This window comes from Adiantum capillus-veneris, chromosome 6 (assembly GCF_014529385.1).
Source record: "Adiantum capillus-veneris isolate H3 chromosome 6, ASM1452938v2, whole genome shotgun sequence".
Taxonomy (NCBI): domain Eukaryota; kingdom Viridiplantae; phylum Streptophyta; class Polypodiopsida; order Polypodiales; family Pteridaceae; genus Adiantum; species Adiantum capillus-veneris.
Window position 1 is genome coordinate 94,967,487 of NC_140936.1, and position 72,089 is coordinate 95,039,575.

At 44.2% G+C, this 72,089-nt stretch overlaps 2 protein-coding genes across 3 annotated transcripts; both read right to left on the reverse strand.

The window, feature by feature from the left end:
- Positions 1-3,165: 3,165 nt before the first annotated feature.
- Positions 3,166-30,140, reverse strand: LOC147455915 (tetratricopeptide repeat domain-containing protein PYG7, chloroplastic-like). Of its 2 annotated transcripts, XM_086514542.1 has the most exons (6): positions 29,944-30,140; positions 29,814-29,870; positions 5,546-5,597; positions 4,295-4,596; positions 3,831-3,977; positions 3,166-3,630 (listed from the first exon to the last, which is right to left on the reverse strand). In XM_086514542.1, exons 1-6 carry the CDS (start codon positions 30,064-30,066, stop codon positions 3,355-3,357), a joined length of 957 nt encoding a protein of 318 aa, XP_086370668.1. In that variant the 5' UTR covers positions 30,067-30,140; the 3' UTR covers positions 3,166-3,354. The 2 variants fall into 2 exon arrangements, with proteins under 2 accessions (XP_086370668.1, XP_086370669.1); XM_086514543.1 differs by lacking the exon at positions 5,546-5,597 and having other exon boundaries at positions 4,295-4,618.
- Positions 30,141-30,232: 92 nt separating this feature from the next.
- On the reverse strand, positions 30,233-44,645 carry LOC147455916 (uncharacterized). Its single transcript, XM_086513779.1, has 3 exons — positions 43,811-44,645; positions 42,461-42,667; positions 30,233-34,803 (listed from the first exon to the last, which is right to left on the reverse strand). Exons 1-3 carry the CDS (start codon positions 44,643-44,645, stop codon positions 30,233-30,235), a joined length of 5,613 nt encoding a protein of 1,870 aa, XP_086369905.1.
- Positions 44,646-72,089: the final 27,444 nt, after the last annotated feature.

Below are 72,089 nucleotides of genomic sequence, written 5' to 3' on the forward strand. Positions count from 1 at the left end.
TCATTTAGATTAATTAAATAATTATCTAAGCAATTATCGAGCCTCTCTCCCTCAAAGGGGAAAGAAGGATACTTGTCCAAAACCTACCCTTGTTGCTTGATATGCCTTTTGCATGTTATTGGCTAGGCCTAGAGGGGTCCAATGAGCTTCAAGCATGAGCTACAAGGAGGGGTCAACCAAAGCAAGCAAGGGTGTGCTTGGGGGGTATACTTCCTCACACTCTCTCTCTCTCTCTCATGTGCTCTCATTCTTCTCTTGGTGAAGTGCAAGAACTTCATCTCCCTCTCCAAGCTTGTTGAGAAGTTGAGAACCTACACTAACACTCTTGGCTATGGAATGCAAATCCAGCCAAGAGCCATGCTTCAATGCTTAAGCTTTCCAACTTCTCCATCTTCATTACTATGTTATTATGTATGCTAGCAAGAAGAGTGATGATAAGTGAGGAACTATTTTTGTCTCCTATGAATGTTTCTTCTTCCTCTTACATACCCTCATTCCCCATTAGATCTCTCCACCTTTCAAGGTGTTTGAGGCCTTGGGACTGAGGCTTGGGATAGTTAATGCTTTTTACGAATTCTATGTTATGCTCGTGATGCATGAAGCTTTCCATCTTCATTGCATCACCTAGGTCACAAGGAACACAAAGATTGTATTGTACCAAGTCTCTCTTGATGGGAGAACCTATAATACAAAAGCCTTAATGGAAGGGGGGACCGGCTCCACATAAATTCGGTCCTCAACTGTTGTCAAATTCTCTAAACTCTCTCTCTTGCAAAAGTATTGTTCATGCCAAGTTAGTTAAGTACTATGTTTATGTTACTACCATCAATTAAGTTCACCCTCTATGTTCTCAAAGTAGTCTCACAAAAATGCTCTCTTTAATTCTCTTAATTCCGCTATTCTCAAAGTTCATAGGCCATTTGCATTACATGCTCTCCGTGAACCTTGAAATCACTTGTCCGTTTTGAAATCTCGAATGAGATGCCCCCTCTTGCAAATATTGAAACCACTTACAGTAACCCTTTCCTTGTGAGGCCCAATGTGAGCTTCGGGCCTTGAAGCCGATGAGCCCTCATACTCGCAGTTGAACGTGCAACATTCGAAACCTGTATTGTGACCTTGCAAACTCATCGCGGGGCCCCCTAAGGGAACTTTTGGGCACCCAATTTTAGCTCACATATGAATTCCAAACTTTCATAGCGATGGCGGGCATCTACAAAGCAAGCTTGGCGAGCGTGGTATCGAGACATGCTCGTAGGGACCTCGCCCGCTATTAGAGTTGTGATGAATAATCCTCCACAGGCTCATGCGCACTCAACAAGCTCCTTCCCACCCCCTTTCGTGTCAAGTCAACTTCCACATTGCTTGTGTAGTAGAGGTGCTTCCCACGCCAAAAGCTTTCCCCTTCGGGTCTATAAGGGTTGCGTCCCCCAATTGTTTTGAGCCCACCATAGCAACTCGAAGAGAGAAAGAATCCATGCAAGGCCATGACCTCACCTTTCCTTCCCTCTTGTATGGTTGCCTTGAGCCCTAATACCAACGAAAGGACAGGGGAACTATCGCATGCTTGTTTCCACCCAACCTTACACCTATATAGACCCCTAGTCCCTATTCTAGGAGTCCCCTTGACCATACTTGCCATGATTAGAGCCTTGCCCCCTCATTCCTACCTTTAAGCCTAACATCTACCTTCAAGAATCTAGTACCCTCAAGGTCCATGAAATAATCTCTCTATTGTCAAGTCAATAGATGATTTTGAAACTCGGTTTCATGGTCATCAATTCTACCGCATAAGTGTTCACACGACCTATGTAAATTTGAGCCCCATGTTTGTTTTGCTTGTAAAACTTGAGAACACTGAAATATCCAACTGAAGTGTTGGGGCCGGAATTGTTGAATTGTGAATCCATCTCGGAATTGGTATGAGAGTACAATTCAAAGCTGCCTTCAAGGATTGTTTCCAACCTGTCTTCTTGATTACACTCTCCTCAGTTGATGCCCTACTTCAAGAACTGGTATGCAAATACCATTCAAAGTTACCTTCAAGTGTTGTTCCCAACCTATCCTCTTGATTTACACTCCTCAGTTGATGCCCACCTTCAAGAATCTGTATCTAACCCCTTTGCATCCGAACATAAATTGGCAATTGAACATAGAAAGCTCAGGCTTCTAAATTCCAACCAAAGAGCAAGGCAGAAAGCTTCTCAAAACCATGTTGTCATGAATCCATGGGAGTCGGTGTTCATGCTAATTCAGCAAATATATTTGATGTGGAAATAAGGAAGAGAGTAAGTTCGTCCCTAGGTGATGCTCATTACTTGCATGTCCCTCAATCTTGGTCTCCGCATTGAGAAGGACAATATATTTCTCTCTCTCTCTCTCTCTCTCTCTCTCTCTCTCTCTCTCTCTCTCTCTCTCTTTCTTTCTTTCTTTCTTTCTCTCATGCTAGTCTATGCAAGCGTAAGGGCCCTGCCTCAAGAAACTTAGATAGGGGAATAAGAATGAGATGTTAACCTACACTTTGACATCAAAGGAAACCAACTAGCAAAAGCATTGTAGCAAGAATTTGGCTTCTAATCATCAACTTCATATTAGCCAAATTAAGTTTAGCAACGCTTTTGAAGATTAAGTGAATCTAAGCTTAAAAGACAGCCAAACTTCGCCAAATTAAAAGTCTTCCTCAGATGGGGAAGTATTAGAAGACCTTCCACAACCATACTCTGCAATCAGCTACTCACCATGCCTTGCACTACCAAGTTGAAGATTGTTATTAGTCTTCCTCTACAACTATCCTATCCAGGTTGTGTGAGAATTTCGCAATGACATCTCTCATACCTTCTCTTACCATTTCTTCAGCAACTCTTTACATTTCTTTTAAACGTAAGAGGCATCGTTTCAAACAACCTAGAAACAGATTTGAAAATCAATCAAACAGAATATCCTACAATCCACGCAAAAAGTGTGAATGGCTCAAAGTTACCAGGACAACCAGAAGGAGAATGTAAAAGTTGAGCACCCAACCACGTTATCGGTGATGAGATACAAGTATAGGAACACATTTTAGGACTTGCTAATGGAATATTATGGTGTACCTTTCGACAAATAAAGCGGAGTAAACTAAAACTCCACCTTGGATAAAAACCAACTAGAACCTATTGAGAAAGATTGAAAAATAGAAAACTTTAAAATTGATTACACCTATTGATCACAACAGGACAAACTAGAACACAAGCTTGCCGATATTTTTCAGCTAAGCCCCACACGTGAAGAAAAGACTGTTTCAGGAATTTGGTGGTCAAAAATGCCCTCAGCTGAGAGGATCATGATACACAGGAAATGGCAAAAAGGTAAAGCTTAATCATATTTCATAGGGACGCCTTTAAGGCGTTCCACTCGCAACTTGAGCGCATCTCGATATTCCTTGGCCACAGCATTATTAGGATCAAAAAGGAGTGCTTGTTCATAGGCTTCCAAAGCCTTGGGAAGATTTTTTTTCTTCTCATAAGCACTCCCCAAATTGTTCCAAGCGACAACATAGCCTGGCTGAAGCTTAAGGGCTTTCCGATACTCTGCTATACCTCTGTCAATATTGTCGTCATTCACATAACTATACCCAAGGGCATTGTGTACCTGAATTTCAAAGGACAGATAATACTAAGTGCATATAAAAGACTGCCCACATGTTACACATCAAGTGACCAAAATCACTTCAACAAAGCATCTCATTTAGGGTTTCGGTTTAGGTTCAGGGTTATGGTTAGGGTTTAGGGTTTTTGGTTTTTAGAAAGATAGTCAGCAAGATACTAAACGGAAAATTAAAGACCTCTAACCTGAGCAAGATCCTGAGGATCTCCATCCCATTTGGCTATGGCTTGCTCTAGATATCTTGTTGCAAGAACATAAAACTTCTTGCGCAGCATAACAGCGCCAAGCTCGAAGTATTCCACAGGCAACGCTTCACCGCTCCTTACACGGTCCTGAAAAATACAATATCACTTACCTTGAATCAACAAATTAAAATCTGGCTTGCCTTGTTGATAGGCAAGAAAGAAGCAACCATGTTAATGAATCTAAGCATGCATAAATGTTTAGTCAAAAGATTTGGCAGATTGTTGAAAAATGCTTAATAATGATACATAAGACTGGAGCAAACAAAACGCTAAGAAAACCAGTCACATTACAATCAGTTGTGATCAAAAGCAATCCCACCAAGTGTTAATTACAAATATAGATGAGAAACTGTAATTAAAAGCAATCTCATCAGTGTCAATTACAAATACAGAGAGACAAATACCTGTAGATCTCTCGCTGCCGACTCCAGATCCCTCCTAATCAAAACCTGCTTGACAACAAAATAACTGGCTACTCCAACTAAGCCCAGGAGGGCTGCAAGATACAATATTTGGACACCAATGTCCAACCCAGCACCTATATCACCATAGATGTGATTTATTTGTTGATCAAAGACCTCTGCATGTGCAGAACCCGAGAAACACAGTACCACAGGGAAGTTTAATGATGCAGACAACAGAGCATCTGAGAACCAGCTCTGTGGTAGCTCCACCTTAACACTCCGACTCATCGACTTGACTTTTCCTGCATCAATATCCGTGCAGCCCTGTGAGAATGGGCAATCAAATAAGAATCCAAAGAAATATCTCTATAAAGCGTGCATAACATTATCAATTTATTTCCATCAAGGGCATCTACGCAGCACTGAACATGACCAATTTGATTACCAAAATGCAAGGTTGTCATACAGGGCATACACTGCACGCCAGACGATACGCACGTGGGAAAGCCCAAAGGCAGTGGTAAGAGTCTCATCTAGTTATAAGGTGCAGCACGAGCAAGTCCGATCGTAGCCAGCATTGCCAGCCCATGTCCCCACTGGCAAACCAGCACATCCAAAGTGACGCCTGTCTGTACCCATGTGATAGGCATGGGTAAAGTCAATGTCTTCTAGAAGATGCCCTATGATGTCAACAAATATGTCCCAAGATACCTCTCTCTAGCCTTACATTGTAAAAACATTTGAATCCAATGCAATCGTCCCCTCTCTTTCATTATAAATGGCCGTTGTGTCTATCCTCTTAATCTAACAGCTAGATCATTCAATTATGATTTGTTTCATACATTAGCTGACAATGGCACCATGAAAAATTAACCAACCCATAAAACAAAAATAAGAGAACTACTATGGAAGTCAATAGAGAAAGGGGAAACCCAACATAAAGGCTTAGCACAACATACAATTTAGCATCTTGAGGAATGCAAATAAAAAGTGCTGATCAAAGGTGATGGTAAGCTAGTTCAGGCACTCAGGGGTCAACAAACATAAAATGAAGGGCTGGTTTTTTCAAGGTTAAAAAATACATTATTGGAGCCTCTGAAAAGGGGAGAAATAGATCATTGGAGGAAGTATACCAATATCTGATCCTACCCTACTTTTTCTTTTTGTGTACACTGGCACAAATCGCATCAATACAATGCCTGTCTATAAACATTAAAATTAACACAGTAAAAAGCTGGTGTACTGACTTGCCTTCAAGATTTCTTACATTCCAGAAACCCATGCCATTTCTACTTGAATGCATCTGCCAAAAGATCCACAGAAGGCACTTACAAATGAAAACTCTAATATCATCATGTGAGAGGAAAAAGGAAATGGCAACACAATATGCGAGACTGAAAACAACATTTAGCCGAAACATCATGTACAAAATCGGTCTTCTTCCTACACAATTATAAGAATAATTATTACACAAGTCGCCCTTGAGTGCCACTGGATCCTGCTAGTAAGGTGAGTAAAAGGTTCGTTCTGAAAGAGGATTTCACAAATCAATGACGGGTTTGGTTTGCCTTCAGAATCGAAGAAAAACACGTGGCGCAGCAAACAATCTTCCATAAAGGAGATTCACACCTTTTCCAGCCGTCTCAATCAAAAATCATACAATCAGCACCTTCTGCTAGCATCTCGTCGAGTCAAATTACTGCAATAAAGATTCGCCCCTTTTTCAACTATCTCAATTGAATCATATAACCAGCCCCTTCTGCTATCATATATTCACATCGACTTACTGTCAGAGAGCGGAACCGAGGGAGGTTTGTGGGCGGGGGGGGGAGGGGTTGAGAGAGAGAGGCCTTGAGGAGTTTCCAGGGGATGATTTTTTCCGCAAGAGAGAGGCGGAGACACCAGAAACTCTCCTCCATCCCCAGCAGGAGAAATCTGACTCTACCTATCATGCTTTGGTTCCAACTTGGATCACCAAGGCAGATAGGATGGATAAGGATTTCTTCTTGCATTGTCAACAGCGACCCATTTGGAGAACTATACAGGCACTGAGGTATGATTCCAGTAATTTGCACACTTGACTCTGATGAGGCAGTTGCTATTGCCTCTCATTACTATGTACTGTTTATTGCTGATCCAGTCTCTAATTCTGTCGCTTCTGCCAGAGAGGAGGTTTGGTCCCAAGCTTACTATAGAGATATGTCATGTGTTATTGATGCCGTTCACTCTTTACCGAGGGGGTTGATAAAGCCGCTGATTACTATGATGCACTCTTTATTGCTGATCCAGTCTCTGATGCTGTCTCTTCTGCTAGAGAGGAGGTTTGTTCCCATGTACATCCTGTGGTTACTTCAGAGAAATGTGTTGTTGATGCCGTTCGCTCTTACTGAGATGTAGGATACAGTTTGTGGTATCGACAATGCTTCTTGGCTGGGAGAGGATGGCTTGACTAGGCAATTCTTCTTATAGCCTTGGGACTTGCAATGTATCCCGCTGTTGCATGGTTTGCAGCACGTCTTTGAAACTGGTGAGATGCCTGCGCCCATGTCAGCCGGTCCTATACCCCAAGGTGGTGATACCTCCTATCTTCGTCAGTGGAGGACTATCACACTCATATCCTCTATGTAAAAGATATTAACTTGCATGATTGTTTTACAGTTGCGACCTTTCTTGCTAGATCTCATACATGCATCACAGTCTACAGAAAGGATTTGTTTGGGACTGTTGTATCTTAGACAACATATTCACCTTTTATGAGGCGATCCCAGTGGGCGAGACAATCAGGCCAGCCACTTGCTATTGTCCTTGATATCCAAGTTGACGTGACAATTTTCTTGAATTTTACCCACGTCGCACGTGCTCCTCTGCATAACAACACAGTAGACCACCATGTCTATGCGGTTCCTTTCAAGTAAGATGCCGCCCTTTCGCACCTTGGAGTGTTCCATGAACCAACCTCCAAAGAAGGTGACGTCAAGCTGTTGTACAAACCCAAGGGCTCGATGGGTGTCCTGGTAGCCTGAAAACGTCTCAAACCTGACGGCCTGACCCCCTTCCTTGAACTCCTTCGTCTTCTTGCTCATCTGTTCACTGTCAGAAGCAGACAAGCTCTCCTGCTAGATGGCCTCCCATGCCTCCTAGACTTTTTCACAAATCTACTTTTCTTGCTTTTTTTGCTTTTTCTCCGCTTCTTCCGCCTCACTAGAACTTGAGGACGACGAACTATCGGAACTCTCTGAAGATGAAGAAAAATCTGAGTCATCCTCGAAACGAGCACGCTTTTTGGATTTGCTTGTCACCTCAAAAGTCGACTTCCGGCCCAAATAACTGGGGAGATCCGCAGATTTCCTCTTCTTCCGAGAGTGCTTCAAGCCTTTCATTATCTGGTTCATCTTCTTGTCCAGAGCTCTCTCCAGCTCTTTCTGCAAGTATAGTTTCCACTTTTCTGCGCTCCGCTTGTCTCTCAGCTTTCTTCTCGACCTGAGAGGAGAATCAATGGCCATGCCATCTCAAGTGAATCTAATTCATTGCGTATTTCACGTGTTTCACACATTTCGGGTTCTGGGAGTACTTCATTAATCTTTTCACACACGTATAAACGATGTTTGTACTTTGCTCTGGAAAACTATCCTGCCAAAAATTTGTCGAATTCTTCATTCTTTTCTTCAGTTCTGTAACAGACTTGGACACTCTAAGTCGAGGTTCTACCGCAACACCCCAAGAATTCACTTCAAAACAGTTCACATGAAAGGGCATGGGGACTGAACATGCTAATCTCCACCCAGCCATGCCCTATATAGGCCCTTGGCCTTCTAAATATAGGGACCCCCTTGACTGCATGTTCGTCTTGGCCCTTGGCCCGGACTAGTCCTACCCTTGTCCTGACATTACTCCCCCCTTGGAGAAGCGTTTTCGTCCGCGAAAACACAAGTGATGGTATCTTCATAAGAACACTAATGTTTTCTACCGTAACATCCCACATGGATCCAACGGTTCATTTGAGCGGAACCCAGTTCAGTAGGAGGTTCAATGAAACCAAGAATAACATCTTGATTTTCTACATTGTTGTCCATTTTGTAACCATCTGATGGTACCGGTTCCTATCCAAACATAGTGTGTAGACTCCATTTAGAACTCTCATGAGCATGGTAAACGAGTTTATCACAACATAGGTGTACCAAAAAGTGTACCTCTTGTCACTTTCCATGAAAGTAACTTGCTGACATAACTCATCAGCCAATTTTAAGTCCTTGACTTAGCCCTCTTCTTCATCATCAGTAAACAACCCCACCCTAACGAGTGTTTAAGGTTGAGAACCTGAGTTATACATGAAGAGACTACCTAGTCGCAACATGCGTTAACTGATAGTAAGTAAACTCCAAAAAGAGCAATAAATGCTTATGAAGCTAATGTACGCACTTTGCATATTCTTTAGCCCAAGATTACACTTTGTAATCTGTCGATCCCCTTGGATACTGACAGTACTGAGGTGTGTTTCCCCCACGGTTTACAAACAGTCTTCCCAGATGGCATGTAAACGGGAAATCACAATAGCGTATAACATTGTTGAGGAATCAACAATGTGTGGAATAACCATCGTGGTTAACTTAAAAAATCCACAAACACCCAAACCGAGCCATGACCTCTATTGGTGATTAGTAGATTTAAAGGTAATCTCATAGAGATAGTGCACATAAAGTGCAAAATGCTTCATAAGCAACAACTTGAGGAATATGCATGCCGTTCCAAATCAGCCTTTGCTAAACACTAGGGCCCATAACACCTAGTGTGCATGCATTTAGCAAAAAACATATCCGAACCTGTATTTCCATGGTAATTCTTGCCAATACTTATGGCAAATGTGATGCGCCTAGCACACATTAACAAGAATGTAAATAGTTCTGAAAAGAAACTAAATACTTTCATTTGCAATCTTTTGCAAGCTTTGCCTAAACGTCTGAACCATAATAGAAGGTGAAACAGTGATCACTTCTAGATACAAACAATGAAACTTTTTCGATTGCTATATATATAAACAACCATCTGTAATGTTGTTTAGCAATACTTGTACCGTAACAAGTCATTCTAAGTATTCGACAATTTCTGGCTACAAAATTGCTCCTGATACGTCGTGCTAAAAATGGTCTAGAAAACAGATGTGACCAGCACTTAGGGACTTTGTCGTGACACATATTTGAAATAGGGGGCGTCAGTGTCAGTCCCAGAGACTCATATTCGCCACATGTGGAATATGTCTCAACTAAGGATGTCTGAAAAAGAACATCCTACAAGTACAAGATGTACTTGTGTGTGGAGGTAGCTCTAAACACTTTACGACAAGAGTGGGAGGGACCCTCATTCATTGCTCCACACTGGCTAAACCGAACTCCTTGAGTTCCTAGACCATGTTGTATCCCATGTGACAACATGTGCCAAATTGAACCCTACAAGTAGGTTTGTAACAGCATAAGGCAGAAAGATAGATTGGATACTTGGCCAAAAATACTCGGTGCCGACATGTCCTTGGCATGACTCTGTAACATTCAAGCGTACTTGTACATCTTGAAAAACCAAGCAAAGCATACTAAAAATGGAATAACACCAAATCAATAGATGCATACCTGAAGATTTGAACGTAATGTTCACTTACCCATATTCAAATGGAGAGGAGCACATCTCCTACCTGAAAAAAAACAAACAGCATTGCACTGGGAACCATGGGTGTTGCCCTTGCAATCCAACCCCTTTGGTTAAAATCTACATAGTCAAACCCTTAGGTAAGACCCTTTGTAGAAACTGCTCAACTAACAGGTAACAGTGACCAACATAGTTAACCGTGCACGTAATGATGGAAATCAACTTAAAAAGTTGAATTTGTCCGCTACCGTGTGGTAGATTGCAGAATTCTTTCCTTGAAAGTCTAACTGGGAGAAATCAAACTGTGATCCGCAATGCAAATCAAACTGTGATCCTTAATGCCTAGGGGGTGATGTAACAATCACCCGCCGGGTCTTACCCCAAAAAGTATATCCATAGACACGCCGTAGTGCTATAGAGAGAGCAAGAGATCCACACAAGTGAGATGTCTAGCTCTTATGGACAGCCATGATGTCTCAATTGATTGCTGCATCTGTACTTCCGTGTAGAGATCAACTGTTGTGAGTTGAAGATTTATCAAAAACTCAACGTGAGTGTCGCACTGAAAACATGTAGTGCAAAAATGACACTATAAACATCCGTAATGACATGACTCTTGCTTGTCCATTAACGTCGATGTGTACTTCCCTAGATAGATTTGTTCAATCTTGAAAACAATCACCCAAGGAATGCCAATAGTTGGGTCTTACCCTTGTCATGAAATCGGATCTTAGCCTGTTTGGCTCATAGGCCTGATGCAAAATAGTGTTCAATCGACGAACCGATGAAGACTAATTTGAGTAGCATCGTAGCCACGTGCTAGCTCTGAGTGAGAGCACCTTGGCCCAAGCTGGCTCACGAGCAGAATATGTATCAAAAGATTCTTAGAAGAGTTTCATTATTCGTGAAAGAAATAAGAAGAAGAGAGAAAAGAAGAGCATGTTGGGCTGAGGAACTTTCCTTAAATTTGTAGAGTGTGTGCCCAGAATGTGTGCTCTTAGACATCTTATGCCTCAATTGCAGCTTATCCTAAAAGCATTCCACAATCTGTCTGTAGAACACTCTCATCAAGAGAGGCAACAGAAAAACATAAAACTCATTCCGACCCATCTATCTTGTAGGGGGTGTCATTGTATGAGGATGACTTGAAAGGGGCACCTTGCCGGTGAATTTAGACGAAATTTTAGGTTCTTTTTAGTGTTGTTGAGTGTTGATAGCAACCAACAATCCATCCGTACTCTGTCCTTGACAGAGTTGCGAGTGTGTTAACGGAAGCGTAATGCAGGAAGCGGCAGAATTGAATTCCCGTCACGAGTATGCCTTGCATAAAGAATGGTAAGCCCTTGAGCAGAGTGATGGCCTCAATCGTGAGAACCAAAACTGTAAGTACCTTGCACAAGTTAGACTGCTAGGGATCCTATGAGCTGATATCCCCTATTTTGCCAATTCCCTGAAGCCGGGCTTCCAATAAAATTGCCAAAGCACTTTGCTTGGCACAATGACAGTAGTTGCCAAGTAAAGTGTAAACAGGAAGAAACAGGAAAAACTTAAACTTGGCTAACCTGGTCGTTGTTGCTGCAACCAGTTATCATGAAAGTTGGGAGAAAAACGCATTTCAAAACGGCCCATAACCATATCTGCACAGACGCCCTCGTATGTCCTCCGTCTGGTACATAAGGCCATAACCTGCAAAATTGAATCCACCTGCAAACACCGTGCCTATTCCTTCCCCATTGTGTATGCTGATAGCATATGCCAAACGTGGCCAGCTTCAATGAAAGATGTAGAAATTGAAGCCTTGCTTCATAGAACTCTGTCTGGCCGCGTTGCCGACAATTGCTATTGACGACAGCTATCATAGCAAAGAGAGACGACCTTGTTGTTTATGCACAAAAAATCGACCGTGTCGAATTGTAACTGTAAGTTAAAATTAGTATAACACGCACAAGTTATGCATCTCCAACCTGCCTGGTGCTATGAATGATATCCGTGATCATCCATTCCATTGCATACGAGAGTTGATCAAGCACATGCTCAATAACTACTCTACTTCATGTTGGTAAGGGCCTTGCCGAAGGAGAGCCGCTCCTATGTCGCGGAAGACCCAAGTCGAGCAACACATCTAGTTGTTTGCATCGAAAGATGCTTGCGGAGGATCATAAACCTGGTTGATTATATTGATGGCAGACATCCTGCGTGAACTTCTATCCGAGTCGTGCTGACCAACATCGTGAAATAATAATTAAAGCTTTGTCCTTGCCGTAATCTCCTTGTCAGGATTGCTCCATGCTGGAAGACATGGCCTTTATCTGCCGCGATCTCGACATCGTTCGTTGAAATCGGAGAGTCTTGTTATGTTTGGTCGAGTGGTAAGGACGTGTCTAATTTCACAGCAGACCGACAAGGAAGACAGTGCTCGTGGCGGTCCCTGAATCCTTGCCGCCATTGCTTTTGCTCTCGAAAGCTTTCAGCCACGAGGGCAATCCTTGATTGAAGTGAAATCATTGATGATTTTGGGACAAAAACACCATGGGAAATTTCTTTCCAAAGATACGGAAGCACTTTGCCTCGCTTCCTCTCTATGGTGCTAGGCATGCCGTGCAACCATGGCTCCTTTGACAAAGCTCGTGATGAGCATGTTTGGCACAACATGCATACTTTGGAAAAAGCAACCTTTGCCTTTATTCGAGGGTTGCAAGCATCCTGGCAAACCGGACTGCCTGACAGCATGCCGTTGCGGGTGGCACGCAGACATGCCTGCCATGAAAGCTGTGTAGCGATACATGCCGTGCATGTATTTCCTTGACAGACACTGATAAGAGATGCATGCCTTGTGTTGGCCATGCATGCGAGAGAAAAGCCTCTGCTGCCTATGGGAACCACTGCTGCTGCAGCAATGTCAGGCATGGCCGACTGCGCGCAAGGAGATTGGCGAGGGAGGGAGGCTATGCTTGGCTTCCTTGCTGTGACACGATCCCATCCCTGGCCCAGCGCGATCCCAGCCCTACCGTTTTCGTCAGCTTCGATGCAGGTCGACCCCGACCGGTTCCCGAGTATAAGGGTTCGTTCCCGCGTCAATTTTCTGCAGGTCGACTTCGACCTCCTGAGGGTAAGGGCTCATGCCCACGTTGTTTGGCCTGTCGAGGCTCCCACTCCCTTGCAAACAGTCGCTCCCACAGCCGTGTGCCGGTGTCGACTTCGTCCTCCTGGGCTGCGTATCTTCAAGAGGCCATGCCCACGGCTTCTATTGCGTTCCAATACTGCTGAGAGAGAGAGAGAGAGAGTTTTTGAAAGAGAGGGAGAAAGAGAGAGATCCACGCTTGAGAGAGAGAGAGCTCCATGCCTTCTCCTCCGCCATGGCTCCACCTTCCCCCTTTCTCTCCACCTTGCTCTGATACCAGTGAAAGGGCATGGGGACTGAACATGCTAATCTCCACCCAACCATGCCCTATATAGACCCTTGGCCTTCTAAATATAGGGACCCCCTTGACTGCATGTCCGTCTTGGCCCTTGGCCCGGACTGGTCCTACCCTTGTCCTGACATCACAATTGATTCGACACTGGCCCACGACGAAGTTCCGTGCCTAGAGATGTTGGCCCCAACGACTCGCGCACCTTTTGGTATTTCTTTTTGTATTAATCTCTTCCTCATGTGTCTTGTTCAAACGGTAGGGAGTCTTACTGACAGGCTGTGCCCCCTCCATAAGCTCGATGGCCGCTCAGGTGGGAGACGGGGTGGAAGATCATCCTGCAAAAAGAGATGCTTAAACTTGGTAAACAAATCTGAATACTTAGCTGGAGCTTGAATGCTCTGGGAAACTGGAGCAGCATAGATGAATGCCGCTTGTGCTCCTCGTCGTAATTCATGCTTTACCTGCACATGAGAAATGAGAGGCAAAGAATGCAGACCCTCCTCAGTACGAATGATGATGGGGGAGTCAGTCTTTGCATTTAATGTAAGAGTGTTGGCCTCCCAATCAATGAGAGGGTTATGCTCACGAAACCATCTAATGCCCAAAAGCATATCACATCCTGAAAGAGGAGACACGAGAAATATTCTACGGAAAGCAGCTTGCTGAACTGTAAACAACACATCAAGGCACTCTTTCGTGATGAGAGAGTCCACACCGGGAGCAAAGCCGGAAACCTCGAGAGGAGATTTCTGACTAACCTCTAGGCGGGCTCTCTCAACAAGAGAGGCACTAATCACATCATGCATACTGCCTAGATCAAACAATATGATAAAACGCTAACCCTTTACATGATCATAATACTTCATGAGAGACTCATCAATGTGTGTGTCACAGACATCAGAAGATTCAGCTTGGTTCATTAATGTGCTTGTGGTTGTTGTGGGTGCCTTTGGTTCTTTAGGTGGGGCTGTCTTAGGACAAGCCTTCTTAATGTGACCCTTGACGTGACATTGATAACATCTACCTTCCTTAGCATAAATCACTTGTTCTTCAGCCGTGATGTATCCTCCTATAATTCCTTGTGCAGCTTTTTCATCCGGGGTTAGCTTAGGTTTTACAGGTGCTTTAGCTTTACCTTAGATTCATTTTGAGAGTTCTTTTCCGAAGAATTAGAGGAAGATGGGCTAGAAGAGTTACCATTCTTACCATTCGGCGGGTTCTGAGAAGTCTGAGAGGTTCCTTGAGACGTCTTGTTCTCCTTAGGCTTTCCCTTGTGCTGCTTCATCTCTTGTGCGAGAGCAATCGCTACCGGCTTGTTGAGATCAATTGGATCAAGTGTCTCCACATCAAACTTGATATACTCATCCAATCCATAAAGGAATGCCTCCTTGCGCTCCGCATCCGATTTGCGTAATTGAGTGCCGAGCTGCAAAACACGATTAGAGAAAGACATAATTGGTATACCATTTGGCTTTAGACCGCGCCAATCGTCCTTAGTCGTGCGAGGTACTGAGGTGGCATAAACCGCGCCTTGAGCTTGTCTTGGAAATCAACCCAACTGAAGAAAAGGAGTGTGAATTCGTCGGCTTCCTCTAGGTGCGCGGCCAACTGTGGCTCTTGCCATACGTGGTACCAATTTGTGGCATCACCGGCAAGGTACATGGCTGCCGTCAAAACTTTGCTATTTCCTGTCTTCTTAGTTGTCGCAAAATAAGCATTAAAAAGATTGATGCAACCAAGAATGAATAACCATGGCATCCATCTAACCATCATACTTACTGAAAGTCAACTTCTCTGTGACTGGGTTGTTGCAGTCTGAATCTCGGCTTGCGCCACTTGAGGAACTACCAACATCTTTGGCTGGCTCAGACTTCAAGGCGAGAACATGTCGTACAAACTCTTGCATGCATTGTTCACTCTGTCCCGCATGCTCTGCCTGTCGTTCTTCAGCCGCCAAGCGCGCTTGATCAAGCTCACGTTCAAAGGTGTCTTATCTGAGTTGGCGTTCACGCTCCAAGACTTCCTGTCGTTCTGCTTTTCTTTCCCGTTGTGCCATCGCAACACGATTCATTTCTTGTTGTTGTGCCATCATCTCCATCATTGACTTAACCATCGCCTCCATAGGATTTGGTACAACTCGTGGCGTAGATGGGGTAGGGGGAGGGTCGGGAAAATGTCACGAGGACGTGGCAATTGCTAACCTTAGTTGTTGGTTTCTTTCCAATGATTTTTGTTTTATTTTTGAGACCCTCTTTTTGAAGTTGCAAATGGTCGGACATTGTATGGCCAGTGTGAACGGTAGTTTCACCCGCAGACGGGAAGTTGGTCGGCACTGGAATTCATGTAGTAAGAGGATGTCTAGGCTCAGTGCAAGATTATGTAGGTCCCCCCGTCGCACTTAGCAAGTTGGTGGCTACTAGGAAGTGAACTCAATAAAGGCATAAAGTCAAGGTGGGATCACCAACAGAAAGTATCCGACAGTTGGGCCACATTGCAGTTTTGGATGCGGTCCCAATGAGGATAAATGGTCAGATGACCAATGGAAGCCCAACGGAAGCATCTCCTAAAAATTAGGGAACTGCAATTTTAGGCCGTGAAATGTGTTCGCGTCATTACCTTCGGTATGACCAGGGGAACATTATATTACTCTGCTGCAAAGTCAACTGATACACCAATTGAGAGATGTTTAAGCAAGAAGCCCAATGCGGGGAAATTGTATGTATGAGTGCCAAGTGGCACTTTTTGGTCAATTTACCAAGTCTGGGAGTACAGAACTCGTAACTCACTTTTTGGAGCAGTTTTGGAGGCTAATAACTGTGATTTTCAGCCATTTCTCTCCATTTTTGAGCTCCCATAACTTTATCTAAGACCAAGGAGCTCATTTTCAGCAAAGGAAGGCATCAGATGCGTGTTTACAGGGCTGTTTTGCTGCGTTTTCAGCGATACGCAGGTTTTGGCAGCCATGGAAACCTTTTCCTTTTTACATCTATTTGTTCACAAATGCATTGCAGGTCAAGGGCAACAGAGGAGGCGCTCGATTTATGCTGGGGGGATGCTTCATTGAGAACCTGTCATCACAGGTTAAGAGCTATGGAGTGCTTTCTTTCCCTCTCATGTACAGTGTGGTGCTAGAAGTGATGCCCTGCACGCTACACACTGCTCTCTCTCTCCCCTAGGTGCAGTTCTATGATGCCCCACAAGAGGGCACTTCATTTGACTGATGTACAGTTGTGTGGGTTCATGCTTTTGTGTTGAGGCAAGAGCCTCCTTGAGCAGGAACAGGTGTAGCTAGCTGCTACTCCGAAGCAGGCACCGGTGAGGGTCATAACCTCACCGTACAGGTGCAAATTCAGCGTTGTGTATGCGCAGAAAATTGACTGTTTTTCAGCCATATGGACGCCAGAACCATTGGAAATAGTGCCCCACTAGCAGAGGACAGTTAGGGGACTGTTTGGGGCTGAAAACAGGGCAAAAACCAGTAAATACAGCGAGCTGAATTTACTGTTTTTGGGCAGGAATCAGAGGGTTTACGCTAGTGCAAGTGAGATCCAGCAGGGAATTGCTTTCGCGCAAGTTTTGGGGCTGTTATGCTGCCGAAATTTGGCCAAATCATGTAGTATCTAGTGTGATACAGGTAAAGGATTCCCAGGACCTTACTTTGTAATTTTCCCTCTCAAAGAATAAAGAAATACCGAAAGGGGCGCCAATTTTGGTGCCTACAGGTTGTCGGCGTCTGCTCGGGGCATTCTAGCTTCCGAGCCGTGTGTGTTTCAAGTGTTAATTCCCGTCGCAAGTTTCCTTTGCAAAGTGCTCTCTGTGTGTGTTTAAAATAAAAAATCTCAGGTGAAAGCCAAAGCCCACCGCCCCATGGGCCAGTTTCAAGGTTCCATCGCAAGGACATCAATCACTTTTTCCTCAAAGAGTGAGCCTCGGTTGTTTTGGGTAAAGACACAGAGTACAAGAACTTGGAATTACACTATGGCTGACAGGACAGATGACACCAGGGAAGAGGATTCCTCTTCACAGGATAGATAGGAAATTCTGCATGTTCGCCCTGTCAAAAAGTGGTCAAATTAGGGCTGATTTTCTGCTGCGTTTTAGGGTTTGCAAGTATGAACCAAGATGAGATAGGGAGATGTCTCACGGTGGTAGATTGGCCACTAGATCTCCTGCGGGAGTGATGTGGGTCTGCTAGGTGACACGCTGCTTGCCGATTCTTTGAGGCGATTGCTTGGATTCTTTGACGCATCGGTAAATCATCTTGAAATTTGAGCTTACTTGGTGGTGGGTGGTACGTCACATGGTGGTGGGTGGTACGTCACAAGTTGTGGAATTATGCTCGTTTGCAGAGGCAAGAGCCTTTTGCACACGTAAAAGTTTAGGGACAGGTTGCAAAGATGCTACTTGGTGAAGTTCAAGAACTATCCACCTATGAATGCAAAGTGGATGGAAAAGCATTTTGTTTTGTTTTCGGAGTCGGGTAGGGCACGAGCCGCCGCTCCCCTCATACACCAAAAAAGTATACAAGAAGAACGACCAGGACTATGCACCCAGAAACAGAAGGCAGACGCTTTTGTCACTAGTTTCCTCTGGACTACGAGATTTCAGAATTATCTACACTCTTAGGGCCATGACTAATCCCTTGAGAGACCCACTCGCCACTTGGATTTGGGCGTGACAACGACCAAGTACCTCCGTTCAAAGGCCCAGGTACTGCGGGACTTGCTTCGGTCTTCCCTTTGGAGTTGCCTCCTCTAGTTAACGTATTGCTCACCTCACTAAACTGCCTTTGAAACCCGACGGTTTTCCCCTAGGAAATGACATACCCGCTTGGAAGGGCGTTGGCTCACAGGTGGCATCCGCTGAGGTTGGTGATGTCTCCCTTTTGCATCTCCCAACTCCTTTTAGGTGAAGTTGACCCCCCCGGGGGGGAATGGCACTTGGGTGCTCTTGTAGCTCATCTGGCTTCGCTTGGGGAGAATTACGTCATTTCCCCCGGAAGGGATCGGATTCAAAATAACAGCATAGGAAGGGGAGCATTATCTCCCCATCTGCCTATGCAAAGCACCCAAATACCGGGGTACAACTTCACCGAGGAACTTCGCCACAGGCACGTGCCCTGCGGTTTCGTCCCTCGAGTGCGGATCACGGCGTACCCAGAAGGGCAACCGCTTCCCGCGAGACTCCCCACCAAGGAGGATAACAGTCCTTTTTTCAGGGTCCAACGAAGGGTCGAGTGAGTTGAAGGTGGAGTTTGAATCGGTTTAGCCATCTCCCCCTAGATTCATCTACCGCCGAACAACTCGTCAGCAAATGCCAAAGCGAACGACCCTCTAACTGGGAGCACAGCGTGCAAATGCTGTGTCCGCGCATGTAACTATCAGCCAGTTTAAGCCCCCCTACTCTCGCGAGAGACAACATTCTCTCCTCCTTTCTATTCACTATACTGCTCCTATTGAGCTGCAGCAGGTATCCACGTGTTTGTTCATAGCCGGCCTCCTTATAGGGCTCCAACGCCAGGCACAAATGCCTCTCGTCCCACTTGTCCCATGCGTGGTAGCGGACTAAGCTAAAGTCAGCCACTGGGATATACTTATTCATCCAATTCTCCGTTCTTGTCGTCCAAGTCCACTTCTTGAACGCTTGGTTCTTAGGCTTCTTGTTTACCAAGGAGCCTATCCAAGTAGATGAAACCGAGCGGTACTTGTCGAAAGCCCTTGCTCATTGTCCCCCACAAAAGGCAAGTACGGGTGGTATGTTGAACTCGTGATGGAGAGTTGCCGTCCCTACAGAGGTTGACCTTGCTCCCTTTCCAAGTAACATTCGCATCCCGGTGGCGACGAGGCGCTGTAGAGAGTGAAGGACACGCTAGTCGTGGGCCCCCATAATTTCCGCGCCATAACAAATCACTGGATACACGCACGCCTTAAAAACAGTCAGTCGAGACCAAATAGGGATGGCTTGGTTCGCCAGTAGGTGCTGACATGCGAAGAGACTTTTCCTCCCCTTGTCCGCTCGCTCTTTAACGATGCGTTCAATGGAAAAGGTCGAGTCTACGTCGATGCCAAGGTACTTGTACGTTTCACCTACCTCAACCATCTCACCACCCAAAATAAAGATCCTCATAGAGAGATCTTGCAGGTCGCCGTGGAACACCGTGACCATGCATTTGTCAATTCCAAAAGTCATGCCCCAAGTCTTTGCCCATTCACTTACCTTGTCAAGGCTCGTTTGTAGGCTTTCAGCATGACCTGTCAGAGTCACCAAATCTATTGCAGCTTTACCTAGAGGCCTTTGGGTTACAGCCTACGTATGCCCCAACCCAACGTTTACAAAGGAGGGGTAATGATAGAGCTAGCACATCAAATGTACTCATGGATTCAGTGCAATAGCAATGTACAGTTTGACAAAAGTATGAAGATCTCATTAAGTCATTTGTACACATGTTTTGACAGTCTTTCTTGAGGATACATGCGATGATAAAAGAGTGCTAACAACACAAGATCATCAGTGGCATGTATTTATGGCACGCAATCGAGGACATTTGCGATTTTAAGAGGGTGGTATGTCACGAAGACGTGGCAATTGCTAACCTTAGTTGTTGGTTTCTTTCCAATGTGTTTTGTTTTATTTTTGAGACCCTCTTTTTGAAGTTGCAAATGGTCGGACATTGTATGGCCAATGTGAACGGTAGTTTCACCCACAGACGGGAAGTTGGTCGGCACTGGAATTCGTGTAGTAAGAGGATGTTTAGGCTCAGTGCAAGATCATGTAGGTCCGCTCGTAGCAATTAGCAAGTTGGTGGATACTAGGAAGTGAACTCAATAAAGACATAAAGTCAAGGTGGGATCACCAACAGAAAGTATCCGATAGTTGGGTCACATTGCACTTTTGGATGCGGTCCCAATGAGGATAAATGGTCAGATGACCAATGGAAGCCCAACGGAAGCATCTCCTAAAAATTAGGGAACTGCTATTTTGGGCCGTGAAATGTGTTCGCGTCATTACCTTCGGTATGACCACGGGAACATTTTATTACTCTGCTGCAAAGTCAAATGATGCACCGGTTGAGAGATTTTTAAGCCGGAAGCCCAATGCGGGAAAATTGCATGTATGAGTGCCAAGTGGCACTTTTTGGTCAATTTACCAAGTCTGGGAGTACAGAACTCGTAACTCACTTTTTGGAGCAGTTTTGGAGGCTAATAACTGTGATTTTCAGCCATTTCTCTCCATTTTTGAGCTTCCCATAACTTTATCTAAGACCAAGGAGCTCATTTTCAGCATAGGAAGGCATTAGATGCGTGTTTACAGGGCTGTTTTGTTGCGTTTTCAGCGATACGCAGGTTTTGGCAGCCATGGAAACCTTTTCCTTTTTACATCTATTTGTTCACAGATGCATTGCAGGTCAAGGGCAACAGAGGAGGCGCTCGATTTATGTTGGGGAGATGCTTCATTGAGAACCTGTCATCACAGGTTAAGAGCTATGGAGTGCTTTCTTTCCCTCTCATGTACAGTGTGGTGCTAGAAGTGATGCCCTGCACGCTACACACTGCTCTCTCTCTCCCCTAGGTGCAGTTCTGTGATGCCCCACAAGAGGGCACTTCATTTGACTGATGTACAGTTGTGTGGGTTCATGCTTTTGTGTTGAGGCAAGAGCCTCCTTGAGCAAGAACAGGTGTAGCTAGCTGCTACTCCAAAGCAGGCACCGGTGAGGGTCATAACCTCACCGTACAGGTGCAAATTCAGCGCTGTGTATGCGCAGAAAATTGACTGTCTTTCAGCCATATGGACGCCAGAACCGTTGGAAATAGTGCCCCACTAGCAGAGGACAGTTAGGGGACTGTTTGGGGCTGAAAACAGGGCAAAAACCAGTAAATACAGCGAGCTGAATTTACTGTTTTTGGGTAGGAATCAGAGGGTTTACGCTAGTGCAAGTGAGATCCAGCAGGGGAATTGCTTTCGCGCAAGTTTTGGGGTTGTTATGCTGCCGAAATGTGGCCAAATCAGGTAGTATCTAGTGTGATACAGGTAAAGGATTCCCAGGACCTTACTTTGTAATTTTCCCTCTCAAAGAATAAAGAAATACCGAAAGGGGCGCCAATTTTGGGGCCTACAGGTTGTCGGCGTCTGCTTGGGGCATTCTAGCTTCCGAGCCGTGTGTTTATTCAAGTGTTAATTCCCGTCACAGGTTTCCTTCGCATGTTCTCTCTGTGTGTGTTTAAAGTAAAGAATTTCGGGTGAAAGCCAACGCCTACCACCCTACAGGCCGGTTTCAAAAAACCTCCTGGTGGGGAAAACTCTTCTTCGATACTCCCATGCTCACCACCTCCATGCGAAGTATCCATTCCGCTTCGGGTGATGACCATGCACTGTGATCTTTGGTTCTTAAGTTCACGATGAACTTGGGTTCTTGTGGGTCTTGGGTTCTTGGGTTCTCGAGGGTCTTGAGTTCTTGAGGTTCTTGGGGGTCTTGAGGTTCTTGAGGTTCTTCTTTCGCTTGCAATCTGTGTTAGAGAAGGATCTTCTCTTCACCCGAGTTCTGCTCTTTTCCGCGGGCGCACCCCTTGGCGGCCTTGCGCTCACACCAAGGTTGCTTTTTCCCACCTTACGTCGATTGGCCGGCCGCTAAGTGCACGGTCCGCTCTCAATGAGTGAAAAGAGGCACAAGGGGAGGCTGGACAAGCCCTTCTTTCTTGGGTTTCCTGTCACTCTTCAAAAACACGATTAGGAATCGACATGCCCAAGAGGTCTTGGGTTACGTGCGATCGCAACAAGCAAAAAAAAACTTGTGGTTCTTTCCTTGAGTGATACAGAATACTGCCAAAGCTCTGATACCAATGTAAGGTGCAGCGGAATGAATGATGAACTTTGCTCAAGATGAGTGCTCCGAACTGTGCTCAAGGTTCCTTTTACTTAAGGATAAACCTTCCGTTCTTTATGAGAGAGTGCACGTGATCACAAACAAAGTGAATGGACACTGTGCGCGAAGGTGCATGAGACTGAGATATAGAGAGAGAAGAGAATACGACACCAGAGACGATGTAAAACCCTCCTCCAAGGGCCCCACTCTCGATGGCGAGAGTGGTCTACTATCGATTGCACAATCTGGTACAATGACTGACGCAAATTTAATGGCTATGTCGAGGCCGACTGTGGTACCGACGATGACGAGACTATGGCTGGAAAACTGAATGCTTGGTGAATCTGCAAGAGGGTCGAAGTTGACGGGCTGATCTGCTACTGTTTTGCTTGCTAAATTGTTCGCTGAAAACGCTGCTTGCTACTGCCTAAAAACGTTGTCTATGGCTGAAACAAAACGCTGGATTGGGCTGTTTGTAGGCGCTGTTGGAGCTGCTTGAAAACGCTGCTACACTGCACTTTCTAGCTGAGAAAGCCTTGCTGCAAATGCTGGATTGCTGCTGTAAAACGCTGCAAAGGCTGGCTGAAAAACGCTAGACAGCAGGGGAACCAAAACGCTAACTGAAGAGGCTTTTTGTTGCTGAATTCGCTGGCTGAAAACACTGATTGGAATCGCCAAGGCAGGGCTGAATTTGCTGATGAAGCTTGGTGAAAAAAGCCAGCCACGGGGGGGGGGGGGGGGGGGGGGGGGGGGGGGGGAGAGGGGCCCTTCTGCCAATTAGCCTAATCCTAGGTTTGCTTATATATAACTTTAGCAAATTTGCCCTACCCAGTTCCCAACAAAAAGTCACTTAAAATAATAAATGAAAAATGTCAAAAATAGGGAAAATAGGTTTAATGTACGGGAAAATTCCCCTGATGGATTCTGATGGTAATGCTGATAATCATGTTGTGTGCAACCGGAGGATATGCATCTAATCTAAGTGACTGGTCATGCACGGTCTGCGAACAGACTCACAAAAGTGCCATATCACTTCCTATTCTAGACTGACTTGACTGAACTGAACCCTGGTCATGTTGTAGCTTGTCCACGGACACATAGGGTTGGATGTGTCACGTGACATTGCGAGAGATTCTAGAGCTCTTTTCTACCCGCCTCTTCATTTAAGAAGATCTCGTTCAAAGAGCAGATTGAGAGGTTTACCTTGGGTCTTCCTACAGAGATCCGAGATCACTGCTTAGAACAAAAGTCAGCTTCCATTCAGGAGTTGATGAGTCATGCGAAATGGGGTTTTGCCATTCACTCTGGCAGTTTAACCTACCCCACAGATGAACTCATGACGCAAAGGGCCAAATAGACTTCAAAAAATGAAAGTAGAAAGAGGAAGCGCAACCCAGAAAGGAAAGAAAAGGATGCACGACCCAAACTCACTCCCCAAAAGAGGGCTCTCTACATCAAGGAGGGGAAGTGCTTTGGATGCGGGTAAACTGGGCATATCTTTGCGAAGTGCCCTAAAAAGGCACAGAAACTTGCATAGTTACCAGGAACGGGAAATCGGAACGGGAACGCGGAACAAAATGCCATTCCCTGTTACGGGTACTCACGTTTGAAACACCGAACGGGGATTCGGAACGGGAACTTGGAATGGGAACGGGGAACGGAGACCTGAAAACGGCAATTCCCTGTTACTATGACAGAAAGAACAGAACGACAAGGAACGTGGACGAAAAGGCAAGATGAAAACAGGACTGGTTCCAGATTTCATGGGTACCGATCCCAGCACGATGGACGAGAGTACAGAACTTTGCCGAGCTTGGGGCAAAGTAAAAGACCAAGAAGCCCTGATCTTCTTTGATGGAGGAGCCAAGGCCAACTTCATTTCACCAGAATTGGCGGCGCGGCTCAGATCACTCCCAATCGGATCGGACCACTTGCAGAGGCAGTTCTAGCGGCACCCGACAGGGACGTAGCCATTACACCTGTCATTGGCAAACTTCGGTTGCATTGTCAGGGGTATTTGGGGCATGAGGACTTTTACATAATGCCTTTGGAAGGTTGTGATGTCCTCTTGGGAATTCCCTGGTACCACAAGAACAACGCCGTGGTCCACTATCCGACGAGGAAAGCGACTTTGACCACAGAGAAGGGTAGAACCATTGTACTCGATGTAAAACTCCCTATTGTATCGGCTTCGGCCATTTCAAAATTAATGAAATCCAGTCTGTTTGTTTACTCGATCTTTTTGAAAGAGTTGAATGATGAGGATAGGACAAATATGTCTGAACTTGATAAAGAACCCCAAGATTTTCTCCACACTCATGCCGATTGCTCCTCAGAGAGCCTGCCGCGAGTTACCACCCGCTCGTCCTAAAGATCATACCATTGATCTGATACCTAGAAGCACACTACCGACCCGGCCACCTTACCGTGTGAGCCGAGCCCAGAACGAAGAAATTATGAACCAAGTGAAAGACCTCTTGGAAAAGGGTCTTGTCCAACCTAGTACTTCACCATACTGCTCTCCAGTGTTGTTGGTTTTGAAGAAAGACGGATCTTGGAGAATGTGTATCGATGATAGAGCTCTCAACAAAATCACCATCAAGAACAGATTTCTGATTCCTAGAATCGATGATATACTTGACCGACTTCAAGGATCCTCGTGCTTTAGCAGGATTGACTTGAAAAGTGGATATCATCAAATCCGAATAGCGCCAGGAGACATCTACAAGACAGCCTTTCGGATGACTTTTGGGTTATTTGAGTTTTTGGTGATGCCTTTTGGCCTAACCAATGCTCTTGCGACATTTAACCGGATAATGGACAGGATTTTTCGAGAGTACAGACTATTCGTTGGCACTTTCTTTGACGACAACATTGTTTTCTCCAAGGATGAGGCAGAACATAGAGTACATCTGCTTCAAGTCTTTCAGGCATTACGAGATCACAAGTTGGTGATTAATGCAAAGAAAAGTGAATTTTTTCTACCAGAGATACACTTTTTGGGACAGGAGTGCAGATGGATCCGGCCAAGATAGAGACTATCCGTGATTGGCCTGATTTGAAGAATGTCCATGAAGTTAGAAGCTTCTTGCGATTGTGTTCGTACTACAGGCGGTTCATTAGAAAGTTTGTAGAGGTTGCTTCCCCTTTGCATATTTTGATACAAAAAGGAGTGCCTTTCTCGTGCGGACCCACAGAGGTGACTGCCTTTCAGACATTGAAAGAGAAATTGACTACGGGACCAATTTTGACTTTGCCGGACTTGCAGAAGTCATTTGAAGTATATTGTGATGCTTGTGGTCGTAGTCTGAGTGCGGTCTTAATGGAAGAAGGCCATGTCATTGCTTACGAGAGCTGATTGTTCTCAAGACCGAAATTGACGACACAGATTTATGAGAAAGACTTTTGGCGGTTATCCATGCTCTTACTCAGTGGCGGCATTACCTGCTCGGAGCGGATTTTACTGTCTTTACAGACAATCAGAGTTTACGCTACTTCTTGTCACAGAAGCAGCTATCAGAAAAGCAGATGCGGTGGGCGAACATCTTGTCACAGTTTCACTTCCAGATTGTCCATGTGCAGGGACAGAAGAATTTGGTGGCACATGCTTTGTCTCGGAAGCCGTTGTTTCTGGCTATTTCCGCGATATATCATAGGAGCTTCGAGGATATGGTCGATCAGTATGCCACAAATACAAATTTTGCAGACATTTTCACACGGATACGGGATGGAGAGACAGTAGTGGGATATTCCATTCGCGATGGCTACTTGATGAGGAAAACCATGTTGTGCGTTACACAGCCGTTGAGGGAAAAGGTTATGACCGAATGCCACTGTCCACCTTTTTCGGGTCACCGCGGCATTGCTATCACCTTGACAGGTGTAGAGAGATACTTCTTTTGGCCGAGACTCAAGAAGAATGTGGACGAGTTTGTGCGCAGTTGCTTGGTATGCCAGAAAGTCAAGTTTGACAAGCATAAAGCACAAAGATTATTTGAGATTATTGAAGGTGTTGCGAAGATTCCACCCTTCCTAAGCACAAAAGATAAGATTTTTGAAGCCGATGAGTACACGCACGACTTGGACACAGCTTTTGCCAAGGTCCGCGAGGATTTGCAGAAATCTCAAGAAAGACAGAAAAAGGCAACAGATCGCCATCGTCGCGATTTGAAATTGAAGGAGAATGATTGGGTGCTCTTATCTTTTGAGAAGGCACGCCTGAGAAAGAAGAAGGGAAAGGAGAGGCTTTTTCCAAAGCTTAGTATGCGATACTATGGACCTTTCCAGATCTCTGAAAAGATCAATGATGTCTCCTTCCGACTGAAACTGCCTGACACTTGGAGGATTCACAACGCATTTGATGTGAGTCTCTTGAAACCTTTTAAAGATGATGTGCCTAAAGGCGGGGAGCCTGATGAGCAATCCGAAGTGGAAGAAAACGAGGAGATCCTTGTTCTTGAATAGAGATTGGCACATAAGGACAGAAAGAATAAGGGTAAAGTGAGAAAGCGGTTCTTAGTTAAATTCAAGAACTATCCTGCATTGGATGCGAAGTGGATGGAGGAGGAAGACCTAGCAGATACTCCTTAGATTTTGAACCTTTACCTTGAAGCTTTTGGTTTAGCATAGTCTATCCCACATGGAACCCAGAATTCAGCTTGGCCGGAGATCTGGTGCAGTGGGTTTGCACAAGAGGGGAGTTACTCCGCTCCTTTGTCAACAAATGCCTCGATTTTTGAATACTAGTCACTGATGTCTCTTTGAGCTTCAGGGATACTGAGAGCCGACACTATTCTGTTGTATTGACTTTATGAAATGGAATTCCGAAAAATATGAAACTGACTTGTTCTTGACTTGTTTAAGTGCAGGAACTGATAGACAAATTGACTGCAGCATTTTGGTCTGAATGATCTCGATAGACATGGTTGCACTAGGGATTAGTCAATCGGGCATCTATGAGGTCCTAAGTGGATCTAGATGCGATTGCTAATTGCATTGCCGATAAATCATAGTCTGAGATCCGAATGAATGTTGAATGTGATTTGTCATGTGATGTCCTGTGATGTCTAGTGATGTCCTGTGATGTGACTGTCGATTGGTACATGTGCTAGATGTGTGTTCCTAGCGCATCGAAACTAACAGTCAGTGTCTGCTAAGACAGTTTATGGCTTCTGTCTGTTTTGCAGGCGTAATCGAGGGCAATTACAATGCTTTCAAGGGGAGGGTATGTCACAAACTGGTGACGTGGCTACCCCTAGGCATGGATAGTCCCCACATGGGCAGCCCCAAAAAAGGGACCTCTGCTGGCAGCTGCTCCCGGAAATGCGGATGCTGAATGCTGACGTGGCAAGCACTGTACGCACAGACTGGAAAACGCGGACAGGCTTACACATCGCATCCCATAAATCGCAGCGCTTTTTGCGGTAGATTCTACGGCAGTCCTGGCGCAGATTTTGACCTTGCTTTTGTTTACGCAAATTGCTTTGGGGGGGGGGGAGAGAGAGAGAGAGAGAGAGAGAGAGAGAGAAATGAAATGAAATGAAATGTTATATTAACGTCTTCAAAAGGCCAGAATGACCTATGAGACCAAACTGATACAAAAGTGGTGAATCTGTTACAATGTTTGGGTACCTTAGTACTAAAGTACTAAGCGTGAAAAGTGTGAAAGTGTGAAAATAAATGTGAAAAACTAAATACAAAGTATTAAATAAACTTCTTAGGAGAATTCTAGGTGTCTGGCTAGAATGCTTCTAATCCTTTGTTGTAGAGAGAGAGAGAGAGAGAGAGCTTTACTTTTTTTTTTCTTAAGGCTATGCTTTATTCTCTCAAGAGGGAGCTAGTGAGAGAGGAACATCACTTTGTTTGGTAGAAGACTCTTGATGGTGCTATACGCCTTGATTACTATTCAGCGTCAAATAATCATGTTGATATCTTCACCAAACCTCTGCCACAATGACCTTATCTCTTCAAGCCAGCTCCCTTAAATTAGTTCCCCGACCAAGAGTTGAGAGAACGTGAGTTTCATCTTCTGTCCGCTGGTGGCTCTAGTATCTCCAAGGAGCAGATTAGGGAGTGGGCCGTTTTATGGCTGTGCTCGGCCGTATTTGAAGTAGACATACCTTTCCCAGTAATACAAGCCATGTATGAGCCCACACGATAGGCTGGCATGAGGCTGTACCCCTATTCCTAGGTCACATGGGGATTAGTCTCAATTTTATGAGTTTGGGCCATATTCTTATTTTATGGCTGATGTGGCATTTATTTTCCCACGGCATCCCCCCAGTTATGGATCGTGGGGTATTTTTGGTATTTTTGGGGTGGGTCATGCATGTAGTTGAGGTCCACATAGGGAGTTGGAGTTGGAGGGACCTCTACCCCCCTTGTTTTCATACAATTCATGCAACTCATAGCTAGTGATATGAGTCAGACACTCTCCCCTCTCTCTAGTGTTAGGGATCTAGCAACATTTGGCAGATCTCGGTCGCATCACCACTCTAGCATTTTCTCTCCTGTGATCTCTCTTTCACTCTCTAGCGCTATTGTTTCTCGTGGGTGTTTACGCAGTTTGCAGGTTTGAACAAAGAACTGCTCTAGATTTTGTTCCATTGCAACGACGGGCTGCCTATACAGTTGAAGGCTGATTTGTCAGAGCTCTCGCCCTAGATTGGAGATCTGGTGGCTGCCCATGATCGAGAGGAGTTGTGCTTGCAATTGCACACTTGATTGTCATCCCGTTCACCTTTTTCGCTGTACCTTTGACAACTCCATCATCTCTCTAAATGTGGACTGTCCTGTGAATAGAGCGGTGTCTGGGCATACATAATGCTCCTCAAAATAGTGAGTGTCTAAAAACCCAAGCTTCAAATTGCTTGTTATTGTCTGCATAGTTACAAAGAAAAGGAGGATAAAAATCAGGATCTTGGGCAGTAGAGATGGCTTCTTTGAATGAGGCATCCATGTCACTACCATTGCGACCTTGCGATGAATTTTTTGAATATCCAAAAGTGGCTTCAGCCTTCAATCTCAAGAGATTGTGCTGCACTCAATGCACCCCAACTACAATCTTGTGTTAATAGTGTTATGTCTTTTTTTCAACGCTTAAGGCATCCATGCCACTATGAGTTACAACCGTGCAATGATTTTTGAATATCCAAAGGTGGTGTCAGCCTTCAATCCCAAGAGATTGTGCGATGCTCATCATCGATGCACCCCAACTATGCTCATCATCGATGCACCCCAACTACGATCTGGTGTTTGCTTTTTTTCCACACTTGAAGGGTAAACTCTATCACAAACAACAGACCTCCATATCATTGTCTTGAGAAGAGTCTCAAGGATGAATTGAGAGCACACAATCTAAACAGGAGAAAATAATGACGTGTGATATTCTATCAGATACAAGATTAAATAACACAGGCATCACAGGTTCAGCTTATAAACTTGAATGAATCATTGAGCTGATGGTGATTGGAACTGGAAACAGAAACCGAGATGTTGGAACCACAACAATTCAACAGAAAATATTTTTCATGGTCTCTCATTGTCATTCATAAAAATCTCCTCCGCAAGTGTAGTCAGATGTTCTGGTCATGAAAATGTTCTCACTCACCTCTACTGGTGGAGCACTTCCTGTTCGGTCACATTGCCGCGCACCATTGGCAGATCCCTATGCCAGAAAAAAGGCAAATTAAACGCAACGAAGCATGCCAACATCATGAGACAACGCAGGACATACTCACAGAACTCGAGCGGGGCAGAAACGAGACGTGCATAGAGGCGAAGGAGCATGCTATCTCGGAGGAGTGGCAAGTGCTCGAAAACGAGGAAACCGAAGCACGCGACAGCATGCAGGCATTCGCCATAGCTAGAAGCTCCTCGCTCACTCCAGCTTGGCTACCCACAGCGACCCGATTTTTTTCTCGCCAATGAGAAGAGATGTCCTTATTTTGTATTTCTATCCAGATTCATAAATTTATGAAGAGATAACAAGGTGAGAACTCACAGTGGCTTGCAAAAAGGAAGGGAAGGTTAGTTTTTGGTGATGAGGAGGTATGTAGTGGAGTGGTCCGACCAGTAGTTGTAGTTAGTGCCGGACATGGTTTGTGACAGGTCATTGCTAACCCATATGTGGTCCAGCACAGAGTTGTGTACTGTGGTTGGATGGTGTATCAATTGGTGGAGACCGTGCTGGAGAATGAGGTTGAAAAGGGTTCTATATGTGGTGGTTTCCTCAAGTGCGTCAATGTTGAAATCTCCCATTATGATTAGTGGTCGCATGGTGCGGGTTGAATCAAGAAGATTAGAGACGCTATGCAAGAATTGCGGGACCGATGATGTCGGTGCCCTGTAGAGTGAAATGACTGCCGCTAGGCACTTGTTGGCGCAGTGGAAAGTTGCATAGATCGTTTCAAGTGTTTGATTGATGCAGATGTGTATTTGTGTAGGTATTAGGTTGTCTTTATGCAGAATGGAGATGCCGTGTAGTTGTGTTGAGGATATGCTGCGGAAGCCTGGAATGGTTGTCGCATGTTGTCGCGTCTCTTGTAGGCAGAGGACATCGGAGGCCATTAGGCTTTTGTCGTGGATGATATCGTTTGCATGCTTTGCAAGGGAGACGACATTCAGTGATTGGATAATGTAATGTGTATCTTGGTGAAGATCTAGTTGCTTTTGGACGGGGAGATAAGTTGCTTCTCTTCTCAACCTGTGGAGCTCTTTGAGAATTGATGCATCGGTGTGAATGTTGCAGGGCAGCAAGCTCTCCACCAAATATAGATTTGCAGTGTCACGAATTCGTGTAAGAGCAGTGTATGCGAGGCCATGAGACCTAATCCCTTTGGGGTTGAAAGCTAGTGTGTTGAGTGTAAGCCCTTGCGAGCGGTGAATCGTGCGGGCTGCAGCAGGCTGAACTGGGAATTGCTTGCGTGTGAGGGTGTTGAAGTAGTTCTTGCCAATTTGGAATTCGCGTGTGATGCGGAGAATTGGCGTCCAACTAGGCAATGTGAGTGGGTTGTGAAGATGACGGTGGTCGTACCTTTGTTTTTGCCCTATGCTAGGGTTGGTGAAATGAATCCAAAGGCATGCCGTGTCGGAGAATGTAGTGTAGAGCTTGTAGACGCCTTCTGCACCGTTGACGAGGCCGTCGAGAATGTCCAGATTTCCAGCGCATAGCTCGACCACTAGGCCCGGCTTGAGGCACAATGTTGCTTGGAGACCTGCAGTTTGTCTTGCGTCCAATGGAGTTGCTATTGTTTTGCTGCAAGAGGTGCCACGCTTGTCAATTGCTTTGAATATGTGTGGCTCACCGAGCAATTCTGCGAAGACCTTTTTGTTGTGTTCATCCTTTGCCTTGTTAGAGTAGAATAGGTGTGATATGGTTATGTCAGCAGACAGCTCTCTGTGGAAGGAGTTGTTAATGTAAGCAAGGTCGTTGTTGGTGTGTGAGCCAGTTCTCATTCGGTTGAGCACCTCTATAAATTGTCCATCGGTTTGTCTCATTGTCATCGTTAATTCGTAGCACTTAAGGAATTCATGCCAATACGAAGGTGCAACCGCCTCGAGAAGAGGTTGCTTGGTTGTGAATATCCAAGAGTCTTTGACTGGGCTAGCTTGGCAGAGGTCACCACAAAGTATGACATCTAGGCCACCAAAAGGTTGGTCATGTTTTCTCTTGATGGCACGAAGACGTGAGTCGGCCAATGAGAAGACACTTGATCCTATCAAGGAGACTTCATCAAACACTACAAGCTCCAAATCTTGATAAAGTAAGGACAATGCATCTAGCTTTTGTGCTCTGAGGCTTGTGTGTGTCGTAGTTATCAAAGGCAAATGTAAAGCTGAGTGTATAGTTGTACCACCAATGTTGAATGCTGCTTTGCCTGTATATGCCATCAGGAGTGCCTTAGGAAAGTCAGGATTGTGGCCCGACTTATGCGTGTAGAAACGAATGAGGGCTTCGATAAGCAAGAGTAGCGTGAATGTTTTCCCAGTGCCTGCTCCACCCGTGAGGAAGAGATGTATCTTTTCACATGGCGCTAGGCATTTTTTAAGCATGACATCATCGAGGATGAGTCGCTGTTGTGGGTTTAGTTTCTTTATTGATGTGTGGAAATCCTCATTGGTCATGCCAATATGTTTGGAAAAATGCAAAGCAAATGGTTTCTTTGTCAGTTGGTTTGATGGGGTGTTGATCATCACGTTGGGATTGTTGGAATCGTTCAAGGAACTTACACTCCTCGTGCTGCGTGAGGTTGTGATAGCTGTTGCGAGTCTATCAAGTGGAGCTGGTTCGACAACGAACTGTGATTCATTGCTTTTTACTGTCTCAATGTTCGAAGTGTAGACATCGATCCAAGATGAACCTTCGGGTAGGTGCTCATTCTCATGTCTTGACCACGGCAAGAAGAGAAGGCATTGTTCTCTGTAGTGGTTGTCAGGGTCTTTGGCTTTATTGTATCTGACGTACCGCATGATGCGTGCCCTCTGCAGCAAATTGTCAGGCCTGGAGGGGTTTTTGGTTGTGGAAGCGAACTGGGCCAAGCACATGGCAAAGAACGAGTGTGGTCTAGAGGCATATTTGTCAATGATGGAGGCAGAGAAGATTTCTGTTGTGTCGGGGTGCATTTTTTGTAGGGCGTTCTTCTTTTTGAGAACAAGGGCACGCTCTTCAGGTGGGTTAGTATTTATGTATATGAATTCTCTAGAGGAGCTATGCAATGGGAGCGAGAGACATATGTAAGCAGCTTGCTGTGAACTAATTTGCTGTGTCTTAAGGATTGTGCTACCAACTTTTCGTAGTCTCTCCAGCGTTGTTGCATTGTTTGCGACACAGTGATCAACTTGTGACTTGATTGCTCCTATTAATGTATTGTCCATTTTTGTCATGTATGAGATGCAATAGCTCGCAGCTCCATGTGCATTTAGCACAAACTGTATATCTGTATTTGCATTCCAAAGTGAAGCTATTGATTTGTTGAAGTTGTTTGTGAATATATCGCTTGGTTTGCGCTTGAGAAAAATGGTGGGTGTTGAGATAGTTGCTTGCAATGCAAGCAAGTACTGTTCCATGGAGAGTTGTACTTGTTCTAGCCATTCTTCAAACGTAGGGGCATTTTGTGAATCAATTTGGCTGAGTTGTTTTTCGCTTTGTTGCAAATAAAGCTTGCCTTGTCTAGCTATGTTTCCCTCAAGTATTCCTTGTCGGATAATAGTTGTGAATGGCATGGGAAAACGTGGAAATCCAAAACGGCAACTTTTGCTCTTCTTTTGGCAAGTCTTATGATGCTTGTGCTTGTAAGCTTCAGAAAGGTCATTGGGCAAGATGGATCTATATGTGCTAATGTGGGTATCTAGAAATAATACAATATCTTGATTTGAGTGTGTTGTGAGTGATGGAGCATTTTCTAGCCACAGTAAACCATGATCATGTTGGCTACCGCAACTTTGGAACTCCGTGATGAAAAAGAAGTCCCGTATTTTGCCGCATATGGAGGAATCAGTGCGCAACAACCGTTTCATTGCGTTGAACCTGTTTACGTAGAAACGAGCAGTTGTAATGGGATCGGCACGAATGAGGCGACGTTGATATGAGCTCAGACTCTCGTCAGGCTCTTGGCTTAGCGGGACCAACTTCTCAAGTGCAGCAAGAAGCTCTTTCCATCTTTGTTCTGCGGAGGAGAACGTGACAAAAAATGTAGGCGGTCCAAGTTGCCGGATCATTGCGAAGACATTTTTTTTCATCTTTTCCTTGTAGTCGGGGGACGTGCGCAGCGCCTCGAAGTCTCTAAAGCCTAATCTTGAGTTGAGAAGCCTCTCTATGTTTGTGTCTTCTACAACCTGCCTTGCGGTTAGCACTGCATCCCCTAGCTTTCCCTTGCGCATTCGCACCCAAACAGAGGAAGCAACTTGTTGTGACATGATTTTGATAGACTTGAAAAATAAATTCTCGATGTCCAGGGCGAATCTTCTATCGACGTTTAGGAGCTCCCACTTTCCGATCGTTTGATAATCTTTGTTCGCGGCCTCCCTATATCTTCTAGGGGACCCGAAGAAAAGAGTCGGGATGCTCAACTCCTCGCAATACTCGTCCGTGAAGATGCTCAACGGTGAATTGCCCTCACAAGGCGCAACATGAAGAATCTTGCCACTATAGTCGACAACCTCTGCCGCACTTGTGACCCCATGAAGCATGACATCAGTTTGATCATCCTCAAGCTCAACATCGTGCGTATTGTTGTTAACGGTATTTGCAGGAGGCATACTTAGACTGGAAAGATGTGCAAGCCACCTGTCGTTGATGGTGACACCTTCTCGTGTGTAGAGTGGTGTGGACAGCAACGTAGTGGTTGCACGCATTGTGAGCAAGGGTTGCACAACACCGCTTAGGTAACATCTATCGTACTCGAGCTTCCGTTTGATGCCCACAAAGACAAAAGCCTCATCCTCAATGAAGCGAGGCAGCACAGCCTGGCTCTTCTCCAAGTTGGCAAGCACATTGACAACACTACCTCTAAGCCCATACTGACCATCGTACGTCAGTTCACGTATCTTGGCGAAGGGAATACGAATGGAGACCAAGCGTGCCTCTATGGGGTTTAGATCTGACACAAAGGAAAGCGTTGGATTGAACCCTGTCTCTTGCAAGCTCCATAGGCGGTTGCTATCGCTTGCCAAGTGTTTCTTGCACTGGTTGCAGATGCACACATCCGCATAGCGTTGTTAGGAGTTTTTTGGAGCAAGGGATTGAACATATGTACATACACATGCATGGTGCATCAAATGAAGAATTGCCCATTTTCCAGAGCCAGGTGGTTACGTGGGGCCCACATGTGTACAGGTAGGACTGCATGTACATAGTGCATAGACTTTCATTGTTACCAGTACCAGTGTGTTTTTTCTACAATAAGGAGGAGTTGGTAGCGCGTAAAACTTCTCAAGGAAGCTATCCGCGGGCCGACGACATGAGGTAAGCAGGTGCGTCAGATGGCATAGAGTGGCGTCAGGAGGCCGAACGGGGTCAATATTTCCACGTGGATGAATACGGACACAACGTGGGTGTTTTCTTGTGAGAATTATGCAGAAAGGTTATCATTAGGACCACTTTTTGGGGCCACTTCACATGGTTGCGAGACGCATTATTGAAAAGAAATGAGTGCCAGGTGTGCGGATGATGCAAAAAGGTGACAACTATGCACTGCGAGGTCAGTTTTTGGCCTGTTCGGGGTCCGTTTGAGGTCATCTAAAAGGCCAAGGGTGCCCAACTAATAAATCTAAGTGTGGAAACTGAAAAAAGAGAGAGAAGACCAGAAAAAACGTGCAGAAGAGAGGAGGAACAGCCGCAGGTGTGTTTTTGCTCATTTTAGAGCCTGTTTTGGCCGTAAACTGCTCATCCGAGGTCGGATTTGAGCACTTTGACATTGTAGACTGGGGTTTTGGGCTGTTCCGGACGCGATGGCGCTGTCCATTTTGCCAAATTCCTCACTCTTTTTCTGCTGTTTTTCTGTGTAATCTTCTCCGGTGAGTGAAGCTTCTTCTCCAATTTGTGATTGTATCTGGTATCTTTTACCCATATTGTGTGAGCTGTTTGCCCCATTGGTGTTGGCCCAAGCTCATTTGTATCTAAACATCAAAAGTTCTCCTCTTTTGAGCTGAGTTTTTGTGTGTGTGTGTGTGTGTGTGTGTGTCTGTGTGGAGTGGGCAAGTGGATAGTCTCTCTCCTCTCACTCCAGAGGTGTGTTCCCTGTCTCGGCCAGGTGTGTTGTGTAAGCCGAGTGGTGCCCCATAGTGTGTGTGTGTATCTTCCCAAGAGTGTGTGTCGGGTCGTTATAGAGGCGTTGTGTGTGTTTTCATCCCGCTCACATTCTTTTGGTGCCCCCACGGAGGATCTTCTTCGAGTACCTTCTGCTTCGAGCTTCGAGCTTCGAGATTACAGGTTGCAAGTTGCAGATTACAGGTTACAGGTTACAGGTTATAGGTTACAGGGACAGGTACAGGTACAGGTGATTCACACAGGTACATGTAGTTGGAGTACAGTGATATAGTAGCAGTGATGCCACTTGCAGTTGTTGTGGGTATGCATCACTTGGCGCCTATTTGAGCGCATTGTCTGCTGGATTGTACGTTACTTGTGGAAACTGCCATTGTACGCATTTGTGGAGCCATACTTGGTTGTATTTGGCAGTCCCAGCCATTTCTGAGACTTGGTATGGAAGATAGTCATTTCTGAGACTTGACTATATGCGATTTGCATTAGCCTTCGTGTGAGGGTCGATAGCGTGAGGTTTTTATTGAGCTGGGGGATTCTCAAATGTGGAGATCCTTTCGGTGATACAGGTAGCTGGAGCACCCTTTTTGTGACCTCGCCATAGGCTATGTACTAGTGAGTCCTACTTGATGCTCGGGTTCTATTGTTGACAGTTTATGCATACATAGACAGTCTATATTTTGGGTTCCTACTGCTCTACTTCTGGGGAAACTCTGTCGAAATTTTCCCAAGTTATGATGGCTGGTTTTTTGGTATTTTGAGCCATTTATGCTGTTATGCTGCTGAAATTTTGGCAAAATCAGAGGTTGAGTCAGGTGTGCCTTCTTGGGAGCTTCATGGTTGGCTTTAATGGATGATCAAAATGGCCCTCAGTTCACTCCTTTTCATTTAACTCAAAGAATTCAGATTAATGTTCATGTGTCCAGGAAGATCTTTTTCCAGCAGCGCATAGTCTTTATGTTTGGGCCAAGAAGATTGAGAGAGATCCTGGAATGTCCTTTGCCTGTTGTCATTTCGATGATTAACTATGAAAACTCATTTGATGTGCATGTGTTTGTCCTTATCTAAAGTTGAGCTCCATTGAAAAGTTTTCGGTTCTTGCACGTGTGTTCGAAGGGGTTCTCAAAGCATCATAATTTGGGTAGCCATGGCTTTCTCTTATCCGAAGTTTCATGGAAGAAGTGATGAAGATGTGGAAGAATTTTTGGAAAAGATGGAGGTTGCCTGCATTAGCAACCAGATTCATGACCCTACGAAAATGTTACGCCTTCTCCAAATTTGTTTGAAGAGTGATGCACGAGTTTGGTCTAAAGCATTTGAAGAGGAGTTGCGTGTGGCTGATCCACCTGTAAGGTTGAGTAGGGACAATCTACGACATGGGTTGGAAGTGGAGTTTGTGAAGATAGAAGATCCTGACAAAGTGTGGCAAGAAGTACAGGCTTTGGTGCAAAAGGAAGGTGAGCCAGTAGATGCGTACATACGTAAGTTTTCATTGGCATGGGAGCGAATGTGCAAGGCTTTAGCACCACAGGTACCCCCGCCTGACATGATGAAGAAGGACAGGTTCTTGGCTGGTCTTTGGGAGAATATACATTGGAGAGTGGAGCTAAAGAAGCCTAGGACATATGAGGATGCACTAGAGGTAGCAAGGAACAAAGAGTGGAAGCTGAGGAAAATGAGCCAGTTAGGGGTGGAGTCTTTGCCAATGAGGTCTGAATTTCAGCCTATAGAGTCTTTACAAGGGCGCATGTCAGGGGTTCATCATGAACCAGTGGTTCCTGTTACTACTCAGGTTATGCCAGCAGTGGTCACTACAGCAGTGCAAGATGATGGGCTAAGGCAAGACATGAGGCAAATGGTAGATTTGATGAAGAATCTCAGCCTAAACATGCTAGGTCAAGTGGGACATAATCGAGGTCGAGGGAGGTTTGCAAATCAGCCAGGAGGTGAAGAAAGGCCTAGGAATGGTGTTGGACAAAGCAATGGTAGGTTTTGGAGGCAGACGCCCACATGTTATAATTGTGGAGAGTTGGGTCACATCAGCCCGCAATGTGATAAGCCACCAAGGATGGGGGAAGACATGTATCCATTGCCAAGACAGGTGCTAACTAGGTCAAATGATTATGGCATCGAAATTAAGGGAGACGAAGGAAGCAGTGGACTGACCCAGGAGGAAAAGGGAAAGAAAAAAGTGCTAAGTGTAGTCACCTTGGAGAAGGCATCAAAGCTAGAGGATACATTAGTGATGCCTATTGGGAAGAGGACCACAAAGGAAAAGGAAGGAAGAAGTGCCTCAGGTCCTAGTAAGAAGAAAGGAAAGAGCCATGAAGGCGAGGATGTCAAGGCGAAGAGGAAAAGGAGAGCTCGTCGAAAGTTTCATGTTTCAGATTTTCCACTAGGGGATGGGCAATTAAGCTATGACTTGAAGGAGGATCTGACGAGCAGGAAGGCAGATGTTACTTTTGGGCAGCTTATAGAGATGGTGCCTAAGCTAAAGCGACAGTGGAAGAGGATGGTTAACCCAATGGAGAAAGAGCCAGAGAGAGGTTCAGTAAAGGTGTTGGCAATGGATGAGCTACCAGACATTTGTCCAATAGTAGATGTGTGGCATAAAAGGAAAAATTTGGGACAAGGTTATGTGGATGGCGGAGCCCAAATATGCGTCATAACACACTCATGCGTTGAGAAGATGGGTCTCACAGTGGCTGGGGTGTCAGGTTTTCGGATCAGATTGGCAAACCATCAAAAAGTAAAATGCTTGGGTGTTGTAAAGAGCTTAGAAGTGGAGGCATATGATGCAAAGGCAGTGGTTGATTTTCATGTGATGCCAGCAGGGTTCCTATTATACTGGGAAGACCATGGTTACGTGCAGTGGGAGCTGTTCAAGATTGGCGACATGGTACGATTAGCCTCTATGGAAAGACAGGTACCAAGAAGCTTTATAATATGGACACAAGGAAACGATTAGAGGAGCTTTATGAAGATGAGGATGAGTCTAGTGATGAAGACTCTTCCACGGTGACAGATGAGGACAGTGATAGTACTACCAGCAGTGATGAGGATGCTGATGTTTCATTTCTTTTTATGGACAAAGAAATCCAGGAGGATGGTTTAGTTGCATTTGCGAATGAGGATGAAAGTGAAGGGCCTTATGAAGTGATTGAAGGGCTGATGCAAACCAAGGTTGAGTTGTCAAAGAAGCAGGAATTAATGACGCAAATGATTAGTGGAGACCTCTCAGCTATGGAGAAGGATATATTTTTGCATATGCTGGCTAGATTTCCTGATTTGTTCATTACTTCATATGAAGAGATCAGAGGGTTCAAGGGTGAAGAGATGCATATAGAGCTGAAAGAAGGTGCTAAGCCAGTGCGGCAAAGGCTAAGAAGGATGGGTCAAGAGCAAATGGAAGCCTTGCGGGTAGAGGTGGACAAGTTATTGAAGGCAGGGTTCATAGTTCCAGTGGAGACCACAGAATGGGTGAGTCCAGTTGTAGTCAATCCAAAGAAGGATGGGAAGTGGAGAATTTGTGTGGATTTTAAACCCTTAAACGCAGCCACTAAGAAGAACCCATATCCTCTTCCATTCATCGATCAGATCTTGGATTCAGTGGCAGGTTATGAGAGGCACAGTGTGTGTGATGGTTTTTCAGGCTATTTTCAATTGAAGATTGCTCTTAAAGACCGCACAAAGACAACTTTTATTACGCCATGGGGCTGCTATTGCTAGACAGTATTGCCATTTGGGTTGTCAAATGGACCTTCCTTCTATCAAGAGAGAGCGAATTGGGTGTTGGAACCATTCATTGGTAGTTGTGTTAAAGCTTTTATGGATGACTTCTGTGTTTATAGCAGTAGGGCTGAACACCATGAGAAGCTGCAGATGGTATTGGCTCGATATGATGAATGTGGAGGACAACTAAATCCAAAGAAATGTCATCTAGCACAGCCAAGGGTGAAGTTATTGGGCCACATGGTGTCAGAAAATGGCATTGAGGCTGATCCAGACAAGGTTAAGTCTATTATTCTTCTTCCATCACCTACGAGTACGAAGCAATTGGCAACCTTTATACACAAAGTGAAGTACATGGCACGGTTTATTCCATTGTCTTCGCAACTTCTTTATCCATTACAGCAAGTGGCAAAGCATGATCCATTGCAATGGGATGACAAGTGTGAAGAAGTGTTTCAAGAGGTGAAAGAGGTGTTAGGGGGTTTGTCAGCCATGCAGGCTCCTGATTGGGAGAAAGTTTTTTATGTAAATCCATCAGTAGGGGATGATGCCATTGGAGCTATGCTATTGCAAAAGGGGAAGGGCAGCCATTATATGAGGCCAGTGTATTGTGCAAGCCGAGTGAAGTTGGTAGCGGAGAGAAAGTTATCGGAAGTAGAGCTAGTGATGGCCAGTGTAATATTTGCTTGTCGACGATTTCGTCATTACTTGCTACCACGGCCTTTTGTTTTCTTGACGAGTTATGCCTTTTTGCCACAGTTAATTAATGGTACTAACATGTCAAATGTGGTGAAGAAATGGGTAATTGAGCTGCAAGAGTTTGAGTTCTCTTTTCTAGTGGAAGATAGTACAAGGGCTACCCTAGCTGATTTGTTGACCTACAAGGAGAATCCCCTTATTGTTAAGGAAGAGGTGGTGAGAAAGGTAGTTGAAGAAGTGCCACAGATCAGCAATGCACATGTGTTGTTCTTTAATGGTTCATACAGAAAGAGCCACGATGCAGCTTCAGGGGGTATAGCACTTTATGATCCAGAGGGGGAGCTAGTATGCAAGAGAGGGTTCAAATTGGATGCGCATAGTAACAATGAGGCTGAATATGCTACATTGGAAGCCGGATTACACACTTGTTTGAAGCATGGGGTTCGAAGGTTGAGCATAAAAGGTGATGCCTTGTTAGTGGTGAAGCAAGTGCTGGGTGTGTGGAAGAGCAAGAACACCTCATTGAAGGAAATGTGCTTTAGAATTAAAGGCCTATTAAAAAAGTTTGAAGCATGGAGCATCAAACACATTGAACGTGCTCTAAATGGAGAGGCACATGAAGCAGCTCAAGGCATGATTGGGGAGCTATTTGTGTTGAGGACCACTTTACCTCTTTATCATGGCCGGGAAAGTTTGGCTCAAGAAGAGGAGTTTTTGCTAACAGGAATCATTCCAAAGGAGATTCAGAAGTCTAAGAAGTATGGCTTTGTGCGTAGAGCATACAGGTACAAATTGATTGGTGATGTCTTATACATGAAAGGGGTTGATCTCGTGTTGAGACGTGTACCTTGGCGGGAGGAGCTTTACAGATTGTTGGAAGAGAATCATGAAGGCGCATGTGGTGGCCATTTTGCTCTAAAGATCACCTTGCATAAGATTTTGCAAGAGGGGTATGTATGGCCTAGTTTGCACAAGGATGTTCACCATTGGTGTAGGTCTTGCAATAGGTGTCAAGCATTTGGGAAGAGAGTGTTGAAGCCAGAGCTACGAAAAACCATTATGGCGTTTGATGTGTTTGAAAAGTGGGGGATTGATGCAATAGGCCCGTTACCTATCACAAGCAGGGGCAAAAGCTATATCTTGACGGCAGTGGACTATCTCTCTAGATGGGCAGAGGCTATAGCAGTAAAACAGATCACTGCAAAGGATGTGGCAAAATTTGTGTATGATGAAATATGTTGCAAGTTTGGGGTGCCATTAGAGCTACTTTCAGATAAGGGGCCAGGATTTAGAGCTAAACTGCTAGACTTCTTATGCACAAAGATGAAGATTAGGCACCAGCATACCACTCCTTATTACCCGCAGTGTAATGGCTTAAATGAAAGATTCAATGGTGAGTTGGTACAGATTCTTTCGAAAGTGACAGAGCACCAAGGAAAGAATTGGGATTTGGAATTGCCTAGTGCATTATGGGCTTACCGTACTTCGGTGAAGACAGGTACAGGGTTTACTCCATTTCATTTGGTGTATGGAAAGGAAGCACTATTGCCTGTGGAGGTAGAGTTGCCTACGGTCAAGATGTTAGAGAAGTTGCTTGGGTCGCCTAGTGATGCATTCAAAGAGAGGCTCTTGCAGTTACAAGAGGTCCAGTTGGATAGGATGAGCGCATTGGAACATTATGGGCAGATGCAGGATAAGGCTTTGGCAAAGATAAATGAAAAGGTTAAAAGTAAGGGTATCAAGAAACATGACTTGGTTTTGCGCTACAATAGTAAGCTGGACAACACCTTCCAAAAGAAGTTTCAAATTAAGTGGGAAGGCCCTTTCAAGGTAGTGGAGTGTTTTCCAAATGGCACATATCAGCTGGCTAACCTAGATGGTGTTCTACATAAGTCAAGGGTAAATTGGTTGCGTCTTAAATTGTATCATGCTAGATTGATGATGGTGGAGCAAGATGAGTTGTCTGTGGATCAAGCAGTGTTGGTGAGGGATGAGGAGACCTGTGATGCGGCGAGTCTCATATCTCTCTTTGCTGCTGCTGATCATAAATGATGTAACACTACCTCTAAGCCCATACTGACCATCGTACGTCAGTTCATGTATCTTGGCGAAGGGAATACGAATGGAGACCAAGCGTGCCTCTATGGGGTTTAGATCTGACACAAAGGAAAGCGTTGGATTGAACCCTGTCTCTTGCAAGCTCCATAGGCGGTTGCTATCGCTTGCCAAGTGTTTCTTGCACTGGTTGCAGATGCACACATCCGCATAGCGTTGTTAGGAGTTTTTTGGAGCAAGGGATTGAACATATGTACATACACATGCATGGTGCATCAAATGAAGAATTGCCCATTTTCCAGAGCCAGGTGGTTACGTGGGGCCCACATGTGTACAGGTAGGACTGCATGTACATAGTGCATAGACTTTCATTGTTACCAGTACCAGTGTGTTTTTTCTACAATAAGGAGGAGTTGGTAGCACGTAAAACTTCTCGAGGAAGCTATCCGCGGGCCGACGACATGAGGTAAGCAGGTGCGTCAGATGGCATCGAGTGGCGTCAGGAGGCCGAACGGGGTCAATATTTCCACGTGGATGAATACGGACACAACGTGGGTGTTTTCTTGTGAGAATTATGCAGAAAGGTCATCATTAGGACCACTTTTTGGGGCCACTTCACATGGTTGCGAGACGCATTATTGAAAAGAAATGAGTGCCAGGTGTGCGGATGATGCAAAAAGGTGACAACTATGCACTGCGAGGTCAGTTTTTGGCCTGTTCGGGGTCCGTTTGAGGTCATCTAAAAGGCCAAGGGTGCCCAACTAATAAATCTAAGTGTGGAAACTGAAAAAAGAGAGAGAAGACCAGAAAAAACGTGGAGAAGAGAGGAGGAACAGCCGCAGGTGTGTGTTTGCTCATTTTGGAGCCTGTTTTGGCCGTAAACTGCTCATCCGAGGTCGGATTTGAGCACTTTGACATTGTAGACTGGGGTTTTGGGCCGTTCCGGACGCGATGGCGCTGTCCATTTTGCCAAATTCCTCACTCTTTTTCTGCTATTTTTCTGTGTAATCTTCTCCGGTGAGTGAAGCTTCTTCTCCAATTTGTGATTGTATCTGGTATCTTTTACCCATATTGTGGGAGCTGTTTGCCCCATTGGTGTTGGCCCAAGCTCAATTGTAACTAAACATCAGAAAATCTCCTCTTTTGAGCTGAGTTTTTTGGGTGTGTGTGTGTGTGTGTGTGTCTGTGTGGAGTGGGCAACTGGATAGTCTCTCTCCTCTCACTCCAGAGGTGTGTTCCCTGTCTCGGCCAGGTGTGTTGTGTAAGCCGAGTGGTGCCCCATAGTGTGTGTGTGTATCTTCCCAAGAGTGTGTGTCGGGTCGTTATAGAGGCGCTGTGTGTGTTTTTATCCCGCTCACAGCGTCTTCGCTTTGTTGAAATCGATTCCGCAACTGAAGGCAGAAGCTGGCGTGTAATCTGGCGACGGAATAGCAAGCGTCCACATTTTTTGCAGGGTGTAATGGGCTTGTCTTTGATGCTTATGTTGTATCTCTTAATCGCCTTGCTCAACCTAGCATGGGTGCGTCGTATCTGAGCACCGGTGACCAGACCCTTCTCGTTCTTCAGGCGTGAAAGCTTGCATTTCACTGCCTGGGTTGTGTGCAATGTGTGTGGGTGTTTGACTTGGAACATGCGGACGGCCTCAATATCTGGCAAAGCCTCATGCAACAAGGATAGTTGATGCAAAGTGGCCACCTCATCTTCTTCCCATCGAACACGTGCACGGTTTGAGGACGTTGTGAAGGTGGGAAGGTATGTGATGCCGTTGGTTGTTTCGGAGAGCAGAATGCCCTTTGCAAGAAATGGTTTCGATGGCATCCCCAAGATGATTGTTCTCGCGCTGTCATCTATTTTCAAATACACTTTTAACCTACAAGTCACAGAGTGAGCGAAGGCCGTTAATATGTCGAGGCTAAGGGCAAGTGAGCTGGTGGATGTTGAATACAAAGACGAGAATTTTGTGGCTGTCATTGTGCTAGTGGGCTCATCATCATGGAAGAAGAGGCATGCACCTGGGACAGCATGTCTATCACGCAAGAAGCTCTCGAACAAGTTGTCGAGCAAATTTGATCTAAGGTCATGCGGTGCACCTGTTGAGTTTTGGAGATGGTGTAGCACGAGGAAGATGTCTGAATTGTTCGGAAACCGCGCCGCGAAAACGGTATCGATGTCTTGTTCGGCCAAGAGAGTCATTGGAAAGACACGCAAAGATTGTAAACATTAAGTCAGCTTGTGTGTTTGTTTGTATACGTGTGCTAGAGAGAGAGAGAGAGAGAGAGAGAGAGAGAGAGAGAGAGAGAGAGAGAGAGAGAGAGAGAGAGAGAGAGAGAGAGAGTCTGTGCTTTGGAAGGTTGAAAAGATAGAGAGGAAGGAAGAGTAGAAAGCAAGCTATGGAGAGACACCATGGACTTTCTTTTGAAACGGGATATACAATGGACAAGCCAAAATTTAGTTCATCGATTCTAGAGGGATCTAGGTAAGGAAGAATAGTTATTCGTGGTGAAAGGCCAAAAGCTATTCAAATACATGCTCTCAAAGTATCTAGGTTTCCAACAGAGGAGTGAAAGATATCATAGAGCCATTTGTGCCAATTTTGAACACACCCTCGACAACAGATGTAGATAAAATATCCCTCGCCTATGGAATGCTCTCCATGTACAGCTCCTTGAAGCTCCTTGGCAAGCTCAGAAGACGATCCACCATAGATTCTGACACTTGAACCGCCACAACACGTCTGTCAATGCTGCTTCGAATCTGTGCCTCCAGTCTGAGCGTCGTGTTGATGACGTGATCTTTATCGCAAAGAGAACAACACAGTCGGCCTTCGACCTTCTTCACCTTCGGCGAGTCACAGACTGAGCACTGGGAATGCAAGAGAACAACAAACGCCAGTGTCGCTAAGGGCGGACGTGGGCTAGTAGCCTCGGAAATTGCAGCGTCAGCGAAATGTTCTTATCTTGGTCTCAGGATAGAAAGCTAAAGTAACAGGGAATGCGTCGCAAGGTCTAATGGTTGTCGACGCATCGACATGCAAGGAGAACAAAGCTGACCCAGCATCGTTATGGTTTTTAGCCCTCACAAGAGGACAGTCAAGCCTGGCGAAGAAGCCGATCTTGAGCTCCCTGGTGTAGGTCTCAATGAAGGGATCCACAACGACGACCGTAATCATGTCAATGCACTCGGCATCGACGATGTCAAACTTGAAGTAACGTGCATTTTTCTTTTGCCCAGACGAGATGGAATGGTATGTGCCATACCAATTCAAGATTTTCCCCTCTATGGAGAAAGGTTTACTATCCTCATCTATATCACTGATCATGAGTAGCAGCAAGGTTTCCTTGACTAACAAGCTTTTCCCTTTGTCCAGTAGCTTGCCACTGTCCAAGACATTCCGAGCAGGCGAAGATTGGCCAACTTCAGAAAATGAGGTTGCAGCTTTCCCTAATTCGTGAGATGGGCAAGGAAGTTGTTGTTGAGAAGAAGATGGTGCTTGTGCGCACTCCTCTCCCAGTGGAGAGTATCCTTTGTCTGCAAAAAAAAAAACCAGAGCACCATCTTAACGCAACTCGCCAGTAAAGAATGCACTGTAGCAAAGAAAGTCGTAGACACGTTAAGGCTATTCCGCAAGGAATGATTGTGCACATCAGCGATACCTGCATTGCCAACGAGATCGGCAGAAGGGCTTCCTTGAAGCAACGCAGGCCTACACCTCTTCCCAATTGCGATTTCCTCGAAGGCCGGATCTGGCGGTGACCCAACAGAGCTTGACACCACCCGCTGCGATGAACGTTTGCCTGCAGGGCATGGAGGAGACTCAACGAAACTGCGCAGTTCTGCAGGAGGAAAAGAAAAGCAAGAATCCAGCTAACCATAGCATTGACTAGTTGAGGAAAGCAAAGAGAGAGCAAAAAAGATCCTACAAGCAGCACGCTCGTAAAAGCAAAGGAAGAACGAGGCGCGGGAACGAACTTATTGGAAGGATGCGAACAAACTTGCTGGGAATATGATTTCTTTTTGAGCGAGCAAGCAAACAACCTATTTAATCTTGGAAAATGTCACCTTTCAAATCCCTCGCAAGGTTGCATACACAAGAAGATTTAGAAATTTTATGATCCAGGGAAACAGAGTCTCTCAATGTTTTTCTTACAATATATAAGATCATGAGCCTCTGCTCGAGAGACAACGTATATGGAGGCCATCGAGCTAGGAAGCGACATTGCAAGTTACTAAAGCGAGGATGAACATAAAGAGCGTCAGCTGGAGCCTCTTGATTCACTCTCCTCAAGCGAGTAGGAGGTGCGAGCATGTGTAGAGATGCATAAGTCAAAAGCTAATGGAGGACTATTGCCTGAGCCTGGCCCTGCTGAGGCTTGCGAGCTGTTGCATGTAGAGACAGCTCAGCAAAAGGTATAACCAGAGCATAAGAAGAGTCGAGCTATGGGATACGAGATAGCCGCTGCGTGCACATGTTGCTACTGCTAAGCCGCTTGCCCCGAATCGTGCCCAGCCAGGCATACGGTGCCCCCCTCACAGAAGCTCATGATGTTGAGGCAAGTCACGTTGTGAGAATTCTCGTGCTTCTTGTCATACACTACACATGACATGTATGGTATGGCAACAAGGAGTTAGGTGTGTGAATGACTACAGCCTTGCAATGGTCTCCATGCTGACAAGGAGTCCACATTGCCTGCACCGATCTTATCCCAACAGAAATGCGAAAAGCATGAAGCCCATTCTTTATCGACCGAGCCCCATTACTCAAGTGAATTAATGCTCACATATCCCAGTTTGAAGCGTAGATTTCCTGGTTTCAATTTAATTGAATCTTTGATTTCCAAGGTCAAAATTTGGGCAATATAGTTCTAAACACCTTATTTTGGACATTGATTATGATTATCTATTTGAATGGATCCTAAAATCAAGATCTAGCAATGTTTTAGATGCAATGTTTTAGATGCAAGATACACACACTCTCTCTCTCTCTCACACTCTCTTACTCATTGTGGCATGCAATGACAATGTCGGAGCGTGCTATCTTGGAACAGGATGCATCAGTGGCATTTGCTGAGCCATGCAACACTTACAGAACAGACGATATGTTCTCAATTTGCAGCAGATTCGGATCAAGCAGGGAGGAAAAAGCAAAGCAATCCCTAGCAAGAAGGAAGATTCTAGTTTTGGAACTACGACATCCGTGGGCGCGTCATGCAAAAGGTCTACACATGGAAACGATGACTGATCCTTTAGTCGAGGAGTTGACGCAACTGAGTAGTGTGGGGGAAAGTCGATGCAGATCTGACAAGTTCACTGCTCATGCTACTCACAACTTTACTTGCCGATGCCCCCTATAGTGTAATTGCACCGGCCTTGCGCGGAATGATGGTCATAAACGCCATCGGGCTCGAGTTCATCGTCAAAGTCAAGATTCAGGCTCCCGAAACCAAGGTTGATTCCGACATTGAATGTGTAATTGCAATGGTGGATGAGCTGGGCATCACTATTGAAATGGCGGGGACAATAAAGCAACGTGTCCTGCCAGCTGTCATTGCCAGCCGACACTTGGCCATCGCCAAAGCACTGGAAATTTTGTTGTCCCCTGCTGGCGTCGCAAAGGACTAAAGCAACTTCACATAATCTCGAAACAGTTTCAATGGCCATGACAAAGAGCAGCATCTGTTGCTGTGCCAGATGATTATTAGTCCAGCTCTCTCTCTCTCTCTCTCTCTCTCTCTCTCTCTCTCTCTCTCTCTCTCTCTCTCTCTCGCTCGCTCATTGAAAGATTCCATATAACCAAGAGCTGGCCAAGATTGAGACCGACAGTGTACTGCAGGGCTTAGCGAACAAGGGTAGCATAACTACTTTTATTAATAACAAGTACAACCAAGCAATATATTTAGTCTGTTAAGCACTTGAAAAGGTGAAACTTCACTTTAGCATTTTAAAACAATAGAATGCAAAAAAAAACATATATGTTGTGTGTGTGTGTGTGTAAAATTTACAAAAATTATGCAAGGTGAAGGTTCACTTTAGCATTCTAAAACAATAGAATGCTAGAAAAGTAAACACATGTCAAGATGTCAAATGAAAGCTAAGTTTCCATCGTGGCACTGAAAATGATGAAAGTCTCCCTAACCCAACACAACACTAAGGTTTTTTTTTAGAAAGCCAAAAATGATTTTTTCATAACATTGATGAATAATGCATATATTGGCATAATGAAAGTCTCCCTAACCCAACACAACACTAAGGTTTTTTTTAGAAAGCCAAAAATGATTTTTTCATAACATTGATGAATAATGCATATATTGGCAGCTTGAGTTTAAGGTTGGGCCTCACGGGAGGGGGTAACTGTTTTTGAGTTACCCCCCTCAAAAACAGTTGCCCCCCTCCCCTCAAATAACTTTACCTCAAAGAGGTAAAATTTGCATTACCCCCTCCCTCCTTGTGTGTGAGCATGATAAAAATTCAATCACATTAGTCCCATCATGTCTTGTCTAACCATTACCCCCTCCCTGGAGGCCCTCTCTTAGGAGCACACATAAATTTTTGGCCTCTAAAGGCCTTAGAAGTTAGTATCAAAGGCCTTAGAAGCTAGATGAAGGTCGTCAAATTCTTGGTGCTTGACAGGTGTACCTCAAAGGAGCCTTAAAAGTCTTGAAAGCCTTGAAGAGCATTGAAGAGAAAGCCTTTCACTTTTTTTTTTCCAAATGCTAATTTACTTTATTTTGGAAAGGGTGCAACAAATGATTTGAAGTTTGAACATAATAATATTTAAAAACTTTTGATTTTTTCTATCCACAAATCATTCTAAACTTAAGATCAAGGCTTGGCAAATGCATTTTTCCTAACCAAAGAAATTAAGGGCACACTTGAAAGTTTGTCGATTTTTGGGTCAAAATATTAAAGATTTGCTAGTTTTTACATTAGAACTTGTAAGTATTTATAGGTATTTGTCGAAGCCATCTCATAATCTAGCCATGATTTTGCAAATCTAGCCAATTAAGAATGCACTAAACCCCGGGTTTTTTTAAACATTGTTTAAGAAGTAAACAAAATTCCACAACTTTACATTAAGGACTAAATAAAAGGTGTTTTTTAAAACAATATCCTCTCTCTCTCTCTCTCTCTCTCTCTCTCTCATCGTTATGAGCTTTTACCTTTTTAAAATAGATTTTTGACTCTCATGACCACTCAATAGTCCCTTTTGGCCTTTTGAAGACCCCTGTGAATACTTCACCTTGTTTCCTAGCTAAAGTAAATCATTACCAATCATTCTTGCCTCTTATGCTCACATACCAAATGTCATAAACGATTTAATATACTTACACTCACTCTCTCTTTCTCTCTCTCTCACTCACTCACTGCCATCCTTGCCATTTAAGGAGGAGAGAGAACACTTTTTACTCTCTTTAGGAGGGGGTTTCGCCCTTGGCCTTTCAGTTGCCCAATTTTTCAGCTTTTGCCAATGTGGCTAATTGTATATAGTTATGCCAAGATGTCACCTTTGGGCTTGCTTTATAATTCAATCATGAACTTCCCTTCAGAATCAACACCATTTTGGGTATTATGAGGGATCTTTGAAATTATAAAAATCAACCTCTTTTTCTTGCGCACACACACACACACACACACACACACACACACACACACACACTTATCTAGCTGACAAGTCCTTGGCTAACCCTTGGCTGACAGCTTCCCTTTTTGGTGCTTTAATCTTGGACAATCGACACTCGTGCACAATCGACCCTACTTGAGGAGACGCTCACCTAAGCATTCACTCTCGAATAAGGTAATCCCATTCTGAACGCACTCAGATGTGTGCACACACCCACACCCACACACGCACACACCCATCCACAAGAATGTGAGAGGGCACACACAAAGCTGTGATTATATACAGATCTTGCCTCACTACCTACATCATTCCTTCTGACTTCACAACTTTCAATGCTACGCCGATCTTGGAATTTTTTCTCACCCACTGTATTGAACTCCCGTGTCCAAAATTGGTGGTCTCTACTGCTCTCATGAGTATTGCCTTCACACCAAAAAAGCGATCAAATTCGGTGGTCTCTACTGCTCTCATGAGTATTGCCTTCACACCAAAAAGCAATCTAGTGCATTATATCTCGCCCCCTCGTTTGTGGCCTGGCTCTTTCGCTTGCGCACAACCGCCTACACATAAGCGGGATCTCTAAGCACACAGGGTCTTTTTCTGCTGCCCACTTGCACATAGAGCATCCTCTGCGCTCAGGTACCGACACCCTCAAGCCATGCGAAGTGTATTCACACACACACTCACACAAAAACAGTCCTTCTCTATAGATTTGGCATCCTTCATCGTGTCATTCTTTGGCGCTCCTGGGCCTTAGTGGAATTCGGTTCCTCCCCCATCTGGTACACAGCAGGTATGTAATGGTGAATTTTTGGACCTAGCTTTCTCTCTCTCGGCATTTCTTGCACAAGCATACGATGGTTCTCTCACTCTCTGTTCTCTCTCTCTCTCTCTCTCTCTCTCTCTCTCTCTCACACACACACACACACACACACACACACACACACACACACGCACACACACACACACACACACACGTACACCCACACACGCAGACTCAATGATCAGATCTCTGTGGGGACGAGCTTGTCTACTGCAGTAAATGGCATACCTTGACAAACTATTGGGACTTGTGGAGGATCACCTCTCCTACGGGCTTGCTGATTGGAATAACCAATTGATCATACTACCGGCATCTACAGTTCAACCCAAACATTCAGGTAGGTGCTATTGCACCTACTCAGTTCTTTATCTACACTTTAAATGGCTTCAAAAGATTAGGCTTAGATGTTTGAGCTGGGTAAGTTTCCTGCGTCCTTTTTCTCTGACATGCACTTGCACATGCTTTTCACCTTGCTTGGGTCCCACAACCCCTCACCTACATGTCATGTTTGCCATCGAGCCCTGAGTAAATGGCGGAAACACACACACACACACACACACACACACACAAAGCACACAAGAGTTGTGGTAAGGAGAGAACACACACTTCAACTCATGCTTATGCATGAACTTCCAACATTTCATACATACACACACACATTTATGTCTTTTGATGATGGTCTTCTGGTTTCTTTTGGGAAAATTTCAGAAGCAATGACAAAATACGGGCAAAATTCATAATCAACTGGAAATTAATAAAAATGTTTTTTATACATAATTGCTCATTTAGATTTATATTCAGTCATATGAGAATCTAATGTGTTGTGGCCCTATGGCTAGCTGTACCTTGCTGCGGATAAGACGCAATTGGGTATTGGGCACTATTTCTTAGAGATGGTAATGATCCACAAGAGGCACAATGGTGGTGTTTGTCTGTGATAGGCAACATACCATATATTTCTGCAAGTTCTGATTGGTTATAAATCGTATGCCTTGGGATTTGGAAGGCGATACATATCTGACAAGGCTGGTCTACATATAGATAGAGTATGGCTGATCTGTATTGCTTGAATTTTTGGACTATATGAGTCTTCACCTGGTTTGAGTTCATGGTCATACGTGTCGATACATAAAAATACAGAATTCAATACAATTAACTGCCTTACAATGCATATTACTTGCAGAAATTAATGTTTTCTCTTCAATGGACAAGATGTTGATGTGAATGTGGTTTACTGGTATGATTTGTGGTATCCTCTTATACATGAACTAAATACTTGGACGCCACCTCTCTCACCTTCTTATTCTCTGGCTTGATTGGTTTGCCTAAGTACTGGGAAGTGATCTCTCCCACCTCCTTATTATCTCTGGCTTGAATGTATATGTGATCGGCATACAGGTAGGTATATGTAGCCTACTAATACTTTGAGATGGTCTTTTGCAGGTGATACTAGCCTTTTTTCACATTTATGGTGGTATATGTATGACTATAGCTGTAGGGATATATCTGAGCTTATTCACTTCAATAAATTCAGTGCTGGGAACTGATTTTCAACAATTTTCCTCTTTGTTGAATAGATGCATAATGTTGAAGCTAGAATTAAGATTTTAGTTTGAACATACTCCAAGATTCTTTAAAAATGGAGCCTTAATCCTCACGTGAGGGTCTCGAAGGAGATGGCATTGGATTGAACTTTTGAAAATTGGTTCAAATTACAAAGGTGGTGCTGTCCGATTTTTTCTAGAATTAAAGGATGAAACATTATCACAAATAAATAGCCCATTCTAGATGCTGGTGGTTTTGGCCTTTTCACTTACTAACATTTTGCGATGAAAATACTTTGGATTGTTGGTATTTCTTGTGGATTTTTACTTTATGCTGAAAATAAACATTGTCTGGTTCTTGGGTTGATCATAAACACGGTTTTAGCTCTGATATTCTCTTAAACTTTTACATGTTGAAGGCAAATTGAGACTCAAACATCTACCTATCAGGAAGGCTCTGGTAGGCTAGGTGCGGGATCCTTTAAGCACACACACAGTAGACATACAACTTCCATTGGGTTACCCACATGGATTGCAGTTCGACACTCAGATCTGGTTTACATAGATTGGGTTAAATTGATTTTTCACTTACTAGCTTGAGGTGTTATTGATCTTTCGAGCTCAATTAGCTTTATAGATATGCTTATGCCTCTGGTAAGGATCTTGGAAGAGGAGCTAATGACTGGATCTTTTGCAAATGCAATCTGTATATGAGTAACATGCTGCCCAACTTAAACATCCGCCTAGCAAAATGGTCCTACAGACATGTACTTCTATCTTTGTATGCAGGAACTCACTTTGGATGAAGGTAAGTATATATTGGTGAATTCACAATTATAAAATACTTTTTCATGCTATATTTTCTTAGTGGATAGATGCATAATTTTTGAAGCAAACGTTTACTCTGAAATTAGTTCAATGAATGTAAAAAGAGCCTTAATCCTCAAGTGGGGTCTCGGATGAGATGGCAGTAGACTGGACTTTTGAAAATTGATCCAATTTACAAAGGAGATGCTGTCCGATTTTGTTTGGAATTAAATGATGTAAAACAATATCGGAAATAAATTGCTCATTCTTTTAATATAATATTCGATCTATGTTATGTTGTTAGTTTTTGCTGTAATTTTTGACACCAATAACAAGGGGAGGGAGTCGTTGACACCTGTCTTCCCAAGTAATGCCAGTTCTGACGGTCTTGTGTTTCTTGGATGGTGACAAGTAAGAGATTCTTTCCTTGGGATTACAACAAAAACTGCAGCAGTAACGGAAGATCGTCCAATGTACCAACAAATGTACCAGTTGGATCCTTCTACATGTAGATGTAGTGGAAGCTCATCCCAAAGGATGGGCACATACGTTACAGATATTATATTGTAGTGATCAAAGATCAAATTTTTGATCTAAATGATTGTATTATCCATTAGATACAGAATTTTGTATTGGCGTATATGAAATGATTTATGACATCTTGTTTTAAAATATTGTTATTTAATATATTATCTAACTCAATTGTCTAAGTATGGTTCAATTATGAGGGGATTTTTCATACTTAAACACACAGAGACAAACACCTTGCCATCTAAGGAGAGAGGATAGCAGTTGCCTCTACAAGATAGGCACTCCCCATCATATACTCTCTCTCTCTCTCTCTCTCTCTCTCTCTCTCTCTCTCTCTCTCTCTCTCTCTCTCTCTCTCACTCTCTCAAGAACAGTATTTCAACATTTTGAGTATTTAAAAAAAATTTGTTGCAATACTTAAAAATGCGAGTTGTATATAGTATATTCACCACAAAAATAATTACATAAAAAAGCCCCGCTCAAAGAGAGGCAAGGCATCACCAGTACATTAACGTCCCACTAACATGAGCCCCTCTCAATCACTTAGGCACACTCAACTAGCAAGGGAGCCACCCCAATACTCAGAACAAAGCTTAACTAGGAGCCAACCTGAAACATGAGTTGAATCATAGGCGTTGTACGACCTCTTATGAAGAGCTCTAGAGAGAGCTCGCTGACCTAAGAGCACTATCCTTGAGTTACCACCCAGCCATAGGAGTTCTCTTTATAAAGACTTAGACCTTGGCCGTTCACTTGGTTGGACGAGACCCAATCCTTAGTGTGCAATGCTACCTACACACAAGGCCTTCTGAGATCCCGTGTGGACTCCACCCCTTAGCTCTACACAAGCAGTGTGCACTAGGCACCCTACTTGCGCATTCCACGTGTCCTCCATGGTCTCGATGCTATGGAGGATGTGGCATTGCCTCCCTCTGAAGCAAAGTTTACATCCTCGTAAACATCCTTGGACCCCTGAGGACAGAAAATCATAAGGTAAAAACTCTCTTTTCCTGAGCTCAACTTTGAGCTCCTGATCCTCTTCAAGTGAGTTCTCTCATCGAAAACTCCTTGTTACCTTGAGAGTTTACTATTGTAACTCCTCTTACATCTAAATGGCAACCCCTAACCTCTTAGGTTCTTGAGTGATAACAATTATCATTGACACTTTAATCCCCTAATACATAGACCAAGCATCCCATACTACTTGTTGGACAATATGATGTCTCCTATTGGTGAATGGTCGATTACCAGCTAGGAATTGTGTACACAATTGTGGGAAAAGGAGGATTATCGGACAATATGATGTTCTCTATTGGTGAATGGTCGATTCCCAACTAGGGAATTGTGTACACACTTGTGGGAAAAGGAGGATTTCTTGTCTTGGAAACAAGTTAGTGGGTAGATGGCCAAAGATGCCAAGTCAATAATCATCTGGCCATTCTATACTTTCTTCCTCCCTTAAGGACTTTACATGTCCTTGTATAAAACCATTGGAATTAGGGTTCCATAGAAACACACACAGCTTGGAGAAGATGAAGGAAGCTCAAGGCACACAACAGAGAGTGTGTTACTTAGTGTGCAATGGAAAGATAGATAGCCTTAGATAGATGGGCGTATATACAATGCTCGGGGGGAAAAACCTCCTAAAGAGGGAAAAAATGCCCTGTTGGTCCTAGTGTGTTCACACACATTACTACCACATGTATATGGTAACAAATCCCCCCTAGAGTGATGCAGTGAACTAGAGCTGGCACATGAGTAAAGGAAAGTGCCATGCCCTGAGGACATGATCAGTCCACAAAGGGGAGTAAGCCCAAAGCTTTGTGGAAAGCTTCAAGCTTCTCACGAGACAATGCCTTTGTGAAAAGATCTGCAAGGTTGTCATGTGTTGGCACATAAGCCAGGCTTATCTCTTCGGCTGAGAGCCTCTAACTGACATAGTGGTAATGCACCTCAATGTGCTTTGTGTGAGCATGAAAAACTGGGTTTCTCGCAACTCCCAATGTGCTTTGACTGTCAGTGTAGATAGCGTTGGCAGTGTCTTGTCTAACACCCAAATCAGCCATAAGGCGTCTGAGCCATACACACTCAACCGTAGCTGTGAAGACTGCCCTGTACACAATCTCACAACTCAAAGTGGCCACAATAGGTTGCCTCTTGCTCAACCATGATATACATAAACTGCCAAGCACGAAACAAAAACCACTTGTGGACACTCGTGTGTCAAAACAACCAGCCCAATCTGAGTCCAAAAAAGCATGTAAGTTTGGCGGCAATGATCCCACCTTGGGATAAAACAAGCCAAGATGTAAAGTGCCACTAAGGTAGTGAAAAATCCTCTTGACAACCTGCCAATGCTTAGGGGCTATGCATAAATCTGTTGACCTGTGAGACTGTAAACTGAACATCTGGCCTTGTGTTGCATACATAAATGAGGCATCCAACAGCAGTTTGGTAAACAGTGATATCTGCAGGATCATCAGCATCATTTAGATTCAATTTCAAACATGTTTCCATGGGAGTGGCGATAGGTTTGCAAATCCTCAAGTCCAAACTTACATAGCAATGTCTCTATGTAACTTTTTTGACACAAGGCAATACCACCATCACACTGCTTAAACTGTATGCCCAAGGGATGATGCAACATCCACAAATCTTTCATCTTGAAAGTAGCATTCAAATCAGCCTTAAATTCAGCAATATGTCTCTCATTTGGTCTAGTGATCAGCAAAACATCTACATAAAGAACCACAATGAGAAGTACATCACCCTCACGCTTTACATACAATGTGCTTTCTGTTGGACTGTTACGAAAGCCTTGTTTGACCAAATGAGTGTCAGCTTTCTCATACCAAGCACGAAAAGATTGCTTCAACCCATACAAAGCCTTGTTACATTTGCACACTTTGTCCTCTTGTCCTTCCTTGACAAAACCGCGAGGCTGCGTTACATAAACTTCTTCAAATATGTCACTATTCAAGAAATCAATAACAATGTCTGATTGATGTACATCCCAACCAAAATGAGCTGCCAATGCACATAGAAAACGCACAATAGTCATACAACAAGTGAGAGAAAAAGTCTCTTCATAATCTATGCCTTTTTGTTGTGCATAACCCTTTGCAACAAGTCGAGACTTATGGCGATCTATCTCACCATCCAGCTTGCGTTTCAACTTGTAAACCCACTTCATACCAATGGCCTTTTTTTTCAGGAGGCAAATCACATAAAGTCCATGTGTCATTTTCTATAAGTGCATCATATTCTGATTACATGGCAGCCATCCAATTTTCTGAATTTTGTGTTTCATCAAAAGACAAAGGTTCCTCAACATCATGTAAGCTAGACACAGCCAAAGCATAACAATTTGATGCATAAGATGCATGGCGAGAGCCTGAACGAGTACGACCAGACAAAGGTGCATCCAATGTACTGTCACGCAAAGTGTGCACCAGCCACTTTGGCATATCTCTAGCCTGCTCATTTTCAGCCCTTTCCTCATCAAGTACATCATGTACATCTGCATCAGTAATAGGCTGATCTATAACATTTTCGAAAACCCCCATAGGCTGTACATTTGCCTCATTGGAATTTACATTCAAACTTCCACCGCTAAAAAGAGGCAACAAAGTGTCATAAATGTCCTGTGAGCTTACATTAGTGTCTCTAGTACATGACAGCAAGGGCTGAACAGAATCTTCCACAAACACTACATCCCGTGAAACCAAAATACACTTTGTTTGCGGATGATACAACCTGTAACCTTTGCTTTCAGCACTATAACCAACAAAAATACATTTGACAGCCTTATCATCCAATTTTTTGGACTGCACTTGTGGCACTAAACCATAAGCCAAACAGCCAAAAACATGCATGTGCACAATAGATGGCTTTCTATCATGCCATGCTTCATATGGAGTCACAGACTGCAATGCTTTTGTAGGACACCTGTTGAGTACATAAGTGGCACACATGACAGCCTTGAGCCAAAAAGGAATGTGGTAAAGCTTGACTCTTGACCATACATCTTGCCATTCTCGTAAGAGACCTGTTTTTCCTCTCAACAACACCATTTTGCTGAGGTGTATAAGGGACTGTACATTGGTATTTTATCCCATGACTAGCCAGAAATGCATTAAATTCATGAGACATATACTCCCCCCCTCAATCGAATGGAGCGTGTCCATAGTACTTTTTGATACATTTTCAGCCATAGCCAAAAATTGTTTGAAGCACATAAAAACTTCAAAATTCGCTTTAAGTGGAAATACCCATGCATGCCTGGAGTAATCATCAATGGAAGTCACGAAGTACAAGTAATTTCCCAAGGACGGAGTTTGCATGGGCCCACAAGCAACACTATGCACAAGCTGCAACCTGCATGTGGCCCTAACTGAACCATCCTTTGGAAACTTAGAACGCTGCATTTTACCCAAATAACAGCCTTCACAAACATGTTTGACAAGTGCTTCAAGAGGTGGCAAAGAAGCAACCATATCAAGTTTCTGCAAACGCAGCAAACTGGCAAAATTCAGATGACCAAAACGTGCATGCTAAAGTTTTGCATTTGAAATAGCCCTTGAATCTGCAACTACATTTGCAAAATTTTGTCCACACTTGTCATACAAAGTGAGCTTATACAGTCCATGGCACAAAAGGCCAGATGCAACAATTTCATCAGCAAAACTGAGATCATGAACCGTACATGTGTCATCCACAAATTTGACTACAAGTCCAAGTCTAGCAAGTGCAGATACGAACAAAAGATTCTTCTTGATCCCAGGTACATAAAGTGCAACAATGAGTGTGAAAGAACTGCCATTTGTAGCAATGAGCACAATCTTTTGGATAAGAGGCATTGTTGGCACAAGTGGTTGAATTCCCATGAGGGATAGACTCGAGAGAGGTGAACAATTCACGATGTGAGGAAATGTGCTTTGTAGCATCACTGTCAAAATACCACACATGTGAATCTGCAACAACTGACAGACATGCATCATGGACAACAGGATTGTAAGTGCACTTTGCACTAAAAGCCCATTCTGCATCAACATCAGCATCACAGACTCCTTTCACAAAATACTCAACAATGGCTGCATTTGTAGTGGAACCAACATTTGCAGTGGAACCACCCTCTTTTTTCTTAGCCTCTTTGGCCTTCGGACACTGCTTGATCAAGTGATCATTAGCTTTACAATAATGGCAGCGCATCTTCTTTTTGCCCTTATCACCAGAATTTCCAGACGAATTGCATCCAACAGAAGCATTAGGAACAGAAGTTTTGCCACTCGCAGCAGAACCATAAGAAGTGGTTGCATTGCTGTTACCACCCTTTCTTTGAGAAGCAACAAAAGCCTGTTCAACTACACGCTGCCTAGTCCTGTTTTCTCTGGAAAGTGACTCTTGCAACAACAATGTGCATAATGCATCAAACTTGACAAATTTAGGATTTCCTTGGGTCATAAGTCTCCAAGTACTAGCAAAAGTCTGGTAAGAATCTGGTAAGGCATCAAGAACAGTCTGCACAAGGGAACTGTCTGAAATGACTTCACCTGCAGAAATAAGTTACTCATTGATATCCTTGACACCAACAAGGAAAGTGTCCATATCATCTTCCTCATGCATAATCTTCGATTCCAGCTCTTTACGCAGCAAAGAAATTTTAGCGTCATTGCGGCTTGCATAAAGACCTGCTAGAATATCCCAAGCCTGTTTTGCAGATTTTGCCAAACGAATGTGAGGAACAATGGTGCGCTTCACAGACAACGCAATCAATGCATGAGCCTGCGCATTCTTTACATCCCAATGAGCTTGTTCTGTCGTTGGCAAAACAACTCTAATACCAGCAATCCTTGCAGCAAGACGTGCAACAATCTCAACATCGCCTGCATCCTCAGAACCAGGACGTACATCAATGCCTTGCACAATATTCCAGACGCCCTTTGACACAAGAACATGTTGCATCATGTAAGCCCACATAGGGTAATTGTCCCCATCGAATCTGTCCTCAGCAACAAACACCTTGAACACATCTGTGTTGTTATCAGCCATGATAAATGTCTGCACCTGATGTGAAAACTGTCCGAAATGAGGAGAAACTGAGTGAGACCTGCACGTGCTATATAGCACAACCCGCAATAGACTGTATAGGACCTGTTATGCAAAAAACGGCACTGACAGAAATTCTGCACAAAATGACGCAATTGCCTGTGCGAACCTACCTAAAGTGGAAACGGAGGCCGAAATGAGCCCAAATCAGAAAGCTGAGCAGACTCAAAATTTTTGTCGACCTACAAAGGCTCGCCAAAGCTCATAGAAATCGGAGAAAGTGAGCAGGCGTGTGCTAGAGCTGTTGGCGACTAAGCCCGGGAGGGTGCAACCTGCTCTGATACCAATTGTTGGAATTAGGGTTGCAGAGAAACACACACAGCTTAGAGAAGACGAAGGAAGCTCAAGGCACACAACTGAGAATGTGTTACTTAGTGTGCAAAGATAGCCCTAGAGTGATGGACGTATATACAATGCTTGGGGAAAAAAAATGCCCCGGTGGTCCTATTGTGTTCACACACACATCACCACCACATGTATATAGTAACAAAAACTTATTTAGGTGTACAACCTCTTGGACTTAACCTTTTACCCCTGGGATAGAAGCTGAGCACAAAAACTTAGACAAAGTTTATTGGCCTTGTCTTGCTTCCCATAGTCTAGATAGTTAGTTACAGCTAACCTTATAAATTTGAATGGTAACAACATATATTACTAACATACGCCTCACTGGGAATTTGAAATGCCTACGTCATTGGGTGAAGGTATTTTTTTCCCATCCTTAAAAATGAGTGTCGAGTCATTGCCAATTTCAATAAATTGGCCTTCATCTTTAAGTTTCGCTACCTCTATGGTATGTACTTTAAAGGCAGATGTTTCTTCTAGACACATGCCATGCCTTTGATGCACATCACTGTGTATAAGTGCCATATACATTCTCTACTTCTTGGAGCTTTTGTACATGCATGTTAACACATGCCTCTCACGTGTTTTTAAACTCTATTTTATCATTTACCTATCTCTTGTTGTGAGGGGCCTATATATCTGGCTTTTCCCCTCTCTTTTTATAGTGGACACCAAGTAATGTGTGCCATATTATAATTTATAGTCTTGTTTTGTTGGTCACAGGTAAGACCTACTTACCATGAACTATCTTTGAAGCCCCCCCCCCCCCCCAACAAACTATGTCAAGTCCTCTCGACATCCTATATACCAATCAAAAGATTCGCCATTAAGTACCATCACCATGATGCAAATGTATCAAAAGATTGGCCATTAAGTACCATCTCCATGATGCAAATGCATGTACGTGTATTTAAAAATAAATAATGTGCTCTAAGCACTATGTGTCTAAAGGTGTGCCACGTGCACTTCGTGCCTAATGTGCACCCTTATGAGTGTCATCTTGCGGGTGAGGTCGAATATTTTCTCCCTCGATTTCTAGTTGTATTTTTAAAAGTACTACACCCATCCTTTTTATTGTGCTTTTGTGGACTCTTGTGCTTTTCTTTCCTAAAAACACACTTTAAAATAATGCCACGGTTCTCCTTTTTATGCTTTATAGGTCATCTGAGTTCTCTACCTCTTTTGTGTCTTTAATTGAAAGCTCTCTCTCTCTCTCTCTCTCTCTCTCTCTCTCTCTCACACACACACAGAATAATCTCTCTCTTTAAGGAATTGTATTGATAATAACCCTTTTTCCTCTCTGTTTGTCTAAGGTCGAGGTCTAGGCATTCATATTTGAGAAAACATAGCCCTCTCTCTCTTTCTCTCCTGCAAGAGTGGAGCAAGTCTCTCTCTAAAAATTCTCTCCCTTGGGCACACTTGTTAAAAAATCTCTTGTTAGCCCTTCGATTGGCATGCTTGCCCTTCAAAAGTTCAAAATTGTATAGCTTTTGAAACATTTCAAGGTATTTTTAAAAGGTAGCTCACATTTTCATCTATTGAAGATGGGTAAGATACCCCAAAAGGGCCAAATGCCTAGCAAAAAGCCACCTTGTTGGTAGTGCTTGGTCTCTATCTTGCTAGAAAGTTCGATCGTCTCTCTCCTTGCAAGCCTTGGCCTACATTTTACTAAAAACTTTGACTCTCTTTAAGAGCCAGGTTCAACTTTGCGAGAATCCCCTCGTTCATGCGTCCCTTGTCCACCAGTCCTTCCTTGTGAAGCTTGCCCGCCTTTCCCTCGGCAACCCTTGCTACCTCAATTGCCTTGCAATCTATAGCATCCTTACCATGTGATTTTCTACAATAAGCTTACAACGGAAGTTTCTCGCGATTGCATGTTTCCATCACATGGCATAAGCAACCTAGCAAGCTGCCACACAACGAATGTCTAACCTGCAATTTTAATGCTATGTTCCCATAAGATCTACTTTCCATAACTCAAAATTTTTCCTCATCTCTTCCTTTCCATGGACTAGTCCAAGCATACTTTCTCTCTCATTCTTGCCTCGAGGAAGCCCTCTCGTCCCAAACTGGCCTATATCTGCCTCGCTAAACAACTCATTCAAGCTTATGAGCTTGCAAAAATTACAAACCCTCTACCTCTCAGCAATTAATATACTCAAGCTCAATTTGAAAGCACAGTTGTAAGCTTCCATATAATGAAACTTCAAATTGACATAAACAAAGAATCATTAAAAGTGCAATGCAAGAAAGATTACCTCTTTCCAAACAAGCAAAGGAAAAGTATCACCTAATATATGTGTACTTGCATGGATCCCTACTCACATGCAAAGATACCACCTGCTCTGATACCAATGAAATATAAGCCAAATCCTAGGTATCGTACGCCTCTCATGAAGAGCTCTAGAGAGAGCTCACTGATCTTGGAGCACTGCCAATGAATTACTAGCCAACCATAGGAGTCCTCTTAATAATAAAGACTTAGACCTTGGCCATTCACAATAGGCCGAAAAAGATCCAATCCTTAGTGTGCCGGGCTACACACCCCTTTGGCCAATCTAGGCCATCTGAGATCACGTGTGGAGTCCATCCCCTAGCTCTACACGAGCAGTGTGCACTAGGCACCCTACCTGTGCATTCCACGTGTGCTCCATGGTCCCAATGTTATGGAGGATGTGACACAACCATCTGAGGAGAAAACAAAGGGAGATCGAGCCCGAACGGGATTGCCACCTGGCGAGGCAGGCTGTCACCCCACCCAGGACTGTGCTCCAAACTGGCAAGAGATGACGATCCTAAAAACTGAAGACTATAAGACCTACGCCTATTGCAGGGACACCACCTAGCAACACTTCAGACACTTGTCAATACGATGTTGTTGATTGGAGAACATAACTCCTCCAAGAAGTCGATAAACCTACACACAAAACTACAGCCCAACCAACAATACCAAAATTGTCCGAAAAGCCTCATTCAAAGCCGACCAACATACCCAAAAACCCTTCTTCAATATATTGTAGGCCTTGTGTTTTAGGGAAACTGGCTCCATCGGCATCGAGGGCCTGGCAAGATGTCGTAGCTCCCGAACTAGGTCAGCTTTGCTCGCTCCTACGCCTCAATAGGCACCCTCAAAATGGGCTTCATCCAAAGCCTTGGCTCTACATCCCTACCAATGATGTAGCAACGTTCCCCGCATCTCTTGGAGTGGCCACCAAGGCATCTTAGTTTCCAAAAAAGAAGGGTCAAGGGAGTTTGTCCTAAGGAGACGAGGTTAACTAGCCAAGACCCCCTCCCTTGGGGGCACCCTCGTAACTGAGGCCTTTACCCTCCTCACCCCCATCCTCAAAGTCAAACTTGTGTGAACCCTATAGAATAAGTAGACACTTTTCTTACTTACCATTCTAGTACAACATTGGAAGAAACAACTTTGGCATTCAACTCGATACCTTTCTTGAAGGGTGGAACAAGATTGAAGAGAGAGTCTTCAATCTTGTTCCACCCTTCAAGAAAGGATTGAATCTCAAAGTTCTTTCTTGCAATGTTATACTAGAATGGTAAGTAGGCAAAGTGTCCACCTATGCCATAGGTTCCTTGGCGGTTTCACTAGAGTGGTAACAAGTCAAAGTGCGACCTATGCCAAGAGTTTCTTGGGGTTGCCCCATGTCACAAAGCGAGTGGCTCTCTCACTTTTCCCTAATGGTGCCCCTTTACTCTTGGAAATATAGAGTATTTTGATTTGGCACCTTTGTGAGATTGTTTTGGAAGGCCTGCATACCTGGAAATTCCATTGGAATAGTTAGCACCCTTACATACTTCTCTTTGTGTAATTGATAGTGTGAAGTGTTATTAATCATGGGCATTTAATGGCATCACCAAGTAGCATAGAATAGGTAGCATATGTGTTTTTATTCATGTGCAATGTGTTGTTCTATGCGCAATCAAATTTTGCATTATCTTAGCGGGTACCTTTTAATGATGATTAAACTAAAGGTAACTTGGCAATGACAAAAGTGTTTTGGCATTGCATATAGAAATTTAATCATGTAGGGTCGTTCAATAGCTCCATATATGTTTAGGCCATAACAAGCATAAAAGAGGCATTAGGGCCTCCACAATACTCAGCTAAGAAGCTTAGTCAAGGGAGGGCCCTAACTTTGTAGCAGTACATCGGCATCTATAAACAAACTCATGAATTGGGTTCCCTAAGAACCAAACAACTTGAAAATTGGGGTTTGAATACACCTAAAGCTCAAGAAAAATGTACAGAATTAAGTAAATGAAAGAATATTGGAGAACCTTGATTGTCCTAGATTCCCGAATATTGGATAACTTTAGGTTCATGAGGTTTTCGCAATTGAATAACATCCCGGGGATTCACTCTATATACAAAATGGGATGCCACCTGCGAGCGGACAACTTTGATAAAATCTTCATATATGATTCATATTAGGAAATATGACCCCCCTTTTTACGCTTATACGATAATCAATGTAGAAAAATATAATACCCCTATCTTACATATAAAACTTAAGTCTCACATGATCTAACTAAGAGAAACTAGTCGAAGAGCGTGTAGCATAGTGGCAAGCAACGTACTAAGGAACCACTTCTGTTGATAACTATATGTATCTTCAATGTGTCTTAGTTTAACTTTCAAGCTATTGCCCGTTCAACCTACACTCTAGCTACTCGTTTAATTCCAACCCATCTAAATTACTCAAAAAACATGGCTATAAAGTTGTGTAAGGTTCTCCGTGCAAATTTGCATCTATACAAACTCTTTATAGCTTTCATCCCTCTAACAAATGAACTATAATCACAAAACAAGAAATTGTTACAAAGAAGTATTAGTTCTTGCATGTATCTTTGTAGCTATTGACTCACAAGTTCGAGGCCCCATACTCTTTTGGGAAGCCATGATTTTGAAACACAAAAACTTCCTCTCATTTCCCCCTTTTCTCACTTCTTTCCCCAACACCCCCCCCAACAATAAATATGATACCCCCTTCCTTATTTTTAAGCTTGGGAGATAAATTATTGGGGGCCTGCTCCTCACTTATACACTTATGAAACTTGTAAAAATAACTCCCTCCCCTGCACTTACGTGGTGCGGTAAGTTTTTCACGGCGAATCCCCCGGGAATAACATAAATTGAGTGAAGATTATTTCCATGAGTTTAGTGGAACAAAAAGGGGGTAAAATCCTCTCCAAAAACCAATATATACCCTAAATTTCTCATTCCTCACACAACAATCCCTAAGTGTGTATTCTACTCATAGAAACGTCATGAAGGTGTTGGGGTATAGGCGCCTGTGCTTTGCCTGGCCGCCCAGAGTCTGGGCGCCCACTGACTTGTATACCTTATACATAGCATAAGTGTATAGGGGGCTGCTCACTCTTTGAGTCTCCCCACCCACATCGTGTGTGTCTCTCCTTCTCTCTCTCTCACTCTCCGTCTGTGGTGCTCCCCGATCCCCTTCAATTGGTATCAGAGCGTAGGTGCGGAGGGAGCGCGTGTGTGCACAGTCACGACGACAGCGGAGAGCCAGTTTCATTCCCGAAATCGCGTCCGCGCACTTTCAAGAGTGCAAACAGGGTTTCGACTTTGGCATCGACAAATTCAGCTTTCCGAGAGCTTTTCTTGCAGGTGTGCTGTCGTTTTACCCCCCTTTTGAAGCCATTCGAGTCATCAAAAACTTCATTCGAGCTACGGTTGAGGAGCTGCATTTTTCAGCCCTCTTTTGGCAGTTTATGCTGAGTTTTTGGGTCGAAACGGAGGTTTTTGGCATAGCTTTCACACCCGGACTCAGATACATGTGATCCAGGAGTCTACCTTGGGGTTTTGGCACGCTTTGGACGCGCTCGTCATATCAGAATTTTAAAATTCTGAACGCTGAATTTTTTGCAGCAGCAGTTGTTTATTGTGTGTCGAGGATTCCACACATGGTTTGCTCTCAGATGTGAGAGTGATATTTGCTGCAAGTTTCCTCACAGGTGGGAGGATACGATGTATGCCTTATGTGGTTTGATGCTCAGGGAGACTAATGTGATTGCATTTTGAGCTCGGCAATGTATGCCTCGAGCATGTTTTTTGGCAGTCATAGGTAGAGCAGATATTTGTGTACTAGATTTGCAGGTGTTTGCAATGATGTATGCAAAGTGTGGAGATTGGTGCATGCATTTGGAGTGCGGTTTGATGCGCTTTGGTTGCTCATGGTTTTGAGCGTGCAGTCAGTTTGGTTACTGGTTTTGTGGCCGTTTTACTAACAAAACTCTGGCGAAATTTTCCCAGGAGTTTTATGCGTATCATTTATGCGATCTAGGTAGAGATTGCGGGTTGCACTCAACATTTGCGTGCGGTGTTCTCTGCAGGTGGGAGATTTGTGCGTGTGTATGCATCGATACCGCACAGTGTGGGATTGGTGATTAGCTCACGGTTTGACAGGCGTACAATTATCTTGGCACACTCACAAGAGTGAGTATTGTGATGTATGCTTGTGTGGCTACGAGCTAGGTAGCCGGATTCGAGCACTAATGGCTTGAGGTTTTTCAGCAGGTTTCAGCTACAGGTTTACAAGTTTACAGGCAGGTTTGAGGGCTTATTTGGGTGCTGAATTTTCAGCCATTGTTTCCTCTTTGCAGGTGTCCATGTATGGCTCAGTTGTAGGCTGATCTGGGACACGTTTGTGACTTGTTTATGCAGCTGTTTAAGAGCTGAATTTTGGGGCTGATTTACAGCCATATTTGCAGACTTTTGTTGATGCGATTCGAGCCAGTTTAGGGCTGATTTGGTTGACATTTGCTACTCATTGTTGGTTGCTCTTTTGCGAGCATTATGGCTGATTTTTCATTTGACTTCCAGCGTTATGATCTGACACAGTTTGATGGTGCAGATTTTGTTGCTTGGAAGGAACATATGCTTGTTGCATTGACGGATTTGGGGCAGGATAAACCCTTGCGTGGTTTATCGGTGAAGCCCAATTCTATGCGTGATGATGATTGGGAGGATCTTGATGAGTTAGCCATGTCTACGATTTGTTTGCATCTGGTTGAGTCTGTTTACTGGCAGGTCTCGAGGGAGACTACAACTCATGATTTATGGCAGAGTTTACATGCTATGTACGCGACATCCATGTCTACAGGGAAGTCTAGTCCCACTTCTATGTCCATGGGAGAGATTGATCCCACATGCAAGTCTCGACGGCATAGAGACTTGACATGTTGGCATTGTGGACATAGAGGGCACATTAGGCGTCGATGTTTCAGGCGTTTGAGACAATGGAGGCGACAGATGCGTGATGCAGATTTGGGCATGACAGATGCTAGTGAGATCAGTACGGTGGTTACTGAGTATGATTGTGACGGCGATGTCACATTTACATCTAGCTTGTCTTCAGACGAGATCTTATGTCTACGGATTGCATATCGGATTGCACATTGTCTTCACATTGGTTACTAGATTCAGATGCTACTTTCCATGTCACGTCGCATCGTGAGTGGTTTAGCACACTTTCTAGTGGGAGACTTGGTTGTGTGCACATGGCTGATGGTGTTGTGTATGACATTGAGGGTGTAGGAGACGTATGTTTGTCCTTGCCCATTGGTATGAGATTTACCTTGCGTCATGTGAGTTATGTGTCAGATCTGAGACGGGATTTGATCTCAGTCAGACAGTTACGGTATAGTGGATATCGGGTATCGCTGCTTGAGCGATCTTTTGCGTTGCATTTGGGTTCGCTAGTGATTGCGAGAGGTGCCAAGAGTGGTACAGGTTACCCATTGCATGTGGATCACGGGAGAGACGGTGTTGTCTCTGTGATCATGCAGCCAGGTAGAGAGCGAGAGAGCAGGCGAGTCTCTTTTGCTCATGGGTTGCAGGATGCTTTGCATGGAGTGCAGAGTAGTGAGCTCGTTGTGCACACAGTTGGGGAACGACTTGAGCAGTCACACAGAGAGGTGACAGAGTCAGACATGCATGCTTTGCTAGTGACTGAGCAAAGCAGAGAGTCAGTTGTGCGAGATACTTCTATGCAAGATAGACAGGTAGAGCGGTCTTTCTCTAGTGAGTCACGATAGGAGGATGTTGTGCAAGAGTCTATCCATACGGAGTTAGAGCATGAGAGCTCTAGTGAGTCACAGCAGATTGAGTGGTCATGTTTGCAGTGGATGATTGCAGAGGAGATTGAGATGTCAGCGATTATGCAGTCATTCCTTTCTATGCTCGACAGTGAGCATGGGGATATAGTTGTGCAGGATATGTCTTCCAGCAGACACCTAGAGCAGTTGGTGTGCTATGAGGTTGCACGACAGGTTGATGCGTCTTTTGTGGACAGTCAGGAGATGCATGTGGCTGACACGCCTTGTCAGTCAGAGATGCCTATTGCCAGGGATATATATGTTGATGCATGCTCCGTAGAGCTAGCAGTGCCCGCTAGCATTGCATCGGCATTCGGTGGTCTCATGTATGAGATGCTGATCTTGAGACCGGATATCGCAGCTGTAGTGGGAGCATTTGCAGTTGGGGTTGTCAGTCGTTTGTTGACTGATGATGGCATAGTGCACGAGGGAGATATGCAGGTATTGCATACATACTTGCAGTACGTGTGCGGTACGTCTGGTGGTGTATGGACTTACACGGGAGCAGGACAGCCGGATGCACACGATCACAGCCAGCCAGTGGGCATCGGTTGAGAGCGGTTTTCTCTCATCTTTTGTAGTCTTTAGACTAGGTTCCCTTGCTTAAAGCACAGTCGCCTTTAAGTGGGAGGTTGTTGGGGTATAGGCGCCTGTGCCTTGCCCGGCCGCCCAGAGTCTGGGCGCCCACTGACTTGTATACCTTATACATAGCATAAGTGTATAGGGGGCTGCTCACTCTTTGAGTCTCCCCACCCACATCGTGTGTGTCTCTCCTTCTCTCTCTCTCACTCTCCATCTGTGGTGCTCCCCGATCCCCTTCAGAAGGCCCTCCTATTTTAAGAAATGGTTCACAGGAAGACTCCAAACTTGTTGGAAAATTGGATCAAAATCCAAACGTAGATCCGCCGACTTGGGCAAGCCACACTTTGGCTAGCAGATTTTGATTTGCTGCTACATAAAATGCACCTTGCTTTCTTATTCAAGTCTAAATATTGTGTTTAATGGTGGTTTCCAATGAGCAACATTGCAAAAAGTTAGTGTCTGAGCCAAATACACTCAAGAGAGGGATCACATTGATTTGCCAGAGCCACCCTTAGTTGAGGGGATGTGCCCACAAAAAATGAAAGGCATAAGAAGCTGCTTTTATATCAATCCAGATTGATCACAAGCACAAGGAAAATCTCTCTCTCTCTCTCTCTCTCTCTCTCTCTCTCTCCCCCCCCCCCCCCCCCCCCCCTAAAATCTATTCAACCAAGCACAACAAGGTTATATGTGTGACATTCCTCTTGCTTGGAGATGATATAGTGTTTGTGTACTTGGAAGGAGATATGCAGTGGCCTTGGATAGTCTCCTTGAGCTATGATCTCTCAATCAAGATAAATCTACAAAATATTTATTTAAAAGAAAAATAACTAATCCGCTAGTCATTCTACTTAAGAAGGAGAGCTCTCATCATTAGATTTGTCAATTAGTCTAGAGGATTCCAAATTTATTGGAGTTAAGGTTGCACAAATGCACACAGAGCTTGGAGATGGAGAAGTGCAAATACCCAATGAGATAGCCCTAGACTAATGGGAATATATGCAAAGTACACGGAAAAAGAACCTCCTAGTGAGGGAAAAATTTACCCCGATGGTCCTACGTGTCTTCACACACATCACTACCATATACAGGGTGACAAACCAAGGATTGATGTGGTGAACGAGAGCTGGCACATATAGTGTAGGGAAGTGACATGCCCTATGGACATGATCAATCCACAAAGGGAAGCAAGCCCAAAGCTTTGCAAAAGGCGTTGAACTTCTCATGAGGCATTGTTGGAATTAGGGTTGTAGGAATGCACAGATAGCTTGCCGAAGATGAAGAAGCTCAAGGCACACAATAGAGAGTGTAGTGCTTAGTGTGCAACTAGAAAGATAAGATAACCCTAGAGTGATGGGTGTATATACAATGCACACGGGGAAAAACCTCCTAGCGAGGAAAAAAAGTGCTCTAGCAGCCCAGAGTGTGTTCATACAAATCACTGTCACATATATGCTAACAAATCCCCCCTAGGAGGGTTGCGGTGAATGAGAGATGGCACATAGTGTATAGGGAAATTCCATGATCAATCCACAAAGGGAAGCAAGCTGTGCTTGTCTGTCGCACGTATCAATGCGAGGAACTTCCCAATACACTGTGTGTGAGCCACAAATGGCTCTAAGCACGCAACTAGCTTAAACTAGTAAGCTCAAAGATGACGATGGTGTGTCACTCACTGCTTTACGCATGCTGTCGTGGAGGATTCCTTGTCGCGAAGAAGAAGGAGCCGCCGTTGCACTGCGCTCAATCGCTTCGCCGCCGCCGTGCCATCGTTGCAATGCTCGATCGCACTCTCTCTCTCTCTCTCTCTTACGCATACACATACACAAGGAGATGAAGAAGAAGAAGATGGAGATGGAGCAAGAGCACTCTTCAATTGCACAAATGAGAGAATGAGTGAATTTTAGGTTTAGTTGACTTTTATATGAGCTCGCCCCATTCACACTTGGGCACCCATGCTTAGCCAACTAATCCCTTGAATGTTTCAGTTAGAGTGTGCCTCTCATCGGCGATCACTCTTATCCTTTTCCTATTGGACCGACAAGCCCGGTACCTGACTCTACCAGATAAATAATACGGCGTTCATCTTAGGTGATAGGAATGTGCGTGAGGGTTAACATGCCCCCTTCCTGATGTAGATTCCATCCTCGGAAGCTATTGAGTTGAAGCTCGTTCATCGAGGTGGAAGAGCATTTGAGATGAATGTCCTTAGCCTTCTTCAGCCATTGCAAAATCGAACAACAATTGCACAGTAATTGCATTCTCATATACAATTAAAAAGCATATGGAGTTGTAGGCAGACAATTTGATTGGTAGCAAAATTTTAAACCATTTCTCAACAATAAACATTAAATTGCAATATAATCAAACGCATAAACAATTGTAAAGGTAAAAAATTAAACAAGTATGGAGTCGCTAATTTAACGATCGAAAGGCAAAGATCGACTATTAATACCATGGGCAAGCTTCTCAATTTTCTCTGGTCAATTAAGTTGTTTAATCGCGAGAGCCAAGTATTTCATGTCCGAGGGCTGACTAGATGCTATACCTAGAAGACCTTGTAGTTAAGCTACGATAAAAGGAACTGCTCATGAAATCATCGCTTGACTTATTTCCTTTTCTTTGACCCCCCAAAGTCTTTTCACATTGTTTCAATTTTGATGTGTGTGCTTATTTTGTATGCCTTGGGTGTTTTGCTTTTCAAGGAAAAGCACCCACATTGGGAACCTCTAGGGCTCTAGTACCATAGGCGATACATGTGAGTGAAGTACCAAATCAAGCTGAAATTTCTCTTCCAGCTTAAGATTTTAGATTGTGGCACTTTGATTTTTTTTTTTGTTTGTACGTTTTCAGCATTTTAATTTTGTAACTTTGGGGGGTCATATAACATTATTACCCTCCCAGGCTCATCAGATTAGTAAACTCCCTTATAGTACTTAAGCTAAAGGTCAATAGGGACTAAGCCCACTAGAAAGCCCTAGTACATTTCACACAATGCTGCCTAAATCGAATTAAGAACCTAAGTAATCATTGATTATTAGGAAGGCATTCCCCATGGTATTAAGAGAAGATCTCTAACACTTAGCTTGGTCAAACTAGCTTAGTCGAACTGCTTGATTTTTAAACCTAGACAAGTGATTATG

What these genes read in the sequence shown, in the direction of transcription:
- LOC147455915 (XM_086514542.1), bottom strand. Translation starts at nt 30,066, where the DNA reads ATGGCGAATGCCTGCATGCTGTCGCGTGCTTCGGTTTCCTCGTTTTCG. An exon ending in GAAGTGCTCCACCAGTAGAG is followed by an intron (nt 5,598 to 29,813) that starts GTGAGTGAGAAC and finishes ATCTTTTGGCAG; the next exon opens with ATGCATTCAAGTAGAAATGG. An exon ending in GAATGTAAGAAATCTTGAAG is followed by an intron (nt 4,597 to 5,545) that starts GCAAGTCAGTAC and finishes ATATTGATGCAG; the next exon opens with GAAAAGTCAAGTCGATGAGT.
- LOC147455916 (XM_086513779.1), bottom strand. Translation starts at nt 44,645, where the DNA reads ATGACTCTCTTGGCCGAACAAGACATCGATACCGTTTTCGCGGCGCGG. An exon ending in TTCAACAAAGCGAAGACGCT is followed by an intron (nt 42,668 to 43,810) that starts GTGAGCGGGATA and finishes ACTCCTAACAAC; the next exon opens with GCTATGCGGATGTGTGCATC. An exon ending in TGGTCAGTATGGGCTTAGAG is followed by an intron (nt 34,804 to 42,460) that starts GTAGTGTTACAT and finishes CCTTTGTGTCAG; the next exon opens with ATCTAAACCCCATAGAGGCA.